This window comes from Pinus tabuliformis, chromosome 4_2 (genome assembly GCF_031772625.1).
Source record: "Pinus tabuliformis cultivar Carrire ecotype Pingquan chromosome 4_2, CPIR1, whole genome shotgun sequence".
In the NCBI taxonomy this organism is placed as follows: domain Eukaryota; kingdom Viridiplantae; phylum Streptophyta; class Pinopsida; order Pinales; family Pinaceae; genus Pinus; species Pinus tabuliformis.
In genome coordinates, this window is record NC_142304.1 from 1022598641 (window position 1) to 1022670729 (window position 72089).

At 37.1% G+C, this 72089-nt stretch overlaps 1 protein-coding gene across 1 annotated transcript; it reads left to right on the forward strand.

Annotated features, from left to right (window-relative positions):
• Positions 1-6040: 6040 nt before the first annotated feature.
• Positions 6041-43739, forward strand: LOC149173097 (Small nuclear ribonucleoprotein family protein). Its single transcript, XM_089424491.1, has 2 exons — positions 6041-6647; positions 43377-43739. Exon 1 carries the CDS (start codon positions 6224-6226, stop codon positions 6575-6577), a length of 354 nt encoding a protein of 117 aa, XP_089280617.1. The 5' UTR covers positions 6041-6223; the 3' UTR covers positions 6578-6647; positions 43377-43739.
• The last annotated feature ends 28350 nt before the right edge of the window (positions 43740-72089 follow it).

The window sequence follows — 72089 nt, forward strand, 5'->3', positions numbered from 1 at the left end:
TGGTTGAGACAGATGGGGATTGACACAGTTCAGATATTTGGTGACTCTTTGAATGTGATAAATTGGACAAACAATGTGCAACATCGTCAAAATATTATTTTGGTTCCCATTTTAGAAGAAATTACATGCTTAAAATCTGGTTTTGTTTATGTTTATCACATTTACAGGGAGAGAAACGCTGAAGCAGATTTCCTTTCTAAAAAAGGTTTATAGTAGGCTCTGGACATCTGGCATATAATTGAATCAGTGGATGGGCAGGTCATATAGACAAATCAATCGCCAAATCTTGGTTAATTGCTCAGTCTTTTTTGGTCTTTTTGCTCTCTCAACTACTGCTTTCTGGCTGAACTTGACCGAACATCGTTTATTTTTGTATCTTATTTTTAAATGATATATGTATATGTCCTTCTGACTATGATGAATACTTTGACCAAATATTTTTTGATATGGACGGGTTGTTTTCTCCAATGTTTGGAGAGACCCGGTTATATGGTATCAGACTTAATATATGTCTTTTTGTGCTTTTTGGTATTGAGTAAGTGATGTTCTTTCCACTTTTCTCAGTATGTTGTGCTTTCTCTTTCTGCGTAATGTGGATTCACATTCTTGATCATGAATGCTTAACTGCATCTACTTATGTAACTTTTTATCCTCTTAATAAAAACTTCGATTTTTCCCTTGGAAAAAAATGGCATGTAGATAACTGCCTCATATTTTTTTTGCCGTAATTTCTCTTACAATATTTATGCCATGGTTTGAAAACCATCTAAAATTAAAATATTTGAAAATATATTTATGATGTTACTACCCACCATAGTTTAAGCAAGTTTTTGCATTCAAATGATAGGAATAAGATGTAAATAAATATCCTTACTAAGAGTTACTACTAATTATTACTATTGTGTTCCTTAACAGGAGGAAAAATATAAATATGCAGACTTATAATTTTTCCACTTCATATACCAATTTACAATTATTTTAAAAACATAATTTCTAATTTAAATAACAAAACTAGAATATCATACAACACTTATTTAAAATATGATTTTAACTTATAAAAAAACTAAACATTAAAAAAATACATAAAGCATTTTAAAAATTATACAAACTCCACTACTCAAATTTGTGGGATCCATCTAGTGATCAAATTTGAAGGGTTGGTATTAATTTCAATTAGAAGGACATATATTCATGCAACCCTTCCATAATGAAAAACTAAAAAAAAACATTTCAATTGACAATAGTATGTTATCTCTACATTTCATTTTCCAATTAAATTTATTTTTACCAAATAAATTAAATTCCTAAAACTAAATATCGGGTATAAAATATCACATTATAACAACATCAAATAGATAATCTAGTCAAATCTAAAAATGCACATTCACATAATCACAAACTTTATAAATTGTATTAATTAATTTTAAAATGAAATAGTACATTTAGTCCCCAAAACAAAGGTGTACTTGAGTTATTTTCATGATCTCTAACTACCATCAAAATTGCAGGAACTTCAACCAAACCCAAAGAGAGACAACATCCAAGGGTGTTATGCATTGAATGTCATAATTAACCATATTTTCTATGGAGTTTTTGAGTGTTGTAACCAGTGGTAACATCATATTAAATACTCCCGAGAGTTTTGGAGGAGCCATCTCTGAGAGGTACAACGAAGTAGCCTTGACACATTCAAACAAAAAGCTATTAACTTATTCATTAAAATTCAAACCAAAAACTATGTAAACCAAAGTCCTTCGTATCCAAACTATCAAAAAACTTTGCAAACCCAAGTCATTCAGATCCAAAATAAAATGTCTACAAACGCAATTAGTTCAAACTCAAACGAAAAACACTTTCCACCAAATTAGTTTAAGTGGAGCTAAAAATTTTGTAATCCCAAACCATTGAAATTCAAATAAATATCTGTTAAACCCAAAAGACTAAGCCATTATTTACTTGCAAGTTTTCCAATGAACAATTTTTTTTCAAAATTCCCAAAACCCATACAATCCTACCTAAGGAAGCTTGGTTTTTTCTTCGCACTTATAGGACGTGCTATACTTATTGACTAGCTGTAACGTGTTGAATTTTGACCGCTGGATCCACCTATGGGCAAAAAAAAACACGCAAGAGTTAACGTATGACGCGACATTCATCAAAGCTGGAGAGTATAACATGGGTATCAGTGATCAAATTTGAAGGTCTGCTCTTAATTTCATTTGGAAGTGCATATGTTCATCTAACCCTTCAAGGATGAAATATTATAAAAAATATTGCACTTCCACTAAAAAGTATATATTAAATAAACCCTCATAATAAATCCATAATGAAATAGTGTTCTTATAAATTTAAAGAGTAGCTACATTAAAACACTATATAATCTCAATGTAACTAGTAAATAAGCAAAAAAGTCTCTCAAATTCCATTAAAAAAGGTAAACATATGTTTCATCTATTCATTCGATGATCTTCAAAAGTATTTGGACTTACATAATTGAAAATATAAATCTATTTTCGCAATGGAAATGGCTTTTTAGTTTTCATTTATTTTCATACATCATAAGTAGCATTCCAATCTACCTCATTTAGAGCATGAGGTGCACTTAGAGATAGAAACATTAACATATCCAATGTCTCCAAGGAAAGTCTTTATCTATCATCATTTTTCATCATATTTAATTTTCAAAAGCCTTTTTCACACACTGATGTGGTTGTTGAGATAACGAGAATAACTTGCCATAATTGCATCAAATATGGAAAGCCTTCAAACCATTCAAGTTAATCTCCACATAGGTCTCATGCCATACATATGCTTTTTAGGGCATGATTTACAAATAATACAAATAAATTCATCCATTTCACCTAAACATCTAGCAATATCCACAATAGATGATTCCCCATTGCTATTTTTTTCACATAAACATTTCAATTATCCTTTTGTTGGACAATCTATACCATTCACTTTCTCATAATAATGTTGAGAAGTGAAAAACTTAGCCACATTAAATACGTTTAAATCTATGAATCACCTATCTAAAGATTTAATCACCTTTGCAACAAGCATTTCCCCAAAAGAATACAATCATTTAGTAGCCCCGATCTTTTCATCTTTAGAAAACTTTCAAACTTCAATGGATGTAAATGTACCATACCCATGCTATTTGCAAATTCAAGGGTTCCTCTTTATGCTTTAACTAAAAAAGAAGACATGTGCACTGCATCTACACCAAAAATGCTTCCCAAAAATCGTTTACGAAGCATGCTAATAGAAACATCTAAAGTAGTGCCAATAGATGTAATATCAACATGATCCTCTTTGAAATTTTGATTCAACTTATTTAATTCAATGAGCATGTCTGCAAGTAGATGGATGCAAAATTGCATTTGAAATATTGATTCCAACTCATACATTTTTTTCTCCCCTAACTCCCAATTTTTTAACGAAGAATGCATCAGTTTAACAAGTACTTCCATGACCTTTCCTCTAGAGAGCCGCATAATTTGGTGAATTTGTAAAACCACTAACTTAGTGATTTTTTTTTTTTTTTCACTTACTGGTTCACGGATACCCGGTCAGTGGGTAGCCGCTACATCCAGGGTTTTTTAAACACTGAGTGGACGCCACCCAAAGGGCATCAACACCCCTCAGCCTATTTACTGACCTAACCCCAAGAGCTTTCGGGATTCGACCCTGTGACCTCCCATTGGCGAGGCACTTGATTTGACCGATTGAGCTAACTCTTGGGGCTAGTGATTTGAAATTTATACCTTAACTCTCTCAATTTTCCATGTCTTTTAATTGATTTCCCAAGCCATGAATAAAATTTGTTTCCAAATTTGTTAATATATTGCAACTCTAGAAGATGAGATGAAGCCTCATTGGTTGTTAATGATTCCCTACGATCTATGCAATGGATAACTAGTAAATGAGAAGCATAGGAAGATTAGAAGATAAACCTTCATGTACCCCTCATGGAAGATGCACCATCTGAACCAGAACCATCAAACTTCATCAAATATGAATCCATTTATGCTAAAAAAGTTCTCACTAGATCACACATACATTGACCTATTCCATCCTTTATTTGAAGAAAACATATAACTTTAATAAACATTGACCTCTTCCTCCATTCGTCAAATATGTAATATAAACAATCAATTGGTGTCCCATAATTTGATCAGTGTTTTCACCAACTAAAATTGAGTAAAATGGGCTATGTAAAATCTCCTCTTTTAGTTTGTTCTAATACACCTCTTTAGCAACTTGAAGAAACTCTTTTCTTGGTGTGGTATTGTGTATGCAAAATATTCATTTGTTAGAAGCACGCGTGGAGCACATTTATACCTAATCAAGTCACATATTGACTTATACATTTCTAAATATAAATAATGTATAACAACAAAATACATGTTTTCAATCACTGATATACTTTTCTTCTTCTCAACATCTATTGTTAGTTCTACATTCTTAGTGATTGGAATACTGCTTCGTTTGCTTTTCCCTCCAAAAGTCGTAAAAAACAATTATCAGCTTTTGATTTTTCATGGCCACTTAGACCACTAACTTGAAGAGTGGTAGTTCCCTCTTTTGCAAATGGAGTGTCACTTTTAAATTTAACACATCAAGAACATTTTATCCTTTCATTACCATTACAATATTTTACCACATAAGCCCATGAAAATCTTGTATTTCATTCAAATTTGAATATTATTTTGTGTTTCTTTGATGGGTTTTCTCTTTCAACAAGCTCTATATTGTTTGATTCATCATATTCATGCAGATGAGCATCAACTTCATTTTGAATATTACATGATTGATTAGAATGTTATGCAAGGCCAAATGATTCAACAATTAACAATTGCCTTTAATCCTTGTTGGGACGACCAATTGGAGACATTTTTCAAGATTTACACCTATTAAATAAATAAAAACAATAGAATAAGTAAATACATAAATTAAAAACCCCCTAGCAATACTGAGATAGACAAAATTCGACCCTAGCAAGGTGCCATGGGATTTGACTATAGATTTCTTGATAGATTATTCATTGCTTTGTTGAATTATGTTTTGTAACATTCAAAGAAACTTGTAGCTTTATGACATAGAACAAACACTTCATGAAAAAATGGTACTTGGACAAGAAATCCTGTATGGATTTAAGCAACAAAGCAAAACAGGCAAGTGTTTGAATGAAAGCGATATAGTTGTGGAGTCCAATACTCTCGGTATAAGATAGATATTATTTTCATAATTGATAGATTCATATAATTATGACAGTAAAAATTTCCACCATTGACAATGGTGAAAACAACTTCAACACCCATGCTTGGGATGGAAGGATGGCACGCAGTTACATTCAGGGTATCTAGCCACAATGTTAATTTCTTGGGGTGTGGATTCTATGGTGCTTAGGATACATTGCGTGACCACGAAGGCTGCCATTACTTCAAGGAGTGTTGCATTAAAGAATCCATAGAATGAAAAACCAAATGCTAATGAAGATATGAGGAGGATAATGAAGAATGCCTTATAGTCTAGCGTCAAAGATAACTTTCCTTTTGTGGATGATGGGTTGCAATTTAAATGAAAATGGAAAAATGGATGTTGGGAAAGAGCATTCAAAGATAATTAGGGAGGAGCGAAAACACGCACAAAGTTGTTAAATGGATATTCAATGTGTTGTGCCACCCTATGCTAGATATAATAGTACATAATTGTTGCAAATTACATTAGAGTGTAAATTGGAGGCCTAAAAAAAAAATGTCCCCAAATTATATCATAATTATTAAATCATATAACATCATTTAAACTTTGACCAGTCCTTTTTACGAAACTATCACTAATAAACTTAAAAAAGTATTAAAAAATATTAACAAGTTACTAAAAATATTTCCCGGAAATTTAATCCTGACTTCTCTCGATTAATATTTCCCTTTTTTTTGAAAAAGGGAAATTTAATTTTGTAATTGACAAATAATTTTGATATTTGAAAATTCCCCCCCCTAGGTAGTTTTTTTTTAACCCGGAAGGGCTAGGAGCCCAAGGGAGCGCTGGAAGGGTTCAATTTTGAATCTTGATGGGTATAAGCTGTCCATCAAATCGCTTTATAAAGGCAAATAGAATACAAACATACAGTCTACTTACATCTTCTGATTAGGGTTTTCACAAATTTGAGCACAGGTAAGAGAGTCTCTGCAAAAGAAAAGAAGAAGAATCTGAATCCATGGAAGAAATCTCGGATGAAGATAACCCTGATAGTAGTAAGTCGTCTTCCTCCTCTCCTCTGGTTAAACGCGCCCGTAAGCTTCTTTATCGAAATCTACGCGTCGGGGTTACAGACGGCCGTGTTTTCGTAGGGAAATTTCTTTGCTTGGACAAGCAGGGTAACATTATTCTCTACGACGCAGTCGAGTATAGGCAAATCACCAAACCCTCTTCATCTTCAGCTTCAACCTCTGATTGTATGGAGCAACGCAGCTTGGGTTTAATTTTGATATCCGCTCGAGTTCGAACCTCCTGCCATGTTGAGTGCTCACTCGACGAACAGATGTCACTTTTGTCCTTGGGCGAAGACTGAAAATTTTCTGAGAAGATCTTCTGTGCCATAATGTTGTTAATTTTCGAGCGCCTTTCGCGACTAAACGTAGGTTAGTGGAATGGATTCCTTGTCTTTGGTGAAGTTATTGTTATTTTGGAAATAACCATCCCTGTGTTTACAGGGTAATGATTATAATTGTATATTTTTACTTTATCGAAAGGCGGCTTATGGATAAAATCTAATTCGCCTACTCTGTGTTTTGAAAAAAAAATTGACAGATGGAATTTATAACGAAGTTCAGCGAAGATAATTAAACTATTTAAATTTCAGACTAGGGAGGAAAAATAATTTTTTTTTCTATCCATTTATCTCAAAATTCAGATAAACGAGGATTGTTTTTGTGCAAGGAGAAAAAAAGGTATATTTGGTGTTTCAAGGAGAAGATAAAATAAAAAAGTATTTTTCTCTCTTCAAGCTACAACCCCTGAAGAGCTGGCATACATACTTACTATCATTTTTTTTTTTGTAAAACAAAACCCGAATATCTGGCACATGGGACTTCCTATTAATTTTCTGTCAAAACCTTTTTAATTATGTAAGCAAGAAAACAAACATAACAGAAGCAGCTTAAATCTATCAGTTAAGGCATTCATAGGCTTCTGAAAACATAGCCTTCTTGCTCAGTTCCAGCTGTGAACTTCTTGAAGATATCTTCCTTCAAGAGTTACAGTATACACCAGTAAACCTTCTTGAAGAGAGAGTGATCCCTTGGACAATTTATCTATTCCCTCATTCGATCACTGTAGACATTTTGAAATGTTATCACAGAAATCCTGTTTTCGCTTCTACTTTTTTCCATTATTCGCGGTTGCATTAGGTTTTCGAGCTTAGACTTTGCGTTTAACCAATCTATTATGATTTTCGGAGTCACTTATTGCTTACAAATTGGATATTCCTTTTTCCACTGATATTTCAACAACAGCCATAAAGCATCCAGTTCTGCTCTATTATTAGTTCCTTGTTCACATCTTGCCTCAAATGAAATGGAGTGATTCTCTGCCAAAGATAAAACCACCTCCCCCACACTTTCTAGGTTTATCTTGGCTTGCTTCATCAAAGTAGCCGCATGCTCTAATAACAATAGTTTCCAGACTTTTTTATTATTTTGGGACACTCTAGAAATCCATAAGCATACTCGATCTGATGACTCATGTGAACTGACAACTTTCTTTTACATTTTCTCCACGCCAAGATTGTTTTCCGTTGATCACTACCAAAACATTCTTCCATTCTTCTTTAATAAAGGAGCAATATACAAATAAACAATGTTCCACTGGGGGGCATGCTCCCCATGTTTCCTAACCTCCGAGGATTGGGGGCGCTTAGTGAAAAGTTTCCCTGCATTACCCTTCAGAGGAAATTTGCGAAAACACATGGGGAAATGTTTCTTCAGTGTGGGTGATATGTTTCCACAAAAGGGAAACATTTGGGTGCCCCCCTTCCCCACAATGGCATGCCCCTTCCATATTTTTTGTCCAAGAACCCATGAGGATAGAAAAAGGATAGGGGTTAGAGCTTTGAGGAGTCTATTGTTAGGATATTCCGACACATAGGAAATAGTTAAGTATAACTTGGTCTAGTGTAGAGTTAGGTAAAGTGTGTTTCTTTACTATGTACATTTGTAACTTACAGTCCAACGGTCACGATATGTTCTAGACATGAAGTGATCAGACGGTTCATTCTCTCTTCGGTATTACCGACACTTGATCCGTGGCTTAACACCCGATTGGTCCATGATATCTATTTAAAGAGCATGGAGGATCATTTGTAGGGTGACTGTTCATGATAGAAGCTTATGTAAATTTTATTTCTTTTATTAATAAATTGTCTGAAGTGGCCGCCTCAAGTCGTGGACTGTTTCCCTCTTTGAGGGTTTAAGCACGTCAAAAACACTAGTGTATTGATCTATGATCTGTTTGTGAGCGGTGTCCTTAGGTGTTCTATCTGAGGAACTTACCCTATAAATTCCTACATGGTATCAGAGCTATTTGAGGGGCGCATCCGTTGGTGATCTAAATCGGAAGCCGATACAACTGCATTCTATTGTCGCTTCCTAGATCTACTGTTTTTGACCGTTTCAGGCTGAGAGGACTGCTCTAATGTGGAGCATCTGTTCCAGTGAGGAACCCCTTTCGTTTCACGTGAAAAGGTTTCCATTTGCCCTCGCTACGTCATTTTTAAGATCTGGAGGTATACTGTCTTTATTTGTAGTTTTAGCTATTTATCTCTTTGTTTATTTCGGTTTATTTATCTCTTTGTTTTTTTATTACCGGATCTATACGTTTCATTTCTGCGTATGCTCTTTGCCCCGCGATTCTGTGCGATTTGGGCAAATCAGAAACAGAAAGGAAGGATTTTTCTCATGCCTATGCTCTTTTCTGCAACGCTTTAGTGTGATCTCGGAAAATTAGAAACATTGAGGAAAATATTTAGTTTCCGGTGAAAGCTAACTTCAAGCCATAAAGTTTGGTTTTTTTTGCATGTCTGTGTTGGGTTGTGTGGTTTTTTGTTTTGTAGGCAAAAAGAGCTTTTTGTAGTAAGCATGCGCCCCAAAGCTTCAGTGACTAAAAAAAACCCCTTCCTCTTCGAAAAATTACTAACCTTTTAAACTAGCTCACTTAGTCCAAAGTTACTCCATGAGAATAGAGGTCTTGGGTTCAAGTCTTTATTTTTGTTGAGTTTCTTTTTTGAAAAGCACATGTAACTTATGTTTTAAAGTTGTTACTTTATGTAAAAGTGTTCTTACCCATTATAAAAAGTGAGTCACTTATAATTCTAAAATGTCTTTATCTTTTATTTAAGTTACAATTTAGTGGGTAGCTTATAAAGTACCATTGTAAAAGTGACTTTCACTTATTTATAAAAGTGAGTCACATTTTTTTTAAAGTAAGCTAATTAGATTAAGTTTGGAAAGGGTTTTTTTTTTTTTTGGTTAAATATAACATTATCATTCATTTTTGCACATTCACGCACTTCGTCGGCATTTTCAACAACTTTTCTTCAAAAAGCCATAACTTCTTCATCCGGAAGCCGTTTTTTTTGAATCAGAATAATTTTTCGAGATCTTTCCATTGGAACATTTAGTTTCGATATCTACAGCTTCAATTTTTGTTAATATGGAAAGTCCATGCCAAGTTATTCTTGACAGCACCAACTACTTCCAATGGTGGTCCTACATTGTGGATTTACTTAAAAGTAAAGGTCTTTACAGAATAACCTCAGGCCAAGAAACTAAACCTAAAGATGAAGATAAGACAGCCAAATGAGAAAATAGACAAGATCAAGCATGTGGGTTGATAGGGATGTCTATTTCTCTAGACCTTAGATTCCATATCATAGAACTTGATACCCCTAATGAAGCAATGAAACAATTCACTAAAGTTTTTGGAATTAAAAATGAAATTAGAGCCTATCAACTCGAAAATGAGTTGCTTACATTGGATCCCAATAATTTTTATTCCATTGAAGATTTTTTGTCCAAGTTCAAGACCCTCAGACTTCTCTTGGAAGGTGTTAAGGTTAAGAAAGAAGATGGTAACCTTATCTATTCCATTTTTACTAAGTTGGGACCAACCTAATCTATGTTTGTTTCCACCTTCCATTCTACTAGAGAAGCATTTATTTCTCAAGGACAAGACTACAAGTCCCCCTCTTTTGATGCCTTTTGTGATTCTTTAATAAGAGAACAAGAAAAACTCTCACATCTTGGTCTTCTTAATCTTGGAAACTCTTTTAAGAAAGCCTTAGCCGCCTAACAACAACCAAATTCAAAGAATCCCAAGAAGCAGTATCCTAAAAAGAATGGTCCTAAACCAAACAAGGGTCCTAAGCCATTTCAGTCTCAAAATGAAAAATCATTTCAACAAAATGATAAGGCAAATAAAAACAAAGGGAAGAAGACTGATAGACATTGCAACTTTTGTAATCGAGATGGCCACTTAAAATCCAAGTGCTTTAAGAAGATGGAAGCCTTGGAAGCAGCAATGAAGAAGCATAACATCCATTTGGAGCACTCTTCAACTTCAACTTCATCTTCATAAATAACACTTTCTGCATGTAGTTGTCAAGCTTCTCGGTCTGGCTATGCACTAAATGTATCTTCTTCTTCTCATTCTCATGAGTGGCTCATTGATTCTGGAGCTTCTTATCACATGGCCAAAAACAAAGCCACACTTTCTTCTTTAAATGATTGTAACAACAAAAATATATATGTTGGTGATGATAGATCTCTTAGTGTTGTAGGGACTGGAATTATTCATCTAGACAATGGTCGATTTAATAATGTATTATGTGTTCCAACCTTATCTTGCTACCTTTTATCTGTATATCAGATAACTCATTCAGGTGAAGGTAAAATCGTTGAATTTTCACTTCACGATGTTGTAATTAAGGACCTAAGAGATCCTAGACAGATTTTAGCTACTAGCATTGCTAATGATTCTACAAGGTTGTATAAGTTTAACAACTTTGGGTCATCAACACTTCCCTTGGTATTTGTTGCTCATAATGATGAAGTGAACAAACTTTGGCATGAACGATTTGGTCACTTAAACTATCGCTCCCTTCAAAATTTATGTAAAGAAAATATGGTGACATGTCTTCTTATGGTATCTTGCAGAGATGGTGTTTGTTCCAGATGTGTACTCAGAAAACATCATCGGGATAGTTTTGAAAAATGTGCCTCTTGGCATGCCTCAACCCCTTTATAGCTTGTGCATAATGATTTATGTGGTCTACTTCTAGTTGTTTCATTTTCTGGCTACAAGTATTTCTTAACTGTCATTGATGATTTCTCCAGACGCACTTGGGAGTACTTCTTAAAACTCAAGAGTGAAGTCTTTAACATGTTCTTGGCCTTTAAGGCCTTTGCTGAGAAATAATTTGGACCTCAAATTCTTAAGCTGAGATTAGATAATGGCGGAGAATATGTTAACAACAAATTCATCAACTTTTGCACTAAGCATGGAATTCAAATGCAACATACTGTTCCACATACTCCACAACAAAATGGTGTAGCTGAAAGGAAGAATCACGTCTTGAAGGAAATGGCTAATTGTATGCGTCAATCTAAAGGACCTAGCCTTAATTTTTGGGCAGAAGCAATTAAATGTGCAAATTACATAGTAAATCGCACTCCTAATAAGGTTTTAAAGAATATCACTCCAGAAGAAGCATGGAGCTCAATTAAACTAGATGTAAGTCACTTTCGTGTTTTTGAAAGTAAAGCATGGGCCCATATTCCAGATGAGAAACTGTTGGGTCCCTATAATACTAGTGATTACCCCATTAATATTGTAGTTATACCCCTTATTTATATTGATGTACCCATGTAGTGCCCATATTGTTACTATTGTGCCACATAGAAGCCCACTATTGTTATTGTTGTGCCCTACAATATTATTGTGATGTAGGCTCTGATTGTATTGGGACCATTAGACTCCTATATATAGAAAGGAGGTTTTTTCATTTGTATCATCCAAGAATTGTTCATTTATGTAATGTAAAGGAGGTTGCCCCCTCGAAGAGGCTGAATTCTAAGGCGTGGATCTCTCTTTTCTATCTTTTTGTGAGCTGGTTTCATAACATTTGGTATCAGAGCTTTGGATTCTAGGGTTTCGCTGCTCCAAACAGGTCATCGTGGCATTTTCGCTATAACTTTTTTTCTGTGACGTTTCAGAAGTCGCAAAAAAAAACCCATTTGAGAAGAAATCGCGCTGAACCTTGGGTCCGAATTTCAGAGTTTTCGCGTGATATTTTCGGAGATATGATCTGAGGAAGTTGGTCTTTTTTCAGACTCCTGAATTACACTCAAAACAGGTGACCTGGGGAAAATCGTCATAACTTTCTTTCTGAGCATCGGATTGAAATTTCGTAAGAAGGTACAGAAAGAGGACAGACTATAGTTTTCTTTTATATATTTTTCAGAATCAAAGGTTGAAACAGTGACACGTGGCCCGTCATACAAGTTCGCTCTACTGAACTAGTCTATAATCAAGTCACTGTGGGAGATTTCGCATAACTCTTCCTTGGAGAATCCAATTTGGGTCAGACTTGTGGCATTGGAAAGAGGACACAGAGGGCTACTACAGGTCACAAATTCAGAACTAGATGATCAGGAAGTACAGAGATACATCAGAGGCAATATCGAGCTCCTACAAAGTGAAAAAAGGTGTGTAGATTTTCTTTAATTTTTGCTTAAGCTTGGTTTGAAAATTTATTTTGAAGGAATTCAAAGGGCATAGTAGAGCATTATTATCAGTAACTGATGCCCCGAGGAAAGAAAATGAAAACACCTAGTAAGGAACCTGAAAGCTCTAGCATGACTCATGAAGAAGAAGAAGAAATGCTACATGATATATCAAAATTACAAGAACAAGTGCAACAAGTGTCACTTGCACAAAAAGCAACAGAATCTAAAATGGATGGTTTAAGGAAAGATGTAGAAGCTAAGATGGACGGTTTAAAGAAAGGTGTAGAAGCTAAGATGGATGGCATGGAAGCTAAGGTGAATGGCATGGACGCTAAAATTGATGGCATGGATGATAAGATAGATAAGTTGCTACAAGAAATGGTCACTAAGGTGAAAGAGTACTAAAGGAAACTCATGATGAGAACAAAAGAAATGTTAATCATGATTCCATAGACTCTAATGTTGGATCGAAGACTCACCATGTTCCAAAAATCGATATGAGGAAGTTTGATGGCAAGGATCCCGCCACATGGATATTACAGATGGAGCAATTCTTCGATCTCAATAATGTGCAAAACACACAAAAGGTACGTATGGCAACTTTATATTTGGAACCAAATCAGTTTGTATGGTATCAATGGCTTTGTTCTCGTAAACAATTTATCACTTGGGCAATTTTTACGGAAGAATTGATAGCACATTATGAGGATACAAAAAGCAACACTTTTTTTAGCCAATTGATAAGTCTCAAACAAAAGGGTTCAATAATGGAGCACATTGAGGAGTTCCAAAAATTGAACATAAGGGTAAAAGATATTCCAGAGGAGCATAGGATTGATGTGTTCATAGGGTCTTTAAAGGATAATATCCAACATGATGTGCGCCTTTGGGAACCTGATTCATTAGAGAAGGCATTCAGGTTAGCAAGAAAAATGGAAAGCAAAATTATGGCAACTAGGAAGCATACCATTCACAACTATAAAGATGGAAGTGTTGTTGCCCATAGTCTTCCACAACCTACAAGGTTGACACCACAACAATTGGAAGAAAAAAGAGCAAAAGGGCTTTGTTACAATTGTGATAGCAAATACACAAAAGGTCATAAGTGTGCTGAGAAGAAATTATTCTACATAGATTGTGAAGAGGAAGAAGAAAAGGAGCAAGAAAGGTCAAAAGAAGAGGATATATTCCAGGAACAAAGCCTAGATGAAGAACAAATAAATCCGACCATATCTTGTAATGCATTGGCGGGAATTACCACTCCTCAAACCATCAAGATAGAAGGACAAATCAAGAAGAAAAAGGTAATAGTGTTGATTGATTCAGGAAGCACCCACAATTTTATTCATTGTAGGGTAGCAAAAGAATTGAATTGCTTCCTATATCCAGCACCAGAGTGTCAAGTGATGATTGCAAATGGAGGAACAATAAATTGTTCTGGAAAGTGCCATAATATCAAGCTATCCATGGGAGAATATGTATTGACTAGCCCAATGCTTTCCATTCCAATGGGAGGTGCTGATGTTGTACTAGGAGTCCAATGGCTACAATCCTTGGGTACAATAGCTTTTAATTTTCAAGAACTTTTCATGAAATTTTCTGTGGAAGGAAAGGAAGTTGAATTAAGGGGTATTGCAGGGAAACCAGGAAAGATAATCAGCTCTAATGGCATGACAAAGCTTCTAAAAAAGGAGCAAAGAGGTGTAATTGCACAATTATGTTCGCTAGATGTTTCCACATTGGAATCATCTATTTCTCCAGATCTCCAAAAAGTCCTGGACAATCATTCCAAGGTATTTGAGACTCCCAAAGGTCTCCCACCTATGCGTGATCATGATCATGCTATTCATCTGATTCCAGGAAGTGTTCCTCCAAACATCAGGCCGTACAGATATCCCTATGTCCAAAAAAGTGAAATTGAACGTATGGTTGCAGAAATGCTAGAGGCTGGTATAATTCAACCGAGTCAAAGTTCTTTCTCTGCTCCAGTAGTATTGGTGCACAAGAAGGATGGATCATGGCGCATGTGTCCGGATTATAGGGAGCTCAACAAGCTCACTATTAAAGATAAGTTCCCCATTCCTGTCATTGATGAATTACTGGATGAATTGCATGGATCAATTTACTTCACCAAGTTGGATCTTCGTTCAGGATATCATCAAATCAGAATGAAGATTGAAGACATTCCGAAAACGGCATTTAGAACTCATGAGGGTCATTATGAATTTTTGGTCATGCCTTTTGGCCTTACCAATGCACCTTCAACATTTCAAGGTTTGATGAATTCAATTTTCAAACCATTCCTTAGAAAATTTGTGTTAGTATTTTTTGATGATATACTAATCTACAGCAAGTCTTGGAAGGATCATGTTGAACATGTTGACAGGGTGCTACAACTATTGGAGGAGAAACAATTATATGCAAAAAGATCCAAATGTTTCTTTGGAGTCCAGGAGGTGGAATATTTGGGTCATATTGTATCTCATGAAGGAGTTAAGGTAGACCCTAGCAAAATTAAAGCCATTAAGGAATGGAAAATCCCCACATCCATAAAGCATCTGCGAGGATTTCTTGGGTTGACAGGGTATTATCGCAAGTTTGTTAAGAATTATGGGAGAATAGCAGCACCTCTAACAACATTATTGAAGAAAGATGCATTTTCATGGACTCCGGAAGCAACAAAGGCCTTTGAACATCTTAAAGAGGCAATGTGCCAAGCACCGGTCTTAGCTACACCGGACTTCACAAAAACCTTTATTGTGGAATGTGATGCTTCAGGAAATGGAATTGGTGCTGTTCTAATGCAAGATGAAAGACCCATTGCTTTTGAAAGTCGTCCAATCAAGGGAAAGTTTTTAAGCAAAGCTATTTATGAGAAGGAAATGTTGGCAATACTCCATGCACTTAAGAAATGGCGACCCTACCTAATGGGAAGACACTTCAAGGTAAAAACGGATCATGATAGCCTTAAATACTTTTTAGAACAAAGATTATCCTCTGAAGAGCAACAAAAGTGGGTCACAAAGATGTTGGGTTATGACTTTGAAATCATCTACAAAAAAGGGAAGCAAAATGTGGTGGCAGATGCACTCTCAAGAAAGGATGAGGATGTGGAAGCATTGTTGTGTGCCATTTCTATTATCCAACCAGATTGGATAAATGAAGCAAGGGAGGAATGGAAGAATGACGAAGAAGTGTGGGCACTTATTCGAAAGCTACAACAAGATTCCAGTACGTCTGATACATTTAGCTGGAAAAATGATTCGTTATGGTACAAAGATCGCTTATACCTCTGTAAGAATTCCCAGCTAAAACAAAAGATTCTTATGGAATTGCACACTTCTCCCTTAGGAGGGCACTCAGGATTTTTAAAAACTTACCACAGGGTTAAGAAGGAATTTTTTTGGGATGGCCTTAAATCAGATATTCAAAAGTTTGTGGCAGAATGTTTGGTTTGCCAACAAAATAAAGTTGAAACAATTAAGACACCGGGTCTATTACAACCTTTATCCATTCCAAGCCAACGTTGGGAGGAGGTTTCAATGGATTTTATCACAGGTTTACCCAAGTCTGAGGGAAAGAGTGTCATCATGGTGGTAGTTGACAGACTTACCAAGTATGCACACTTTTGTGCATTATCACATCCATTTAAAGCCAGTACAGTTTCTACTGCATTTATGGAAACAATTCAAAAGCTACATGGAAACCCAAAGATTATTGTAAGTGACAGAGATCCCATTTTCACTGGAAATTTTTGGACAGAATTATTTTCTTGTCTTGGTACTCAGTTAGCTCATAGCTCATCTTATCATCCTCAATCTGATGGGCAAACTGAGATAGTAAACAAATGTTTGGAAGGATATCTTCGTTGCTTTGTATCTGATAAACAGACACAATGGGTCAAATGGTTGCCTCTGGCTGAATGGTGGTATAACACTTCCTTCCATACAGCAACAAAAATGACCCCATTTATGGCACTTTATGGGTATCAACCACCATCCATCACATCATATTTAAGAGAAAATTCTAAGGTTCAGGCAGTGGAACATCACATCGAACATCAACAACAAGTCCTCCAACTCTTAAAGGATAACCTCGTGTTGGCACAGAATAGAATGAAACAACAGGCAGATCAACATCGCAGTGAAAGAAGTTTTGATGTAGGTGATTGGGTATTCCTACGGCTACAACCATATAAGCAAATGTCCCTCAAGCAAGCTAAGAAGGATAATAAATTATCACCAAAGTATTATGGTCCGTACAAGGTGTTGCAAAAGATTGGTACTATGGCATACAAATTGGAGCTTCCTGCAGCTTCTCGATTGCACCCAGTTTTCCATGTTTCATGCTTAAAGAAGGTTATAGGTGACAAGCTCCCAGTTCAAACAATATTGCCAGAACTTGACGAGGAAGGAAAAATTATATTGGAACCGGAAGCAGTTGTAGAAACAAGAACTCGACAGCTACGAAATCGATCAATTTCAGAGTATCTTATCAAGTGGAAGAACTTATCCGTTGAAGATTCCACATGGGAGGATGAGAATTTTATGCAGAAGTATCCAGAACTACTCAAGCGTTGAGGACAACACTTTTTTGAAGGAGAGGGGCATGTTGGGTCCCTATAATACTAGTGATTACCCCATTAATATTGTAGTTATACCCCTTATTTATATTGTTGTACCCATGTAGTGCCCATATTGTTATTATTGTGCCACATAGAAGCCCTCTATTGTTATTTTTGTGCCTACAATATTATTGTTATGTAGGCTCTGATTGTATTGGGACCATTTAGACTCCTATATATAGAAAGGAGGTATTTTCATTTGTATCATCCAAGAATTGTTCATTTATGTAATGTAAAGGAGGTTGCCCCCTCGAAGAGGCTGAATTCTAAGGCGTGGATCTCTCTTTTCTATCTTTTTGTGAGCTGGTTTCATAACAGAAACATAAAACTTTAGAACCTAAGAGTGAAAAATGTATTTTTGTTGGATATTTTGAAGATGTTAAAGGTTATAGACTTATTCCACTTAAGTCCAAAAATGTTATCATTAGAAGAGATGTAAAGTTTGTTGAAAATATATCGGCCTACGAGCCTAGTTCGACGGATGTGCCACCTCTCTCTATCCCTTATACTTCTGAAAATATTTATTTTTCAGATGATCATAGCAAGGATGATAATCCTCCCCCACCTTCTCAGGATCCTCCTTCAGTTCCCCAGCTTCCAAAATGGGTCCATGCTACTGGGATGCAGCAGGTGCTCTTGCAGGTGATCCTACAGATCAACGACGTACATGTTCTCAGTTCGATAGAGCCTCTTCTTTACTGGCTCAAGCTCCAGCGAATTGTGATTCTGACACCTTTGCCGAAGTTTCAGGCCATCTAGATTGGGACACAACTATGAATGAAGAATATTGTTCATTATTGGCAAATGATACATGGGATCTTGTTCCTCTTCCAAAGGGATGAAAACTTGTTAGATGCAAATGGTTTACAGAACCAAGTATGGACTAAATGGAAAAGTTGATAAACATAAAGCTCGTCTTGTTGCTAAGGGTTTTTCACAAGTTGAAGGCATTGACTATACTGAAACCTTCTCCCCTGTTGCCAAAACAAACTCTATCAGCCTTGTTCTTTCCCTTGCTACCTCTTTCAAATGGGAGGTCCATTAGATGGATGTTAAATTTGCCTTCTTGCACGGGGACTTGGATGAAGAAATCTATATGGAACAACCTACTGGCTTTATAGAAATAGACTCCAGCCTTGTATGTTGGCTTAAGAAATCCCTTTATGGTCTCAAGTAAGCCCCTCGAGCTTGGTATGCCAAAATGAATAGCTTTCTTTTAGATATTGGCTTTTCTAGGTGTCATTCTAACAATACTGTCTACACCAAGAAAGTGGGTAGGTTTCTTATCATTCTTGTTCTTTATGTTGATGATCTTATCTTTACTGGTAGTGGTCCCAACTTTATAAACCATGTGAAGTCCAGCCTTAAAAAGAAGTTTGAAATGACAGACTTAGGACACTTGCATTATTTTCTTCGTCTTCAAGTCTTGCAATCTAGGGAAGGTATTTCCTTTTCCTAGTCCAAGTATGCCTATGATCTTCTACACCACTTTCACATGGAAGACTATAAGCCAGCTCCTTCTCCCTTTCAGTATGGAGCCAAATTTTCAGTCACTTGTACTTCCCCTGAAGTTGATGCTACCTTATACCGTTAGCGTGTAGGAAAACTTTTGTATCTGACCCATACCCGTCCTGATCTTTCCTTTGCTGTTGGCCTTATTGTTCGGTTTATGTAAAACCCACATGAAAGTCATTGGAAAGCAGCTAAAAGAATGCTTCATTATGTTCGAGGTACAGTTCAGTTTGGGATTCATTACAGGGCAAAAGCATCTCCTCTATTGGTTGGTTTCACTGATTCTGATTGGGCTGGTGACCCTGATGATCGAAAGTCTACTGCAGGTTATGTCTTCACTCTTGGTTCTGGACCTATTACATGGGCTTGTAAGAAACAAATTGCCATTTCTCTTTCTTCAGCAGAAGCAGAGTATCGTGGTGTCGTAGAAGTTAGTAAGGAAGTCCTGTGGCTTCGTCAGATCCTGTTAGAGTTTGGCTTTCAGCAACAGCATCCGACTACACTTTGGTGTGATAATCAAAGTGCCATTCAACTATGCAAAGATATAGTTCAACATCAACGCAACAAACACATTGAACTACACATGCACTTCATCAGAAACCTCGTTCATGACCATGTTTTTGAAGTGCAATATTGTTCAACAGATGATCAAGTTGCAGACATCTTTACAAAGGCTCTCACAGAGGCGAAGTTTACTAAACTTCGATTTATGGTTAGAGTTCAGGAAATTGTCACTAAGGGGGGATAGGCTCTAATGCCTTTTTCCTTCTCCTATTGTGTCATATTTGTACATCCTTCAATCTTATCCCAGGTTGTTCTAAAGGGGGGATGTTAGGATATTCCGACACATAGGAAGTAATTAAGTATAACTTGGTGTAGTGTAGAGTTAGGTAAAGTGTGTTTCTTTACTATGTAGATTTGTAACTTACAATCCGACGGTCATGATATGTTCTAGACATGAAGTGATACGACCGTCCATTCTCTCCTCGGTATTACCGACACTTGATCCATGGCTTAACACTCGATTGGTCCATGATTTCTATTTAAAGAGCATGGAGGATCATTTGTAGGGTGGCTGTTCATGAGAGAAGCTTATGCAAATTTCATTTCTTTTATTAATAATTTCTTGAAGTGGACGCGTTGGCTCAGGCCGTTGACTGTTTCCTTCTTTGAGGGTTTTAACCACGTCAAGAATACTAGTGTATTGATCAGTGATCTGTTTGTGAGCGGTGTCTTTTGGTGTTCTATTTGAGGAACTTACCCTGTAAATTCCTACATATATGACTTTGGTAATTAATGGTAATATTAAATTCTTAATGTAAAAGTGAAACATTACCACTAATTGTTTCAGGACGTCTCAAAGTATTTCCAACTGCATTGGACTTCATATGAAGAAAGTAGAATTTCATATCCCATGCAGAATTCAACATGCCTAATAGTTTCCGAGATTTCAGGGTTAGCGAGATTATAGCATTTCCATTGGATTTTACAATGATAAATTTGCATGGGATGAATTGTTGTTGTTGGGATGTTATCATTATTCTTTTTATTTGTATAATTTTAGAGATGGAGACCCCTATTCTAGGCACCTTGACGTTCCCCCATACCCCTTGAATTTCTCTCAAATTTAGGGGTGCTCCCACATGTCCCCCTCGAGTACCTCCTTGCTCCCACACTCCCTCATCATAGAAACTTGGTGGAACATAGCAAATAAATGATCCGCTGAACCATTGCTCGATTTACATAGGATGCATGAGCCCAATCCACTCCATGCCCTACTTTTGCAATTGTTCCATGTCAAAATTTTAATGGATAGAGTTAACCATGGTAATATTTTGACTTTTAAGGGTCTATTTACCATCCAGATCACCTTCCACCACCATTGCTATCGTTCCCCTCCCTAGTCTTCTACTCTAGCTTTGTAAAAGTTACCTGAAACTTTATTTCTTGACCATATAAGTTCATCCTCTTCATCATACTATGCTTCAAAATTTTAAGGCAATGTTGCCGCTCCCTAACTATTTATCTTTGGCAGATTTAACTGGATGGTTGACTTCTTCTCTTGCCTCCATATGGATGTATCATCCTGCTTTGCCACATGTCAAGTCGTGTATCTCCTGTGTTGACACCTAATCTTTGGGATTAGGAGAATTATGTAAATATTATAAATATAAAAAATAAGGAAGGTGAAGAGACACTGTGCTAATTTTAGGCAACAATGGTATGTTCTATGCTTATGCTTTAGAGCAATTTTACTTCAATTTCTTTATCAGCCCAATATCAATTTCAGTTTAGCAATCACACAAACATGTAAGTAAAATGTTGACAGAACATAAATATAAACAGTGGAAGACAAGCCAGGACAAGAGGACACAAGATGTGGCACCAGCCAGGGACAAACCCAAATATGGGGAAACCCTTGATCAAATCTTCTTTTAGTCTCCAATAGTTCAGTAGAGAGAGAGTACAATTTACAAATTCTGATAATTTATAACAGCAGCAAAAGAGCCCTAACCAAAAAAATCAATGTTGGTCAACAGGGTAGATTTGACCCTCAAAGATTCGGTCAACTTTGGCATCCAAACAATAAGATGAAATAGCCCTCAAAACAATCTGAAAAAGTCCAGTCAAAATTGGTCAACAAAAGTCAACCCTCGGTCAGCCCTAGTACAGTCAATGCTGGTCAAACTGGAGGTCAGATTGCCTCGGTTCTTATGCCTAGATTTGTGGCCTGCTAGGACAGAATTCCTCCACCCAAAATTGCACCAAAACAAGTCAACACAGCCCAAAAACAACCTCTGAAATTTTCGGTAAAACCTTGTCATTGTTGAAATAGAAAAAACCCTTCCTTCCCTTCGCACGTGTGGAGAGAGAAGCTGCCTAGAAATTCGTACCCAATCAGTTGAGGAGAGAGAGATGTGTGAAGATGAGTGATGTCCAAATGAGGATGAGGGATCATGTATTTATAGGTTAACGTTGAGGATGAATAGACGTGACTGTTGGGCTTCTGAGCCTACATGAGTTTGCTAGCCGACCTTGACAATTTGTCCATAATCAAAATAAATTCATAACTTCATTTGTACATGTCAGAATGGGATGATCTTTAGATTAATCCTACACCTCTCAGAGAGAGGAATCCAAGAAAAATATCAACTATCATAAATAAGATGACCCATGTGGAGTTTGGCCCTACTTGCCAATTTTAACACTTCCTCTCAACTAGGGAGAACTCCACTTGCTAATCCATTTACCAATCTGTACTATCTTTCTCATCCATGCACTGCTCTGCTCTGCTCCGTTGAACTATGAAGAAGAAGAAGTGATCGAGAATGTATCGTACCATTCTCTACTGACCCGAAGTCAGTGCTAATCAAAAGAGAGTGTCTCATACCACTCTTACTGACCCTAAGTTAGTTCCAATCAAAAGAGAGTGTCTCATACCACTCTTACTGACCTGAAGTTAGTTCCCATTGATCCCAAACCAATACCATACATCCTAGCATAGGGAGTATGGTACTACACAATGCGTCCATTGGTAGTACTATGGTCCCTATCCTCATTTCCCTACTCATTGGCCAGATGAGCGGTACTTCCCATGAGTCCCAGACTACATGGGTAGGATGTCTTAGCAGGAGAAGGATGAACCACTCGTCTTGCTCACATGTCGTCAAGGGGTATCACAAGGGATGGATGAACCACTCATCCCGTGCACAACAAACCACTAGGGGAAGGCTGAACCACTCACCCTATGGTTGTTCACCGCTCCAAGAAGTACCCCAAGCCCCCCGGAGCTCCCAGAGCTAAATGTCCATCTCATACAGGACCCTCATAAGAGGGTCTCTCCACGACTCCAAGTCGTTCTCGGATGGCTAAGAATTTGACCTTCCCCAGGGGCTTTGTCAGAATATCGACGACTTGCTCATCAGTCCCAATGCGATGGGGCCTTATTTCTCCTCGTTGTACCATATCCCGGATAAAGTGGTACCTGATATCTATATGCTTGGAGCGATCATGAAGCATGGGATTCTTTGATAACACTCTAGTTGTTGCAGAGGATCACGATGGTATCCAACACATGTCCGAATAACTCACTGAAGAGCTTCTTCAAACAGACAGCTTCATAGGAGGCCATACTAGCAGCTATGTTTACGGCCTTGGCGGTGCTCAAGGCAATCGATTTCTGCTTCCTGCTCATCTAGGATATCGAAGTAAAACCCAAAGAAAAACAACATCCAGAAGTGCTCTTGCGATCCACCACAATGCCAGCCTAATCAACATAAGAATAACCATGCAACCTCACATTTCCGGTAGTGTATCTTAGTCCATGAGTGATTGTGCCCCAAAGATATCTCAGAAAATTCTTGGCGGCAATCCAATGTATACGATGAGGCTCAACCATGTACTGTCTCAATGTGTTAACTGCAAAACACATGTCCAGACGGAAGTTCATTAAGAACATCAGTGCTCCTATGAGTTGACGGTACTCAGAAGCATTTCCCAATTTAGGTCCAGCAACACTACCGCATAACTTCTTAAAGTTAAGTTCCAGCGTAGTCACAGGCTTGCAGTCTACCATCCTAAATCTGTCCAATATCTTCACAACATATTTTCCTTGAGAGAGGAAAATTTCACCTTGCTTTTGCCAAACCTCCAACCCTAGAAAATAGTGCATTGGTCTAGGTCCTTCATCTCAAATTCAGAAGCCAACTCCCTCTTACATTTGTGAATGAGAGGGTCTGCACCTATCAAAAAGAGGTCGTCCACATAAAGTACCAGAATGAGAGGTTTATCATTTTCAACCTTAAAGTAAAGGTTTAGATAGACTTCACTTCTAGTGAATCCCAGCTTCATTAGGTAGCTATTGATCCTCTCATACCAAGCCCGGGGTGCTTGCTTCAATCCATAGAGAGCTTTCTTCAACCTGCATACATGAGATTCCTGATCATGTACTTCAAAGTTCAAACTCCTCAGGTTGTTCCACATAGACTTCCTCTTTGATTGAACCATGCAAGAAGGCAGCAAGGGCTATGATTGAGCAGATGGTGGTGTATCGGGCAACAGGTGCAAATATCTCATCATAATCTACACCTTCCTTTTGAGAGAAGCCTTGAGCAACAAAGCGAGCCTTAAACTTTTCTACACTTCCATCAACCCCATGCTTGGTTTTGTAGAGCCACTTAGAAGTGACAACCGATTTGTCTTGGGGTCTAGGGACCACATCCCAGACATCATTCTTCATAATTGACTCGTATTCTTCATTCATAGCATCCTTCCATACTTGTTGCTTCACGACTTCTTCGAATGATGAAGGCTCATTTTGAATGATAGTGCTCATGGTGGTCAAATATCCTTGGTACTTGTTCCGCTTCTTGCTTTCACGGAAAGTCCCCCTTGGTGCAATGTGCCTCTCAGCATCTTCGAGAGTCTCCCTAAGCCATGAGGGTCTCCTCTTGGAGGAGGAAGGCTCATGAGGGAGTGGATCAATAGGATCCATAGGTTCATCAACATCATGCATCGTTTCGTCCTCTTTTTCACCTTGATTTCCTGTGTCAGCTTCTTTGTTCTTCCTTAGGATAGGAAGGTTGTTGATCTTCCTAAGGGCCATACCTTCGTCGAAGGTGACATCATGACTTATCTCAACTTCCTTTTGACCAGCCACATAAATTCTATATCCCTTAGAATTTTCACTATAGCCCACAAAGATTCCTTTCTTCCCAGATGCACCCAATTTGCTTCTTTTCTCTTTCGGCACATGAAAATATACGGGGCTTCCAAAAATTCTAAAATGAGAGACATCAGGTTTCTTACCAGTGAATATTTTTTCGGGAATCTTAGAGTCCAATGCTTGATGAGGGCATCGGTTTTGAACATACACCACGATATTTGTAGCTTCAGCCCATAGAAACTTCGGAAGGCCTTGATCATGAAGCATGGCACAAACAACTCCTACAATACAACGATTCTTCCTTTCAGCCACTCCATTTTGCTCAAGAGTGTATGGCGTTGTAGTCTCTCTCTTAATGCCAACTTTGCAATAATCTTGGAACTCATTGGATTCATACTCGGTCCCATTTTTAGTCCTCAATATCTTGATTTTCTTTTTGAATTGATTTTCGATCAAGGCTTTGAAATGTCAGAACCAGGTAAACACTTCATCCTTCTTCTTTAAGAAGTAGATCTAGGTCTTGCGGGAATAATCATCCACAAAGGTGAGATAATATAAGTATCCTCCCAAGGAGTTTACGAGCATCATACCAGATATGTTGGAGTGGACCAATTGCAATATGTCTGTGGTCTTGCTATTACTTGAGGGAAATGGTCCCCTTGTAAGTTTTCCTTCGGCAAATCCTGGACATACACCTTCATGCTCTACATTGAACTCGGGCATAACTGTCACCATCTGTCTCACATTGGGTAGGGCCTTATAACGAAGATGGGTGAACCTTCGGTGCCATAGTTCGGATTGTAGAGATGTGTCGCAAGACATGGCTCCCAATGGACTTCCTCCAACTTGATACAAAATGTCAACCCTGAACCCAAGAGTAAAAGCATCCTTGAAATATCTTTTCCAAACACGTACCTTTCCATTGATAAAAGCCACCTTGAATCCTTTATCTTCCATTGTTGAAAGGGACACTAGGTTCTTCTTGAGATCGAGTAGTACTTCTTGCAAATGAATAGTGTTACCGTGATTCAATTGAAGGGTAACATTCCCTACTCCCTTCACGGGATAGGTGGTATCATCTCCAAGGATGATCTCCAAGTTTGTCTCCTTTTCTATCAGATTAGAGAGGGCTTCCTTGTATCCGGTGAAGTGCCTTGAGGCACCACTATCAATTAGCCAATTTCCCAAAGTGTCTGGAGGAGAGGCAGTGGAGAGGGCCGATATAAGATAGTACTCTTTTTGCTTATTGTTAACAACATTGGATTCATCATACCTGGAGTTCCTTGATTTCTTGGAGGGTCGACCATTTCCTTGATGTCCCACATTCCTTTTTCCTTTGCCATTGGACCTGCCATTCCTTTGATCGTTGTTGTTGAAGTTGCCCCTGGAGTTGTTATGATAGTCATCATCTCGAGGTGTATCCCTTCTATTAGGACACTCCCTTGCATAGTGGCCAAACTTATTGCAAACAAAGCATCTTCCCTTCCTTCCATTTTTGAATCCCGGTCTTCCTTGACTTTGCTTCTTTGAACTTGCATTGTTCTTCCTCTTGGCATGAGCGGAGAATGCAGTGGGGTTGCTTCTATTAGAAGGCATTTCTTTCTCCACTATTCTTGTTTCTTCTTGAATGCATCTCGACATCAATTCCTCAAACACTAGAATTCGATCATTGTTGAGTATAGTGGTTCTAAATACATACCACTCAGGTGGGAGTCCTCCAAGGGTGGTGAGAGTAAGTTCCCTGTCAGGAATGACTTCTCCAATCGAGAGTATATCATTCTTGATCTCAGTAATCCTCAAGAAATAGGATTGAATGTCCTCGTCCTTGCCCTTCTTAATATCCTTCAACTTATTCTTGAGAAAGAGAATTTGATTAGCATTACTAACTTTGAACATGCCAACCTACCTGTTGTAGATCTCCTTGGAGGTCTTCAATTCGGAGATATAGGCCACCAAATGCTTGTCAATGGAATCCCTGATATTCTTCTTCGCTTTGACTTCAACCTTATTGTACTTGGTCTTCGCAGCAACTGGTGCATTTGAAGGAGGCTCAGGGATTTTACCCTGCAGATAATCCATCACTTCCTTCTGTTCCAAGGTCAAATCAAGAGACATCTTCCATCCATGATAGTCATATTTATCATGAATGTTGTCTTTAGCCGGGAAGTAGGATGAGGAACCCATTGAGTCTTTTGTCCTTGTCCAACTGTCTTTGGTGATTGCTCTTTCACTCTTGCTTGGGCTTTGTCTTCACCTCAACTCTGATACCATGTTAATTTTAGGCAACAATGGTATGTTCTATGCTTTAGAGCAATTTTACTTCAATTTCTTTATGAGCCCAATATCAATTTCAGTTTAGCAATCACATAAACATGTAAGTAAAATGCTGATAGAACATAAACATAAACAGTAGAAGACAAGCCAAGGCAAGAGGACACAAGATGTGGCACCAACCAGGGACAAACACCAATGTGCGGTGCAAATCCTGCATTCATTAATATATTCGTTAATCCTGATGTGGTCATATATATGATACGTTGAGTTTTTTGAAAGCCCGTATGGTGTTCTTTTAAAAGGGCCGTAGCATAAGCATATGAAGTGTTATGTAATGGCATTGTCATATTTCAAGTAATTATATAATGGATTTTTAAAGGGGCTGAAGCATATGAAGTGTTATGTAATGGCATAAGAAATTCATTGAACCTTTTTTTAATGGCCATATGAAATTACCATATGGTATATGGAAGGTATAAATTATATTTTATTATTTTGACTTTGTATAGTGAAGACTGAAGTTGGTAGTGAGGTTTTTAAGTCAGTCTTGTAAGAAGGCAGAAGTAAAGTTGCAATTATTTTGAAAATCAAAAGCACAGTGCTATTTGATGATGCATTCACTAATCTCTATTGTGGGAGTAGTTATCTCTGACAAAGAGAACTATCATGAGTGGTCCTGGAAGATAAAACACACTTTGATTTTCAATGAGTTGTGGAAAGGGGTTTGTGAAGGATAAGAAGATAATGCACCTGGAAAGCCTACTTTAGATAAGGAGTTTGCCATCTGGGAAAACAAGAATAGCAAGGCTTATGCCCTGATTGCAGCGTCGGTGAATGAAGAGGTGAGTCGTCATATTTCGCCATTTTCAAATGCTTTTGAAGCCTTAAAGAAGTTGAAAGAATTATATGACCCACACTTTGAGCTTGAAGTTGTTCAATTGATGATTAAGTTGTTCAATATTGAGTTGAAAAATGATGACCCTCTTGCCTTAGCATCAAAAGTAAGATCCATTATGCATGACATAAAAGCCACTGGTGTTGAAATAGATATTCCTCTCATACCCTATGTCAAGGCACTATATCCACTTATTCACATTATCTTGAGTCATTGCAAGCGAGTGGCAAACTTAAGGAGATTTCCTTTGACTTTATTGAGAAGATGTTTGCTGAAAGAGAAGGATTTTGGGAAGAAAACAACTCCTCAGTATTTTGAAGAAGCTGTGTGCTTTGCACAAAAAAAGAAGAATCATACAAGATTCTTCTAGAGGAAGAGGTGGTTAAAGAGGAAGAGGAAGGAAGAAGTTTAGAGGTAGGGGGGCCAAACATTTCGAAGGAGAAAGGTTTGATCTTCATCGCATACAATGCAATAGAGATGGACATGATGCCTCCACATGTAAGCTGCCTTAGCACAGAATCGAACAGGAAAGAAATGAAGAGAAGGGTAAAACACTTGGTAAAGGGAAAGGAAAAGCACCCGAGTCCACTCATTATGTTGTGGCACATTGCAACATTGGAGTAACTGAAGACTTATTCAATGCTTCACTTGCTTCATGGAAAGATGCTTGGTTGCTTGATTTAGGAGCAACTTGCCACATGAATTTTAGAAGAGATTTCTTTGAAGAATTCACTGATAATGTTGATGGAGCAATATATTTTGCAGACAAGTCAAAACTCAAGCCATCAGGGCTTGGCACCATCAAGCTCAAATTGCCTGGACTTCCAAACTTTCTTCTACATGATGTTCTAAGTCACAGGACACGTCCCCCAGGGTCCCGTGTCCCGTATTTTACGTATTGGACACGAAAACGGCCCTAATACGTGTCGAATACGATTTTCAACGTGTCCTGAAAAATTGAATACGTATTCTCCGTTTTCCGTCGTGTCCTGAATTTAGAAAATGCGTATTTGGTTGGTAGAAAACGTTGCCCTAACGTATTTCGACAGGTTGAATACGTACCGCGCAAAAAACGTAATTTAAAGCCTACGCGTTGGATTTTTCCCGGTTATTTTCGTCCTGCTGTCGTGTGGAGCAGGGTGTTTGAAGTTAGCATTATATTTGAAGTCTGGAGCAGATTGTGGTGCGGCTGGTGCCCGTGCCGATTGCTGTGCAGTGTGCAGCGTTCAAGACCGGCCCGTAAACCAGTAAGCCGGAACCCCTCCCACTCCCGCATTGGTGTTATAGCATTGTATTATTCACTGCGTTTTTTTTAACACAATCGACTTTGCCATATGTGCCATACCTTGAGACTGCCGCATATATTAACGCTGCCTCCATACGCAACAGTCACCATACTTGGCCACAACATCCTCGCCTCCATACGCAACAATCGACATACCCTTCGCTGTGTATACCATTGTGTATTGTCTCCGTGGCTCAGTCCTCTCGGTTACCAACCCACTCTCGTTTTGTCATTACAATACCTCCCTCCACGGTAATGCAACTCCGGTTGGCTCATAGTGCGATTACCCATATTGTAACAAGTATGTAACCTATTGACAAGGATTGGATCCATAAACTAAATATTGAATTAAAATTTAAAACTGAAAAATTCTTAATAATATCCATGACAGACTCTAACGGATCTATGAGACCACAAATAAAACACATATATGACAGTGACAGATTATTGTGACCTTTGATTATGCAACTAGAGGCTAATCAATGCAAATGAGATGCAAAGATTTGAAATGCAACTAGAGAAAAGAAACAAAGACCATTTAGTGACCAAACAAAGGGCATCCTTCACAATGCACAAGAGACAGATCAAGAGAAATCCCAGTGTCCTTATAACTTCCCAATACCAATAATATTCACTTCAAGAAATGCACCAAACCTCCAAGTAAACTATTGTCAACAAAGGTGAGCTCACTGCAGTATATCTCAGTCCACTTAGTGATGAGATCAGTCACAAAATCATTCACAAGATGCAAGGAATAGTGCCAAAGTTCAGTGACCAATTCTAGTGCTTAGATGTAAGGCAAAAATGTCAATGTAATGCCACTGTAGAAGAGATCAGACCACTGCAATTTATATCAGACCTCTGCAATAACCCAAGTTAGTCACAGGCTTTGACAGTGCATAATTATTGCGGTTTGTGACAAATAGTAAGAAACAGCAAGACTGCATGTTATCAACAGCTCCATCTCTGGGGCAATTTGAGTTGTTTTGCTCAAGAGTCAATTTGTATGCAGTGTGCACATATTGAATCATATAACAGTTCTAACTTCTGAGTTAACTTTATAAGTTTATAAATTATAAATTATAAGTGTTTATAAATTATAAATTAAAGTGAACTATGAACTTTGAGAAGTAATTATATTTAATTTGATTAGATAAGCTGCAACCTGCAATTTAATATGGATAAAAAACTATATTTCGGTATATATATATATATTTATTTATTAAATATATATAAAACGTGTCCCCCGTGTCCTGTTTCCAGGTCGCTGCGTTTCGTATTGAATACTCGTATTTACGTGTCCTCCGTGTCTCGTGTCCTCGTGTCATGTGACATTGATGATGTTCTATACCTCCGGGAGTTGAGGAGAAACTTGCTATCTTTGGTCCACATTCGCCAATAAGGACACACTATTCACATATTTGATGGCAGGGTGAGGTCAGAAAAGCATTAGATCACTCACTTGTCATGACTGGGATAAAAGAAGAAAGACTTTTGAAGCTGCAAGGAACCTTTGCTCATGAACATAACTTTTCATACAATTCTCACTATGATGAAAGTACATTTCCATCAAGTCTTTTATGGCATGGTAGATTTGGACACTTGAACTATGATAACCTCCATTTGTTGAAGAAAAATGGTGTTATTGGTTTGCGTGCAATTCCTAGGAAACTTAAGCAATGTGATGCTTGTATCTTAGGAAAACACAACAAACAATGTTTTCATGATTCTCATTTCAGAGCACATAGAAAACTTGAATTCATTCATTTTGATTTATGTTACCCAATGCATGTTCCTTTTGCAAATGGTAATAAATATATGATGACATTTATTGATGACTACACCATAATGTGTTGGGTTTTTTTATTGAAGAACAAATCTGAAGCTTTTGAAACATTCAAGAAATTTCATGCATGGATTGAAAATGATGCACAATTTCATATTGGATCTATTCGTACTGATAATGGAAAAGAATATACATCAAATGAATTTGAAAACCACCTTCGCCAACATGGGATCAAACATCAAACAACTGTGCCTTATAATTCCCAACAAAACGAAGTCGCTGAAAGAATGAATAAGACAATTTTAAATATTTTATGTTTGATGATGTTTTTTCAAGAATGTTAAGCTGATGTTTTGGGCTGATGCGGTTTTATGTGCTGTGTATATAAAGAATATGTGCCCATCTCATGCTATAAAACACAAGACTCCCTATGAAATGTGGTATGGCCACATTACTTCAATGAGGCATCTTAGGGTTTTTGGTTCCACCTGTTATGCCTTGATACTTAAGGAACACAGAAACAAACTTGGTGCAAGAAGTCGCAAACGTATCTTCTTGGGGTACTCAAATACCTCCAAAGCATACCGTCTCTATGATGAAGTGAATAAGAAATTTATAATTTCTAGAGATGTGATCTTTCTTGAATCTTCCAAGATTGACAATGTTGTTGAGCGACAACTTGATCGCTTGGATAGATTTAAACATGCAAAGTCTTTTCAAGAGTTTGATAATGAGATTCCATATCTTGAAGAGGGAATCCCTATATTGGATCAATAAGTGGAATCTTCCTTTGAAGCACTCCCTCCCCTGCATGAAGCTCCAACCATTGATGACACTTTGAGTGATGTGATTAACAAAATTGGGAGACTAAATCTTGATTTAGCCCCATCTTAGTCAACTGAATAGCCTTAGCCATCTCAGAAAGGTCCTCCAAAATGGCTGACATAGACACTTGAAAGTGTTCGTCACGATGAGGTTGGAAAGATAGGAACAAGAAGCTCAATCAGACAGAATGGAGGTGATGTAGACAATCTTGATTCACTTGTTCATATGGAGGTTTCTTATGATTGTGAACTGAATTTGTTGACGGATTTCGAACCAACTTCCTTCAAAGACGCCACTTCTCATGCTGAATGGAAGGAAGCAATGCAAAAAGAATATGATGCTTTGATAAAGAATGACACTTGGACGTTGGTTGGTCCTCCATTGGGAACCAAACCAATAGGCTGCAAGTGGGTCTTAAAAAACAAGTATAAGGCAAATGGCTCACTTGACAAGCACAAAGCCAAGCTTGTGGCAAAAGGTTTTGCATAGAAGGAAGGGGTCGACTATGAGGGGACTTTTGCCTCCACAACAAAATGGGCCACCGTCTAGACACTCTTTGCCTTGGTAGCTTAGAACAGTTGGAAAGTCCATCAAATAGATGTAAAAACTGCTTTCTTGAATGGAGATTTGAAAGAGAATGTTTTTATGTCCCAATTAGAAGGATTTGTTGTGAAGGGTCAGGAACACAAAGTATTCAAGCTTGTAAAATCCTTTTATGGCCTCAAGCAAGCACAACGAGCTTGGTACGAGAAATTAACTGAGCATCTTCTGAAACTCAATTTCAAACATTATGACCTTGATGATGCAACTTTGTTTGTCAAGAAAGTTGGCAAAACAATTGTATATCTTGTGGTGTATGTAGACGATCTTCTGATGATATGAGAACTACATTGCATCCATAAAGAAAGGACTGAGGAAAGGTTTTGAAATGACAGATTTGGGCTATGTTCACTAGTATCTTGGTATTGAAGTAACTCAACATCCGAAGTTTATATTCCTCTCTCAGAAGAAGTACATTGGAGATTTGTTGAACGGGTTTGGCATGGTTGAGTGCAATCCTTTGACTACTCCAATGGAACAAAACTTAAAGCTCACATCCATTGAAGGAAAAGAATTTGAGGATGCAACATAGTACAGACAACTCGTAGGAAGTCTCAATTACCTGACTACTACCAAACTAGACATCTCATTTGCTATTGGAATCCTCTCCAGGTTTATGCAAAAGCCTTGTGAGGGTCATTGGTTTGTCGCAAAAAGAGTTCTAATATACTTGAAAGGAATTCAAGACTTTGGACTCAAGTATACACAGGTGGGTGACTTCAGGTTGATTGGACACTATAAATTAAATTTTGATGGGGATAAAGAAACTGAAGTATCTACTTCAGGTTATGTTATGAGTCTTGGATTAGGAGCTATCTCCTGGAGGTCACGCAAACAATCAATTCCAACATATTCCACAACTGAGGCAAAATATGTGGTAGCAGCTGAAGCAACAAAGGAAATTGTGTGGCTCAGGGAAATTTTGGAAGATTTGCAGGAGAAACAATTACATTCAACTCCTCTTTTGATTGACAACACTTTTGCAATAAAGTTGGCCAAGAACCCAAATTTCCATGATCGAGCGAAGCACATCAATACAAAATACCATCTGATTCGACATCATATTGAGGCCAAAACAATCCATCTACAACATTGTTCCACAAATGAGTAGATTGCAGACATCTTCACCAAAGCGCTTGGAAGGGAAAAATTTGAAAGATTCAAAATGATGCTTGGACTCACCAACATCCCTTCAGATTAAGGGGGGGAATGTTGACACCTAATCTTTCGGATTAGGAGAATTATGTAAATATTGTAAATACAAAAAATAAGGAAGGTGAAGAGACACTGGAATTTGAATTCCAAGAGTCTCCCTTCAATTTATATATCAATCATCTCTTAATGCAAATACACAATCACATTCATGGAGTTACTCCTGGCCTAACATCCTAATTATGTAAAGCTTGTATTAGAGGTTCAGATAGTCTGAAGTTCCCATTACATGCCATACATGATCTTTCCAACACTCACTTTGGTAGCTTTACCTACCTTCCATGCTAACCACCTTCCTATCAAAGGAAAAGCTTCTACCATAGCATTGATTGAGGTCCAACCAATGTCTTTACCATCTCTTCCTTATCCAATCTTCCCTAGTTTTTGGGGCAATGTATTTCCCCCCCAAAACCTTCACTCTTTATTAGCTTTCACAAACTTTTAATGATTGCTATTTGTCCAAACATGTGGATATTCTTTTGATCCCAATCTCCATCCTCTTTGGAATTTGCCAACTTTTTCCATTTAACCAAAGGAATTTCTTTTCTCTTTTTCTTGTCCATGGAAGCCAAAGCATATTCTCTAAGATGCCTTTAGGGATCTAGGCCAAAGACAACCAATACACAAGTATTCCTTCAAATTTGATTGAACTAAAGTAAGCCTTTTTCCTTTAGATAACCATCTGTGTTGATTTTATCAAGTGCAATAGATAAAAGCATTAAATTTTGAAAACTGATAATTACTTCCAATGTTGTAGATATTATTTTAGCACTTCCAATTTATCATTAAGCAATTACACTTTGGAAATCACACTTCCAACCATAAAAGCAATAGGATAGTAGAGATCACAATTCATAAAGATAACACAAGATTTACCTTGGAAAAACCCACTTGGGGGAAAAACCCAACAACCTTTTCCTTAGAAAAATTCTTCAATTCAACAAGAGATACACCTAATTCTTCTAGTCAAATACAAAGTTCAAACTTACCAGCAATACAACTCTGGTCAAACTTGGTCAAATTGCCCTCTTGTCAAGTTTCCAATATGCCCAAGAAACTCGACCCTGCCTAATGTACCTAGGCGGAAATTCGCCCTTCTTCTATGCCTAGAAACTGCCCAGAAAACCACATGTTCAAAGTTGCAGAAGGAGGGTTTTACACATGCGAGATAAAGAGAGAGAAAAGCTAGAGAGTTCTTTGTCCTTCATGCTTTTTTGTCTTTCTTGTCCTTGGCTTGAATGCCCAAAAGATATATTTTCTTGTGTGATCCAAATTTTTGCCTGTGGAGGAGGACAAGTGGAGTATATGGGTCGACTTGACAACTTTGGAGGAGGACAAGTGAAGTATATGGGCTGACTTGACAACTTTGGAGCCAAAAATTCAAAATTCAAAATTTTCTCTTTTGAGACCGACATGAACGTGTCTTTATATTAATCATTACATATATTTCAAGGTCTTTAAAATATTAATTATGAAGACTGACCATAGCTACAAAATTCGACACTCCTTAGCTAGGGAGGTATTCATAATGACAATCCAAATGTTCTCTTGTTGACAAATTTCTCTAAGAAAAGGTTAAAAGAACTCATCATTAGTATCAATATCATCTGATTACCATAATCCAGGTCAACAACTCTGACCCATGGTAAATCAACAACATCAACTAGTTACCATAATTCTGGTCAACACCTTTGACCCATGGTACATCATTAGCATCAACTAGTCACCATAATTCTGGTTGGTGCCTTTGACCCATGATATACAAACTAGTCTTGGTTTACCATCAACTTGGTCAATCTCTTTGACCCATGGTGAAACCCTAGGAACACACTTATCCATTTGAGTAATCTTTATACCAAATCCAAAGGCCTTACTCTACATGAGTAATTCTAGGCCATGATGCTAAATGTGCTCACTCAACCTATCTGGAGAGTGGTCTTGAGCTTGATGCTGAAAGACACCCACTCAACTCTATGGTTGAGTAATTTTGGGCCTCTAGGACCATTCTTCCTAATCTGGGTCCACATACTTGATCCATGAAGAATGATTGTCCTCTGTTGGACCATTTTCCATAATCCTTGTCAACATACTTAACCCAGGGAGAATTACTGTCCCTGATACTATCACATCAACACTCCCTTTCAGTAAGGGAGGCATTCTCAATAAGTCGAAGCTTGTCCCTGAAACATGCAAACTTTGCTCTGGATAAAGGTTTAGTGAGGATGCCAACTATTTGCTCTTCTATAGAGTTGTACTGGAGTCTCACTGCTCCCTTTTGCACCATGTCACGAATATAGTGGGTACTTGATCTCGATGGAAAATTGGATTATTTGAAAGATTCACACAACTTTAATTGTCACAATATATCACTGTTGGTTTCAACACCTGATCAAATAGTTCTACGAGTAACTTTTGAAGGCACACTACTTCACAACTCACTAAACTGGCTACAATATACTCGGCCTTGGCAGTGTCGAGTGCAACAAATGTCTACTTCCTGCTCATCCAAGAAATCATAGCAGAGCCCAAACTGAAGCAACCCCTAGATGTACTCTATCTGTCTTCTTCATGTTAATTTGGAAGCTCAGTGACAAATTCCAATCATGGGACTAGATTCCTCTTTTCAAGAGGACCAATTTTGACCATTGAAGCACTCAATTTGGGTAAGGGAAAGTGTATTTTTGAGGAAAATCCCACATGTGCATAAAAGGATAGGTTGGCTCAAAAGAGAAATTAGACACCCATGGATGGCTATAAATACAAGTCAAGTGACCCTCATCTGGACATCATCATCATTGCGATCATTCTTCTTTCTTTTGGTTTGGCTCACACAGGTTTGAGGCTGGGTCGCAGAGATTGGCTCGTACAGGTCCAAGATTGCAGGGTCCATCCATAGGCATGACACAGACAATTTTCGGTCACAACCGTAGACACGTAGGCTCATGTGTGCGGTTGGAGGGTTTCAGCGGCACGCACATCACTCTCTGCGAGCAGTTGGGAACTAGGGTTTGGAGTTTCACAATGGACAACAAATTTCGCCAGTTGGAAGTAGAGTTCGACAATTGATTGTAGATAGTGACAGTTGACCGCAGATTTTGGTAGTTCACTGCAGACAGTGACAGTTGATTGCAAACAGTGATAGTTGACCGTAGTCTTCTGAATCAGGGTTTGATTATTAGCATTATTGGGTTCATCTCACGGATGTTGTTTAGTTGTTTTTGTTGGATAGGATTATGGTAGAAGATATGGATCATTTCACTCTCTTTTGCTATATCATTCAATGATAATCTAATAAGAAGTAGAATTTGAAAGGGTTTTCCCCGTAGTGGGTTTTGCCCTGGTCTCCGACCAATCCTAGTTTTTCTATGTGTGAATGCTTTTCTTCTATTCTTCCTTTATGTTCCACTGCATTGATGATGATGTTGTTCTTTCTATATAATTGCATATGTTACTCAATAATGATATGATGATGTAGGGTGAATTTAGTATGCAAATAAAGAAATGCAATTATCTAAAGCAAATAACAATATGGCCCTAAGAAAATTTAAAATGGAGTCAAAGTTGGTTTGAAGACAAGTCATTGAGATCACCCCTGAGAAGACACCTTTCATGGAAGCATGGAAAGATAGGGGAGACTTAAAAGAATACTAGTTTTTGAAGGAACCCCTAGGCAATTTTGTTATTAGGGTTTGATGGATATTATGAAGTTAGGGTTTGGAAGAAACCCTGGATTATGACAAAGATTTGAGATATGCAATCTAGAAACCCTAGCATGATCAAAGTGAAGATGTTCTAGCCCTTATGACAAGATCGATGTAACCATAGATGAGATAGTCTCATTTAGGCCTGGTTGCTAATGAAGTTGGTTGAAATATATTGAAGGCAACATTGTTATATGGACAATGGGCAATAATCTTGTGAACGCTGGTTCAAGAGGGAGATGATCACCTCTCATTGTAGGTAAGTACTTTTTCGATTTATTGATCTGATCACTGATTATACTTCTTGCATGTATATTTGAGCATTTGGATACTTCTAACCTCCTGATGAAATGTGATAAGTGCATCCTTCTTGAGGATCATCTGAGGTGCTGGAAAATATGGCTAGTAAGTGATACAAAGTGAAAAGGTATCTGAAAGTTATAAGGTATTTATAGTATATTGTTTTAGGTGCAATATTGGATGGCAAGATAAGCCCTAAGGTATGATGATTTTGTCACCTTCATGAATGACATATATGCATATGAGAGTAAGTTTGATTTATGGTACATGTGATATATATTGATGCTCTTGATATTTGACAAATATCTTACATTTTAGACGTGATGGATTTCCTGATCCCATAAAGAAGGCTAGCCCATTGATTCTTATATATGATAGCTTGATACTATTGATAATGCTTGTAACAAGCATGGGAACCTTGATGATAAAAGTGTAACAATAAGATTATTTCTAAGGATCTCCTTGTTGAATTTGGCTTAATAATTTTGACAATATGGTAAAATTGAATGTCCCGACTTAATGATTGAATAAATGTAAAAGAAGTAATGTAGAGATTATGATCCTTGAAGTATGATGATAACTTGTCAGCTACCCTAATCATATGATTCTAATCCTTGATGAAGGTTTGATGTCTGTTCATATGTGGTGATGGAGTAGCTGATGCTAATATGTTATGACTTATGATGTATAGATGTCTAAGAATTTGATATATCTAACAATTTTGCTAATGCATGACAGTTTTATGATAGACAGGTTGATGTCTTGAATGATGATGACTAAAGTGGCTTATTAAGAGGGAAAAACTCTCCATAAGATCCCTACATCTATTATCATTTGTATTAATGTATGGAAGATTCTTTATTGTTTTTGGACATAAATAGACAAATATCTGATGTTGTTGGTTTGCAACAAGTTTTGGTCTGAGAAGAACATGTTTTTTCTAGTCTGAGCCCCAACCACACGGAAGAAGGCTTAAGAGTATGGTTATAGGCCTCCCAACTACATGGAAGAAGGCCTATGGGTGCGGTTGTGCTTGTAGGTCACAAAAACTAAATCCCTATGCATAAAACTAGGAACTCTCCTCTAGTATGACAATTCTACAGATATGGAGCAGACAATAGAAAGTTCTATGAGCAGAGAAGTTTGAATGTTTGACTCACTATAAATAATGTGAATGTGTGACTAAACTTGTGTTTGCAGGGGACCAGAATATGCATATTAGTATGTTATTTTGATTTGATGATTGATTGCAAGGGTTTGACAAGATCTTGATTATTGGTTTAATATATATGATCAATACTGGATTTTTGACATGATTCTTGATAGTTCATAGATATGTTTTGGCTTATGGATTGATTGAATTCGCAGTGATAACAAATCAAGTTTTTGGCTTGATAATGGTGATTTGCCTTGATGTGAAATGACAATGCTATGTGGGCATAGTGACTAATATTGGTATTCGGTATTGATTCTATATTGGTATCATTGGCACTTGGCACATTGGTTCAAGCGTAAACAATTGTGATTCAGTATGCAGTGATCTTACAATGAATGGATAAAACTTGTATGACTTATTTTTGGTGTATGCATTCACATCTAGGGACATAAATGATTCATATTATGATCATGAGGATGACTTGATAAAGTTTGGCTGGAGTTTGCTTGGTAAATAACAAATTGTTGACATGATAATAGATAAGGTTGTAACTTGGTATTTGAGCTCTTCCTGTCACTTGCTCCAAAGAGTTTGTTAGTGATATTGGCAAAAACTTTTATGGCATTGATATTAGTTTTGGTTTGGCATTTAAGGCTTGATAAACAGACTTAGTTAATTTTATTGTGTTGTATTAATTTGTTTGATGCTGAGCATATTGGTTTGGTCAGTATTATGATTGCAAAAAGTATTATATGGTTTGAAGTAAGCTTTCCGAGCCCAACATATCTGCATTGACAGTTACTTAGTGAAGCTTGGGAATTGTGCCGATTCGAACCTTTACTTCAAAAGTGGTCCAAGTTATGCCTTTGATTTTGGTTTTATATGTTGACGATCTATTCTTGATAAGTAATGAGCCTTTTATGATCAAAGTAAGAGGGAGTTGGCCTTTGTAGTTCAAGATGAAGAATCTTAGCATGATAAATTACTTAATGAGATTAGAAGTTTGGAAAAAGAAAGATGTCGTAAAGTTATTTGGCATGATGGAATGCAAATCCTTGGACACCCCGATGGAATTGAATTTCAAGAAGTTATGCAAAGATATTGTTGAACTTGACTTGGAAACCGACAACTGATTGAAGCATTGATTGATTAAGTCGCTTCATACACATTGGGTTGCCGACAAGCACTTTGTGAGATATTTGCATGGGATGAGCATTCTTGGTCTAAGATATACTACAAGAGATGTACGATTGCATGGATGCACTAATGTTGACTGGGCTGGAAAGCATATATTGACATAAATAACACATCTAGGTGTTGTTTTATCTTGGGATTTACCATGACATCTTGGATGAGCACATCTGGGTGCTGCTTTAGTATGAGATTTGCCATGATATTTTGATGAAAAGTCCGTAGCATTAAGCACGACTGAGGTTGAGTACGATGTTGCTAACTTGCTAGCATGGCTAACTATGAGGTAGTTTGGTTAAAGAAGCTCTTTGGAGAGTTGTTTTAGCAGGTTTTGGATACGACAATGATATATTGCGACAACAAGAGTGGGATCTGATTGGCAGAAAATCCTATATATAGCTAGGAGTCTAGGACTAAGATATCTTCATGTATTGAGATAGTGTTGATGTATGAGACAAGCTTAGGGTTGTGGCTACTACCTCCGTGATAAGGAGAAAAGATGAGTAATTTATCCTTTTGTAACATATATTTGTTTTAACATAATATTTGATTTGATGTCTTGCATGAACAAGAAAACAAAGAACTGCTACTCGAAAGCATTGCATGAGGTAGTGTGACTGAACATTTTAGTGAATTATTTGAGCCAATATCGTTATGAGCACGGAGATATGTTTTGATATACAGAGAGTAGGATTGATCTAGGGCATTGAGCCAACTCTTCCCCCCTTGTCTGAGCTCCCAGGATGAGGAATTGAGATGGAGGGCTTTTGGGGCTGAGGGGTCTTTGGACAATAGGGTATCACCCGTATCTGTTACTCCTAGCGTCGGAGATGTTGCTCCCCTATCTTGGTCTATGCAGAGTATATCCTAGTTGACATCATACCCACAAGCTGGGCTTGTTGGGAATACTGCTCCCTATTTGGGCAAAGGGTTGAGAGAGTGCTTGGAGGTGTACAACCCAAGCTGATTATGATGTAGGTGTTCTACCATAGTACCACATGGCTCTTGAGGGTCATTGTTGGGAAGATTAGTGGGCAATAGGATGGGTGAGATATTATTAATCGACATAGGGTGGAAGATGTTTGCTCCCTTATGTGATGACTCCTATTGCTCAACATAGGATGGAAAATGTTTTCTCCCCTATGGGATGACTCAGGGTGAGAGTGCCCCATAGGACCTTCCTTATTGTCATTAGATTTTAGGTTGAGACTGAGCTTCCTGATGTGGTTTTAGGTTGAGATGTGCTCCTTGATGTTAAGCTCTCTGATGTTTCCCTTATAATAGCATTAAGCTCCCCGCTGGCAGGTGATTCCGGGTGGTACCAGTGGCCCCCCGATGGATTGAGGGTGGTAGCTTAAGCTCCCCTCTGATGTCAAATTATTCTTCTTTTAGATTCGAGAATTTTCAACATATGAGCAGAGACAATCAAGAGATAAGAAGAGATGAGTAGTGACAACATTTGATGACGAGTTAATTGAAATAGGACATGATTTGATGACAGGATACTTGCGATGATTATGTGATGCAGTTGGAATTTCTCCCTAGCTGGGAGGGAGTGTTAATTTGGCAGCTCAGGGACAAATTCTAATCATAGGACTAGATTCTTCTTTTCGAGAGGACCAATTTTGACTATTGAAGTGTCCAATTTGGATAAGGGAAAGTGTTTTTTTGAGGGAAAATCCACATGTGCACAAAAGAACAGGTCGGCCCAAAAGAGATATTGGACACCCATGGATGGCTATATGGAGCAACAAAACTTATAGTATTTGTGCTTTTTAAATGTAAATAATACACAAAGGTATTATAAATAATTAATTTATTAAATAAGATGAAATGTACAAGGATGTTGAATGTTACAGTGAGGTCCTGCTTATATACCTAGGCAGGTGTCCCTTCATGATTGGGCATGTCTTTTAGACACGCTTTTTTTACTTAATTGATGACTATTTAAAATAATCATTAATTTGATTATTTATTATTTACATTTATTTATATTCATAACATTGCTCTTTTCAAAAACTTTGTCCTCAAAACTTTATTGTTAGATAATTTTTTCCATAGTTCATACTACCTTTTGGCCTTTCGATTTCTACCTTGAAAACCCACTCTTTTTTTTGTTATTATCTAACGTTATTTTATTTATTATTTATTGACGTGAATTAATTATTTTATATATATATATATATATTTTAATTAATTATTATATATTAATTTATATATATATATATATTTAATTAACTGAAATCACTTTATAATTTTTTTTATTGAAGCGTGACCACTTTATAATTTTTTTTTTGCTTTTTTGATTTTCTAACAGTTTCGGGCTGATTACTTGGAGAAACACCTTAGTGTAATAGCTCATTGGAATTGGGGCGAAAAGATCTAGAAGGCAGAATGATAAAAAAGAGCTTGGGTGGTCAGTGTGACCACAAAGGTGAATTAAGCATTTTTTGGCATTAAAAGTAACTTTAATTAGTTTATAAAAATCACTTTATTAAATAAAGAAAGGAAAAATGCTTTTAAATATTTAATTGGAGGGAAAGGTTAAGTGAGTTATAAAAAAAGGGAAATGAAGGCGTCTCTCCTCATTCATTTGTGCATTTGAGTTTTGGAGAGGAGCTCTTGGAGAGTTTTCTTGAGGAGAAGCCTAAGGTTTTGGAACCCTCGTCGCCATATCTGACTTCGGTGTTGAAATTAGATACCCTAGTTGGATTTGAGAGTGAAATCATATAGATTTCACCACTGAGCTTTAATGGAGAACAAGATTCACAAGAAATACTGAGGTATCCAGGTGTTAGCCTATGTCACAGGGTTCGCTGAATTTGAACCTTGAGGTTCGAAATTCGGCGAACCCAAAAAAAATTTCAGATTCTATCAGGTTCGGCGTACCTCAAATTCGAACCTCAATGAATTCAAACCTGATAGTTGAACCTCAATGAATTTGAACCTAAACGCGAACCTAAAGACGAACCTGAAGCCCAATTTTATAAATTTTTAATTTTTTTGGGGTTCGAGGTTAGATTTCGGGCGCTTTTTGTGAGTTGTTTTAAGGTTTATGAGAAAAACCATCGGCAGCACATGGTTTTCTCTTGTTTCGCTTCCCACCAATTAGTTTCCCGTGATGGACATTGGTTTGGCTTTATTTACCATGGTTGTCGATAGATTTTCACAATCCAACTTCAGTCTAAGTGTTGCTCTATTGTGCTCAGTGATGCCGCTGCGTGTTGTTTTATCTGCAATTTCTTGAATTCAATTTCTAGATGCTGCTTGTCCCCGCCTCCTGGAGCGTGAAGTTAATAGTGGTCGTGATTTGTGGCTCGTGGGTGCTCACTGCTACTCATATAGTTGTATTGAGTGATTTTGATTTTTTATTATTTTATGCCATATATATATATATATATAGTCGAACTTAATGCGGACCTCATATGAACCTCATCGAAAAATTTGAATTCGAATCGAACTTAATTGTTTCCGAACTCGAATTCGAACCCGAACCATGTGACATAGGTGTTAGCAGTGGATTTTAGAAGCTTATTTGGTGCTTTCTATTTCATTTTGGCAGGTTGAAGAATTTCATGGAGGTTTGAGCACATAAGCCTCAATCTGAACCCTGAAAATCGAATTGTACAGTCAAGTTAGAGGCCGAGTTTGTATTTTTAGAGGACTGTTCTCACTGTAGTGGTTGATTGAAGGAACCAGTGGTTCATTTTACCCATTTTAAAGGCAGCTCGAATACCCAGTCAAGATTTCGATCATATCTCATTGTTGGCCGAGTCTCCCTTCTTCCTGGGCTGCGTATTGTTTGAAGAGTGGAACATATGGATTGTAGGAGGTAAAGTATTGCTACAGGTAGGCCGTGTCATGTGTTTAGGGTGTGAAACCAACTCTCAAGAGGCCACAGTCCATTTCTGGGCATAACCATGAATTCTGGAGTTCTTTCTGAGGGGCCGAAAGTCATCATTCCACCTTCTGTTATTGCTATAGCTGCATTGAAGGGACTGTGTGCTATCTCAGAGGCTGAATGAGTGTGGTTTGATGATGATACAAGGACTGTGGTGAAGAGGGAACCTGTGCTTCCATTTCCTGGGCAGCGTACATCATAAACAGATGCCGAGGTGCCATTCTGGGGACTGATAATTGCATATGTACTGATTTGCGTTGGCTGTCATTTAATTATCAGGTTCTATCTTCCAATCTGCTCGCTGTACAGTTATGTTTTTGAATGAGAAATGTCCATTCTGTAGGAGCTGTCACTTAATGGCTATTGCATTTAATTTCTGAAGTTGCTATTGAAAAATACAAGTTTATTTGGAGACTGTTAGTGCATGTGGAAGCCTTAAAAGCAATGTACAGTGAATAAACTTATGAAAATCACCCACAATGGAGAACATTGTGGCAAAAATCATTTGCATATCAGCTGTACACAAATTTCTGGGTGCTAATTATATCAGTTTGAATTAATTAGGAGCTTCATTTGGGTGTTTTTACTTCACTGTGTGTTTCTATTTTGGTGAAAATTATAAGAAAGCACCCACAGCAGTTAATAGACCAACTGTTTGATGAAAGTAATCACTGAAGGAAAATTACAAATCGCAGAACTTTAAAGGAGGACTTGAAAATTTCCAGGAAGGTATTTTACATCTACAAAGTCAGATCTGGGAGGTTCTTGCAGAATACCCTGAACACGACCCACACCTTCTTTAGCCGTCTCCTTAAAGGATCTGGCCTTCTGTGCAATCTTTCTTCTTGTCTTGCAAATGGTTTTTATGTTTTTTCTATGTTTTGCATAGTTTTGGAAGAATTTTGTATTTTCATCTCCATCTGCGATCCAGATCATATAACTCTTTAGTCTCCACTCAACTTCTTTTTTCTAGCTATTTTCATTTTACTCCTTCCAGCACTCTTAGTGTTGATTTCTCTTCTTCTGTAAAACCTCATCCCATATTTAACTCAAACAATATGTAGCCTTCTTAGTTTTGAGTTTTCTTTTCCTGTAAAACCTCCTATATTTTCCACAAACAATATCTTTATTTGCGGTTTTGTTTCCTCTAATTCTTTCCATTTTCTTGGGATTTGTTTCCTTTCCCATTCAATCACTTTTTTGTTTTGTAATATATATGTTAAAGATTTCTTGAACACTGAAACATGGCAGACTTACCTTCATTAGCTTCATAATTTTGCCAATTATGGGCAGCTAAAGTATTGAAGTATTTCTCTAACCATTTAAATGGGCTTTGGGGCCTCTGTTCTTTTTCTATTTGCAGCAATATGGGCAGATGGTATTATCCACCTCCTTATTCTATGCTGGACTTCATTATATTTGCTTCCTCCATTATTTTCTCTGCTACCATAAACCTGTCCACTTTCTTTGAGATATCATTTTTGTAGTTCCTATAGGTTGGAACCAACTCTGGGGGGTTCTATGTCACAAAGCCCAAGATTTTTAAACATCCGAGTGAAGTATTCTGCTTGTGGTTCTGGCCTCATTTCTTTCCCCTACTTTAAAGCTAGGTTCAAATCTGAACTCTCTACCCATAATCATGTTGTCCCCTTATAGATTGTCCATCCCTTTAAAATTGTCCCAGAATTGCTTTTGATACTTCTTTTTCTATTTGCAACAGTATGGGCAGATGGTATTATCCATCTCCTTATTCTATGCTGGACTTCATTATATTTGCTTCCTCCATTATTTTCTCTGCTACCATAAACCTGTCCACTCCCTTTAAGATATCATTTTTGTAGTTCCTATAGGTTGGAACCAACTCTGGGGGTTCTAAATCACAAAGCCCAATATTTTTATAAGTCTGAGCGATTTATTCTGCTTGTGGCCCTGGCCTCATTTATTCTCCCCACTTTAAAGCTAGGTTCAAATCTGAAATCTCCACCCATAATCATGTTATCCCCTTTTATATTGTCTATCCCTTTAAAATTGTCCCAAAATTGCTTTTGATAGCCCTATGGCCCATAGATATTATTGATAGTGAATAATCTGGCTTATTTTTTAGACTTTAAAACTACCAGAATACTTGTTTTCAAGAGAGAAGAGTTGATAAGTTCCAGTGAATATTTCCAGTCTGTTACTAAACCTTCTGATCTTCCATCAGAATCTAAAGAGCAGAAGGATTATTCTTTCAGTCATGAGGACAATAATGTAAATGCTTCAATCCCATCACACATTGTCTCTTAGACCAGAATAGCATCAAGATTGTACTTAGAAAAATATTTTGAGGGTTAATCTTTATGGGCAGGACCTACCCCTCTTCCATGCCCCACATGGGGCACTCCTTGCTCTAAGGTCCCCCTTTATATAGTTAACTGCTTCCATTCTTTGACTTCCTTTCTTGCTTTTTTCTTACCAATGACAGATAGGATTTCTACTTATTGAGGATACAAGATTATGCTCCAAAGCCAGATCACTTTCTATTCCTTCTTCTTCTCTATGAGCAATGTCTTTCCTAGGCCTATCTAGGTTGGATACTCCCTTCCAAACCTAGGGATATATCCTCCAGGCCCCTACTGGAATAGCTTTCTAAGGGTAAACTTTTATTCCTTATGATTCCCTTGTCTATCTGCAAAGCTTCTAAGGGAATTTTTTCTGTTTTTTTTGGGAATTCGGGGTGTTCCCTTCTGCATGTTGCCTGCCTTACATCTATTATCCACAGGGTGGTCTAATTGACAAGAGGGTTATATTTTTTTCATATTTAAGATAGAACCAAAGAAAAGAAAATTGTTTTTTCTGACCTCTTTTTTGAGACTGGCTTGAGGATTTCAGGATTGGATTTGTTGACCCAGAGTCCAGATTCCATTCCTCCAATTTGCTGTTTGAGGAGGCTTCATTGCCTTCAGCACTTTTGGACAAGTCTGACTCTCCTTTTTCCTTCTTTTCTGTCTCTGATTTTCCCATCTTTACTTCAATTCCCTTTTTGAGCTAGTGTTATTCGTTGGGATTTCTTTCTTCTCCCATCTTCTCACAGAGCTGACACATTCTTTCCATACATGGCTGGTCATGTGACACTTCTCACATCTAAAAGGAACTGTTCAGTAATCCAGAGGTTGTATTATTTTTCTCTTACCCCTGGATATCTGAACTTCCTCCAGTAAACCCTCCCTTAAATCTACTTTCAAAAGAATTCTCATCACCTTTTTATCCAAGGGTTGTTTCAAAGTCGATGAACTTACCAACTTTGCTCCCTTATGCCTTCAGGGCTTCCTCATTCCAGAGCTCCATTGGAAGTCCTGGCCCCAAGACCCATACTGGCTGGAAACACACTTATGCTGTCCTTGGATCAAAGCTGGGTCTCCAGTTATTTAAGTTGAGGATTGAAGGCCCCCAATTATCAATACCATCTCCGGGCTATATCCTTTCTGCATCTGTCTCCAACTAAAATTCAAATGCTATCCAGCCATGAATTAAGTAGTGAATATTTGGTGTATACCGTATCTCTTCTTGCCAACTTTTTTCCATCCATAGCCTTAGGGATTTGTCTGCTACTCTTTTACCTGAAAATCTTCCAGTCAGGTTTTTTTTCAATTTGATATGCTATTTTGTCCTTCATGCCAATGTTTTCCCCTAACACCAAACAAACCTTGTCTTTGAAATCTAAAGCATTTCCGCTTCATCTTTAGCTTTGCAAGGTTAGGATTCATGCCTCCTCTTTTTCTTTCCGAGAAAGACCCCCGCTCCACCAGACAATTCAGCCAGAGATAAGGTGATAACCAGTGTTGTGAACATCTCGATAACTTCCCGATTTTATCTTGAAATCACGATTGTTTGGCCCAGCAGATGTTTCCGATATTTTGATGGTATATTGATTTTGCCGATTTTTACTGATATTTTCCCAATTTTTACGATTTTTTGATTTTCCGAATCCTGGCCGATTTTATCCCGATGCCGATGTTTGCAACAACTGACAACAACCTGTATAGAGCCCTTCCGTTCTTCTTTAGAGGTTTTACTGTCTATATTCCTTCTTGAATGATATCTTCTCCTTTGAATGCAAAGTAAATGACGCCTTCTGCCATTAATAATTTAATTTACCTCCCTTCAAAATGACCTGTGAGCTTGGAGTGGTACCAAGAATTATCCCCTCTGACATCCTTTTTTGTCCTGTTATCCTGCAGAGAATGTATGACTGGGACAACATTTTGCTCCATGGAGCATTTATAATTGCTTTTTTTGGGACAACATTTTGCTCCGTGGAGCATTTATAATTGCTTTTTTTTGGAACTCAGATTCCTAGTTCCTTCCATTAAATTTTAGGGATTTCCTCTTGTTTCTTAGAAATTTCCTTCCCATATGCCCTAGATGCTTTCCATATTTCATCCAGTTCTTCCCTTGAACTAATGATAGGAGTCAGTAATGCCTCCTCTCTTTCCTCCAAATACTCGATTAGATCTTCCTTCATCTCCCCCTCCACCTCTTGACTTATGAGTCAAGATATAAGGATTAAAATGACATTTAAGTATACTTGTTTTAAGTACAATATTAACATTCTCTTGAATTGATTTTGAGAATGGCTCAGGTTTACAGTGACCAAATTTAGTATTTACTGGTTTTCACGATTTAATTGCCAGTGCTTGATATTTAATGAATTGTGATTTATTTATGGTGACTAAGATAAAATGAAGATAAGAAAATTATTAAATTTGATGTGCAGTCTGCGAGTACTTGCTTTGCAATACAATCTGCATGAGAATTAATTTTTAAATTTCTACTCTTTTTATTGCATTGACCTTAGATCCATTATCCAACTGTACAGTCTGTTTTTACATTTACATGAACGTTTAAGAAACTTCTTAAGTTGACTGGAAGTTCAATATGGCCTTTTCACAGTCTGTGTTTGTCCACACACATTCAACTACAACCTTCTGCAGCTATAAATTTAGGCTTCTGGTGCTCTGACACTATAGCAGATGTGCAATCTTCTCTTGTGGGTTGGCTGCAATCCAATAGATTTCATTGTGGCACCTGCAAAATTAATTTTGTGCTTTCTGTGGAAGCCATAAACCTTCTGATGCGGAATCTGTAACACTCCCTGTTGTGGAATCTGCAAACATGTTTTGCAGAAACTTGTGCAAACCATAGTTTTTAAAAACTGGTCAGTCTGAACTGGTAACTATTCAAATCAGTTGGTCAGCAACTTTCAGCCAATGATGTAATATCCCTAGGGAATTTTGCCCTTTGGGTTTTAAGAACATAAGAGAATAGTGCACCAAATTAGTGTCCTTTACAACAACTCCCCAATGACAATTAAGATGCAACAATGAACAGATAATCAACATCAACAAAATACACCAGTTTATAACTCTCACAGGTTTACTCCCTAATGCAGTTATAGTGCTGGACAATTAGGAGCAGTAATATACCAGAGATTGCTTTTCAAACCAGTGTTGCGAACATTTCGATAACATCCTGATTTTATCTTGAAATCACGATTGTTTGGCCCAGCTGATGTTTGCCGATTTTTACTGATGTTTTCCTGATTTTCCCAATTTTTTGGTTTCCCGAACCCTTGCTGATTTTATCCCGATGCCAATGTTTGCAACATTGTTTCAAACCATTCCCAATTCATGAACAGGAAACCAGTTTTCCATACATATGGGGTTTAGCCCACAATCCTTCAATATTCGTAGCACAATTGAAGTACATATAACTGCTAAATTATTAGCTATTATACTAGCCTACTAATATGTCCTGACCTTATAATCAGCTCAGAAATCAGTCAGCTTGCTGCCTGATAGCTGTGACTTGTCACGGGCTGTTTGCTGTCACAGACTTGACCTGTGGAATCTGTTGGAGAATGTAACCAGGTTTGGTCTTCATAATTGTATGAAAATGAATTTTATGTAAAAAGCAAAAAGAAGAAAATATTTTTCAAGCATGGGTTTCATGCTCAAAAATTATTATTGCATTAGTAAAGCATGTTCTTCATGCTTCTAGGATTTGCTGACTCAAATAGTTCTTTTTGGACCTATTGTAAAGAAAAAGGAAAATAAATCTTTAAATTGTAATTTGGGTTAAAACAACCTCTAGATGCCAAGTTGGCCCTGCCCCAAAGCACATGTCTGTTTGAACCCCTCTGGACAAGTATAAATAAAGGAAAGTTGGAGCTCATTTGGACACACACACTTGGAGCATCTGATCTGAAATTTTGCAGAGAAAGAGGAGGGCCAAAATCTGAAATGGACAAGAAAAAGGAGGATTTATCTTCAGTTCAATTTTGTGGAAGTTCTGCCTTGACATATCTATTGTTGAAGATATGTTTCTGATGATCTACATGTTGCTGGTCTCTTGCTGTTGATGGTTTTGCTGAACTGAAGGAAGGATCTGACTTGGCATCTAGAGGGTTGGTTATGGGTCTTGGATATCTCATTCTGATCTGATTCTATAAGAAGAGAAATTTCTGGGTTTTCCCCTTGGAGGGGTTTTGCCTTGACTTGGAGCCTATATCTTGTTTTTTCTGTGCCCGTGTGATTTTCATGTTTTATGTTTGGTAATTGCTTGATTAAGAAGAGAAACATAATAAGGTAATGCCAACAAATTCATAAGTAATTATCATTGACAAGGAGAAATTTAATTTAATGTGCAAACCTCCCATTTCTCCAACATGGAATCAGAGCTAAGGTTTGATTACGGAGGCTTGAAGATCACTCTGTTGGACAAACTCCTGTAGCATTGACCCTAAAGTTCCTATCTCTGAAGGTTGAACAAAATTATGGGCCCAACATCTCCATGGATTCACTCTATGCTTTAAAGACTCACTATACTCCTGTAACGTTTCTATGGCTGGTTCACAGTCTGTAGAATATAATTATTGTAGCTCGCTTGCATTGCTGAAACAATAACATTGTTATCTCACTATGGCATTAAATTGTACAATGCGCATACATATCAAATAGCAGCTCTCATGAAAATTCTTGTGGATCTATATATGTCTCGGGCTTGTTGCAATACATATCTTTGAGGTGGTTAATATTATGCATTGTGATCCATATTGGAGGCTTGCTCTTGTAATCTGTGGGAATCTTGCATACATGATGTGGTCTCTTTCACTTTGAGGCAAGTGACAACATGTATCACAAAAGGTAATGGATTCCAAATGTGAAGAACGGACTTGTGAATTTGGTTGGATGAGCTTGTTGACTGAGGTTTCTTGTTCATTCTTCGAATCTTGTGGAAGTTTCACTGTGAAAAATATTTAATGGTTGGCCCAATTGGCTTTGTTGTTACATGACGAGGAGCATTGCCATTCAAACGCATTGTTCCTAGTTCTAAAACTTTGACAAATGGAGGCAACTTTTTGGTTACAATAATGAAGGTCCAATAACGGAATTAGAGTCAACTTTTGAGAGGTCTCAAGCATTGATGCTATGCATTAACACGTCATATCGAGCTAGCTATGCATGGTTCATACGTTAGACAATATATATATATATATAATGCTATCAACAGTGACATGGATTGACTCTTATTGACATGTGTTTGACCTAACTACATTAGATCATGGGCAGATGGGGAGCTTTGTATAATGATGGGTTGCAATTCTGAAGCTTGCTTTCTCAACTCTGTGATGACTCACATCATAGTGGCTCATTGGCACATATAAGTTGGCTTCTACAATTCACATATATATGGTGGTTCACATAATTGTCAGAGGTTGAACGTATATGCTATGTGAGGCTCATACTTTATGATGATTTGTTTTCATTTTGTTATGTGACATTGCCTTCTACATTTGTATTGTAATCTTTGCATATACAAAGATGGGTTTTCACTATCCCTGCAGTTGTGGTAGTGAATGAATCATTTGAAAAGTCAACTTAAAGGTTCTAAGAGGGGAAGTCGGTTAGCACAAAATGATTGGTGAAGAGGCTTTGTCTACGCCACAATCAAGTAGAAAGATGGGATACCACGGAGGGATATTGGAAAGAATAATTTAAGTGTGTTATATCTGCAATGGGTGATATTGTCTCGTTCTCCAACAATGTCATCGCATCAGTGACCCAACAAAATCGCTATTGTTTGATTACAATAGCTATTCCATGAAGGGAATGTTTTCATTCGGTTGTAGTGATGTTAGGCTACATGACTGGTCTTCAAAGGACATATATAATTCCTACACACACTGGCTGGTCTATATAGTTCTGTTTGGTTACAACGAGGACTTACTCCAACAATGAAGCAGACCTGAAACTTGGACTTGTAGAAAGTTTGAAATATGTCACCTTGATTGAAACTATTAGAAAAATGCTATTTTAGTGTTTAATGCTCATTTGTGATCTTATTAGCAGTTTCTTATTAGAAACTTGTTGTTTCTATTTTCTTAGTAGAAACTTCTTGTTTATGTAAATACAATTGTATTATTTATTGAGCTTCATTGCTCATTGTAAATCAATTCAATTCATTCATTGATTAGAAACTTGTAAACTATGGTATTGTTTGACTACAATAGCTATTCCATGAAGGGAATGTTTTCATTTGGTTGTAGTGATGTTAGGCTACATGACTGGTCTTCAAAGGACATATAATTCCTACACACATTGGTTGGTCTATATAGTCCCGTTTGGTTACAACGAGGACTTACTGCAACAACGAAGTAGACCTGAAACTTGGACTTGTAGAAAGTTTGAAATATGTCACCTTGATCGAAACTTGTAAACTATGGTAGTATTACATCCGAAGATCAAGTTCAACTCTATGTAACAATCAATACATGGAACCTAGCTCTAGCTAGAAGCTCAACTAAAAGGTTTTGTAATTGGAGAAGAAAAGACACATTTGCTGAAGGATGATTAGACTTGAATATTCTTTTTAAAGAAGAGGTAAATGAAAGTCACAGAGGTATGTACATTTTTTTATGTGCATTTCGTGTTATGGGTCAAGATTTCTAGGGTTTTGCAACCATTCTTCTGTATGTTTTTGAAAATGTTTTGAATCTAGGGTTTGTAGTCCTTGAAATCTGGAAGGCTCTGGGTATTCAGGGTTTCTAAACCCTAGTTTAGATTGAATTAACCTTAGGAGCAAAAACTTTAACCCTAATTGGTTGTTCCCTCTAAGGAAACCCTATCTCTTGGGAAATAACATGTAGGGTTTGCAATATTTAAATTTGAAAGGCTAATCTAGGGTATGTGACAAAACCCTAGCAAGGGTTGAATTGAATAAACCCTAGGGCTAATGTTTCCACCAAGAGTAAAAACCCTAATAAGGATTAGAACAAGAAATATAGGGTTTGTAACTAGAACCCTAGAAGTACACCTTCTAAGAAACCACATAAACAATAGATTGACAGAATTGACATCATAGTCTTGTCTTTGTATATTTTTGCTTGGTTGTACTTGCTAAAATTTTAGGTACAAAATTGTGGAAGCATGATGAGTAGGACGTTGAAGAATGTAACTAGTGTCCTTGTCCATGTCATATTGTAAAAGACCCTGCTTTGTCTCTATTCTTCAAAGAAGAAATTTATTTCATTGTAAAATAGGTCAATTAGGCCTCCTCCACTAAGTTGGCCTCAAACTAGACAAGTCAGCCTAAATTGAGGGGCAAAGACACCTATATAAAGGCAACAACTCGACTTCATTTGTCACTCTTTTTCATCAAATTCGATTTGCAACTTCTAGGGCCAGAGAAAGTGTGAATTTCAAGGAATGAAGAGGAAAGGGCTAGTGAAGTAAAAGGAGGTCCCTCTCAAGCATAAGTCGTCGAAATTCTCTCTCTCTCTCTCTCGCACTTATGAAGCTGCTGGAGGGGATGAGAACTGTAGAGATGAAGTTGGGCCAAAATTTTGTAGCTGGGAGTCGAAATTTTGTAGCTAGGAAGTTGAATTTCTGGATCATTGCTAGGCTAAAGTTGCTGGATAAGAAGATACTACTAAATCATCTTGAAAGAATGAATTGGTGGAGGAAAGTCTGTTGGTCTAAGGTCTTGGTCTATCTCATTTTGAATCTACTGAAGGAAGGGTTTCTGACTGGTTTTTCCCCTATATAGGGGTTTTAGCCTTGTTTGAGTGCCTTCTTTTGGTGTCCCCGATCTTCATGTTTTTTCCTTGATATTGCTTGATGAAAAGAAGATAAAGAAATAACATAAAGAAGTTAATAAGAACATAATAATATCACAAGGAATTATCAACATAAGAAAATCTTTCTGCCTTTCCGATTTTCGAACATGTTATTAGAGCTAAGGTGAAGAAGAAGGAAAAAGGCAGGTTGAAGATCTATTGAGGAAAAGAAGATCAAAGAAAGGTTATTAAGGAAAAAGGATCATATAAGGTGATGAGTCTACTATTTACAAGAACTATGTCAAACTCAATAAAAGGAGAAAAAAAACTAGGAGCCTCCAACTACAGGGCCTGGAAAAAGAGGATAGGTCTCATCCTTGAAAAGAACAAAGTTTTGGATCTTGTTCAAGGAAAAGTCAACAAGCTTACATATGAAGCAGTTAAAACAAAGTTAAAAGAAAAACCAAAATCTTAGCCATGAACCTAATAGTGGATGTAGTAAAGGACAACTTCATCCCATACATATCCAACATAGATTCTGCTCAAGAAATGTACGAGGCTCTTTCCAAATTATTCACCATCAAGAACATTGGTCAAATAGCAAGTCTCAATAATGAATTAAGAACTATTAAGACGAAAAAAGATGATACTGCATCATCCTACTTTATAAGGATATCTAGAATTAGAGATGAACTCCAAGTAATAGATGAAGTTGTCTCGGAAAAGGAGCTCGTAATTACTGTGCTTTTAGGACAACCAAAATCTTGGAGTGCCTTTGCATCAAGGCTTAATAGTTGGAAGGATACTCCAACATTTGAAAAAACGTGGAATGCATGTAATCAAGAAGAAGCTTGAGTATCATTAGTAAACAACAAGGAGGAGGATGAAGAAGAAAACATCTCTAATGCTTATTTTGCTCAACACAAGAAGGGAAGCTTCAAGAAGTTCAAAGGACGAAAGAAGAAGGTTGACCTATCCAAGATCGAATGTTACAATTGTCACAAGATGGGTCACTACAAAAATCAATGTCTGAAGAATCGAAGGAATAAGAAGGGAGATAGGGATCAAGCAAATATTACAAATGAAGCTCCACCTAAGAAGAACAAGACTGAAGAATCAGAAGTCAAGGACTTATACTACTAAGTCCTCTCTCTCTCACATATCCCTCTTAGTCTTCAATCTTAAGTTTTGCATTATTTTCCTTTATGTTTTGATTTCTAAAGTTTGTAGATCTAACATGTCTTGTTAGAACATTTTTGAATTATTTTAATAAGTGGTAGGTATCCCTCAAAATGATTGGGTTAAGAGGAGCCTTCACTATTTTACAAAAGATAAGTATTTTGTTCTTTGTATCATCTTTTCATGTTTTTTCTCACATCAAGACTTGTTTATATTGTATATTAATAACCTTTCTCTATATAGTTTCTTTGGTTAGGAAAGCTTGCTGAATACTCAAGGGTTATGGCGGAGACTTCAAAGGATAGACTTGAAGCATGGTGAAGTTCCATTGCAAAGAAAAGTTCTTCTTTGAAATTTGTTTTACATTACTGACATTGTTATGTTTAGGGTTTTGAATCACAAACTTTCTTGTTAGGGTGATTAATCATTAGATTGAAGCTACCCTCATGATATTATTTGGATCATTCTTGTGTAGCCCTAACCTTTAGGACCCACTACAAAACCCTAGTCTCTTGTTGCTAAGGGTATGTCAATATTGATTATGAAACCCTAGTCTACATAGGGTTGATGAAATCTAGAATTCCTATTCTTTTGATGTTTACGATTTTGATATTATAGAAGCCCTAGCCCTTTAGGGTTTGCTTTTAATATCTATGTTATGTATTGAAACCCTATAACTTTAGGGTTTGGTAAAACCCATGTAATGACTATAGTAAGATCCTAGGAATGAATCCCTAGGTGTATGTTCACATGTTTTATCGAAACCCTAGCCCAATGAAAATTGTTGATGTATTGATGTTTGTGTCCTAGGTTTCCCTAGTAGGTATGGATATTGATATGAGATGTTAGTACATGATAATGTGATCATAGATATGTAGATCCGTTGATCCTAATGCTTTAGTTTATGAATTCTAGGGTATGTAGCAAAGCCCTAATAGAAATTGATATTCTCGGAGATGATGATGTTTAGTTTTGATGATAAAATCTAGGGTCTGCAACTAACCCTAGTAGAATACTGACATGTAAAAGCATAGTGTTGATGCAAAACACTCTGATTGGATTGTTATTTGTTTGAAATCTAAGCCTGTGTCTTGAAGATGAAGTCTAGGATTTGTGACAAAACCCTAGCAAGAAGTTGAAGTATAATATGTAAAGAGATGTAACTTTTGATGATTATGTGTTGCAAAGTGGAAGTAGGTTCGACCTTCATAATGACGTGTAATTGTGATTTTATGTAATTGACAAAAAGAAGAAAAATAAAATTATTATTGTAATGCTTGTCTCATGGGTTTCTTGAGCAAGGAATTTTATTTTTAGTGATGGCTCCCATTAAGAGCCTTTAGGATTTGTCATCTATTCATAAAAAGTCAATTTGAGTCTATGTCATGTATGAAGGACCCTTCTTGGGCATATGACATTTTGTGTGAGTCATTAGATAAGTATAAATAGCCCTCCAAGACAAGCACAAATATCTCCCTTCAAGTCGGCTTCAAAAGGAATAGTTTTATCTCTCCAAATGACACATCGGCTTAGCTGGATGACAAGTCGACTTATTATGAGGCTGCAACAACTATAAATAGGGCAACCCATCCACACTTCAGAGCATAAATTTAAGTGAAGGTCTAAAGCTCATAAGAGATGCGAAGATTAACAAAAGGTCAAGGAAGGCAACCTATAACCAACGAGTAAAAGAAGAAGAGCATCAAACCAATTTCAGATGTGTTTTGGGCTCATCTTGTCACATGTGCAAAGTAAAGACACAGTTTCTGTTGCAGAAGTAACCAAGGGTATTACTGAAGGATTCAAGGTTGGGAGGCTCACATAAGACGTTGAAGTTATCAAGCTGAAGTATGTGAGGAAGTCTCCCCTCCAAGTGAAGTGATGACAAGGTGTAGAAGTTAGTTATTATACTTGTCACATGTTGCAATTGGGGCCAAAATATAGTGCAGGTCTGAAGCAGAAGGCAGCCGAGATTGAGTAGCCAAAAATAAGGAAGAAGTAGAAGTTTGACTGGTATTGACTTGGGCACGAAGAGCAGTGGAAGGGAACTTGTGTCTTGGTCTTGGAGAGATAAATAGGTCAAGGGTCTTGGTCTCGGTATTCGTCAATTGGAAAGAAGAGTTTGTGTTGGAACTACTAAGAGGGGGGTGAATTAGTATTTCTTAGCAATTAACACTTTTTAATCTTTTTTTTTTCAGAGCATTAGTTAATCTTCAGTTATTATTATTGTTCTTCTTAAGATGATCATAAACAATAATCAACAATAGATAATGTCATACAACAATGCAGAAAGATAAAACAAAGGACCCAAAGATTTTTAGGTGGAAAACCCCCTTTCGGTTCAAAAACCACCGAACGCTTCTTTAGTAATTGTCTTCTCTCTGTTAAAAGAAAATTGATTGCATCAAGATTTCAGCTACAACTGATGGAGGCGTCAACCCCCTGATTCACAAGCCACAACTTGTAGGACGCTACTAAACCCTAATATCCTGTTGCAACCAGAAAGACGCCCCAACGCCCTGTAGATCAGGGCACAACCCAATGAGTGCCCCAACACTCTGTTTATTGGCTGCTATCGGAAAGGATGCTTCACTGCCTTGTTAGTTTATCAGCCACAATTGAATGGATGCCACAACGCCCTGTGCAAGCCATAACTTGCCCTAACACCACCCTGCCACCCTAAAGTGTTCTCGGGCCACAACCTGAAGGTGACTTCAATCACCTGCCTTGCACCACCCTGCCACCCTGAAGAGTCAGAAGACCACTTTTCACAATTTTCACACTGGATCCCCCTGTGCTTTGAATCAATATAAGAATGTTGTAATGAGGATGATGCGTATCCTGTCAAATCTTGGTAGCCACTGACCACTGTACAATCCTGCTCAATCTAACCACTACATAATGCTACACATCAAGGCCTCACTGCTAATGCTGCCAAGTCAACTAATCACTGCACAAGCTGACCACTATACACCCTGTCATCACTGGTCACTGCCACTGCTCAACTGCACATCACTGTCACGACTCAAATACACACGAATAGATGAGCATTACTGCCACTGTCTTATAGTGAAATTCAATGTCATATTATTGACAATTGCCGGTGGAGATTGTGCTGATATTTGAAGTGATTAAGACTCACTGTTCAAGGCAAAATTATAATCAATTTAGGTTTCGATTATCCCTTATCTCAAACATTTCTAACTTCTCCACAGTGATCTTATATATCATTGTACAAGGTCTGAACCTAAAGTCTTAAACAATGCCCTAGAATGAGACGTAACCAGACCCAAAAAAAATGCCATCAGACAATCCCTAACAAGCCTCAAACTAGTCTAGAATACACTCTCTAAACAAGACAACAAATGATCACAACATAACTAGTCTTATTTTATTTGAACCAACAAAATTATCCCAAGGAATCCCAACGAAAACCAAAAGAAAAAAACAATAAAAAATGTCCCTGAAATGTACAGTGATTTGTGCCTTAAAGAGGGCTGAAGGTTTGCACTCAATTAATTTGCTGAAACGTATCCCATAAAACAAAAAAAATACAACGCAAAAACCTTGTTTGTGATTGTTTATACAGGACCAAAATTTTGAATGGCCTCAAGTCCGAGACTTAATCCTTGTACATGAAATTTGCAAAGGACTAACCTGAAATATTGTTAGTGCCCTGTCCAAATGAATTCCTCCACCACATGTCTGAGCATTAAGAATACAAGATAAGTTGCCTGTCAAGACTTTAAGGCCTTCGCTCATCCAAAAGATCGCATAACCATATGACAGTCAAGTCTTAACTCCTGAATTTTTGTCGTTCTTGTCTTAGATAGGTCGAACAATTTCAGAGGTGTGAAATAATAAAATGTGTTAAGAATGTCATGGCTTGAGGTTAGATTAGGTCTTCTTTTATAGATCAATGTAAGGGCTTCTAAGTTAGACGATTGAATAAGTTAGAGAGTCAAACACTTATTATTATTATCTTATTACTTAAATAATTATTATTATCTTATTGCTTAAATAATTGCCTTTATTCCTAAGCAAACCATTTAGATGTTAGGTATGTTTTTGAAGGCATTAGGTCTATTTTAATAGTGTTTTAGAGAAGGCTTTATTAAGTGAACATTGGAGGAGAATAGGGCCAAAACCACTCTTCTTTTGTTTTATTAATGTTCTCTAACTTAATAAAATACTTTGATTAATTACCTTTATTTTTAAGAAAATCCCTCTTACCCATTGTAGTGAAGCAATAGTTCATATATATGTCCTATGGTTGTGTGATCGCTTCACTTAAGGTATGTTTTCCACAACAGGTGACAAAGATCCTTCATGCCTAATTTGAATGTCCACAACCAATCAAAATAGGCCAAGTCACCACCCCTTGGGGTTTTAGCCCAGAAAGTGGGGTCTCTGACTTCAAATTCAATTTTCTCTCAAACCAGGAGGACTTACGTGGCATACCACATACCATCGGAAACATATTTCCAAGGAGAATCCAATGACGTGGATCTCTAACCCAAACTCAATGATTTGACCTACCAAAGACCCTCGACAAAGTCGGGGTACATCCTTATTCTAGGGAACCCAAACCCTAGGACATGAGTTTTTAACCATCCAATAGTATAACTTCCATCTTGATGTAATCTCACAATTACTAAGAAGCATTCATAACCATTTGACATCAATGACTGGTGTTTTTGGTCAAACCCAATCAACTCCATGGATTGACATTAATGACAACACCATCCAACAATCTCCCCCTTTGTCATTGATGGCAACACACGTACTCCCCCTGCGAGTACAAATCCCCCTGCGTTCATGTTTCACCTCCTTCTCGAGATTTCAATCTCCTTCTCAGGTTTTTCTCTTCCCCTTTGACATCAATGGCAAAGGGTTACTCCCCCTGAGAATTTGCTTGCTTGATGTGGACCTGTTATCTGCCTGTGCTCCCCTTGGCGAGAAGCTTTCTTGTAATAGTCTGTCAATGACGATCCCTGTGGACCTGTGTCCTATAAGTGCTTCCCTTGAAGAGACCTTCCATTGTGAACCTGTAATCCTTCAATTGTTTTGCTCCCCCTGAACCTGTAATGAAACTTCCATCTTGTTCAAACTATCTATCTGTCAATCGTAGACTTGTGCCATATACTGCTGCATAGACTCCTCCTCTTCAAATTTCAAGGAGTCGATGAGTTGAATCGTTCAGAATAGTGAGTCATCTAATAGACCATCTTGACTTGAGTCATTAACATAAGCAACCGCTGATTCCTTACAACTCGTTACGAATCCTGAAAGCATAACTACTGAGACCTTCTTGCCTTCTTGCTCTTCTTGCTCATCTTGTACTTATTCATCCCGTACTTGTTTTCTTTTCCAAACCTTCTTATTCTCACCATCAAGCTTTTCATTCATGGTTAATTCCATCTTGTACTTGTAGTGACGAGCAATGTGTCCATAGTTATAACATTTGTAACATTCAATGTCATTCATAGAAGATTCCATTTGGTGTCTGTCTCGTGGTCCTGCAAACTTGCTTCTAGGGTTTTGTCGATTATAATTATACTTGCCAAAAACTTCACAATCCCTAGCCATATGTCCATAGTTAGCACATAAAAGCAATAACCATTAAATAAATGTGCGTACTTGAATGGTTCATTAGGATGCAATGGTCCTTGATAATGGTACTTGTCAACAACTTTACAATACCTAGCCATATGTCCATAGTTAGCACATCAAAAACAATAACCATTAAATAAACAAACATACCTGGGAGATTTACCATTCGTCTTTGGAGGTAGTGCTGTAGTCTATTGTCGTCCTTTGCTCTTGACTGCGTTGGTCTTGTTCGTTGGAATTTCAACATCTTTCTTTGGCTTTTCACTTAGATCATGTTCCTTAGTAGAATCATTCTGTGAAGGTGTGGAGCTTACACCTTCATCAACTAGAGCTTTACCAGCTTTAATTGCCTTCATTTTTGCTTCATCTATATTATCTTGCAAGTGTTCTTTTTGCGATCCCTTGAGTTTGTTGATCTCATCACAGGTTGCATGAAGTTCTTCTTTCTTTTGAGCAAGATCTTGAAACCATGTTTTCAACATCTCCCTTCTTTTTTCAGCCTGCTCAACCTGTAGCTTGAGAAGAGTGATCTTCTCTACTTCTCTGTTGAGAACTTGTATATGTTCCTTTCGCTTCTCATTTTCAATCTTGAGTTTGCTTATTTCTGCTGAAGCTATTTCTAATTCCTTTTGCTTTTGGCTAATTGTGGATATGTATCTTTGATAAGGTTCCTCCTTTCAATTTTTGCTTCCTGCATATGTCATTTGAGCCTATTAATCTTTGCAAAGGCTTTGTCAAGTTCTTGTTTCTCTGTATTCTCGACTTTTTCCAATTGAGTTCTAAGACTGCTAATAATCTTCTCAAACTCTTCATTTTCCTTGATGAGTTCTTTTGCTGTCTTCAATTTTGCTTCCAAAAGTCTTGTCTTTTCCTTTTGACTTTTGAGTTCCTTTATAACCTTGATCACTTGATTTTGAAACTTTGCCTTACTCATTTCTCCAATTTCTTCATCATAATGAGAAGGATCCGAATTTTCAATAACATCTTGACCTGATTGCTTTGTTGAATAGAGATTATGAAACTTTTCCCAAAGAACTTTAGTTGTTTAACATTGAGCAAATTTTGTTTTCACAGAATTTGACAAAACATTCAAAATTACATTCATGGCCTTTGAATTGTACCTTTTAGCTTCGTCGGTAGATGTGTCTCCAGAAACCATTGATTCCCATACTCCATGTGCCTGCAAATGTACTTCCATCCTGGATTCCATATCTAGTAATTATCTGCATCAAAATCAGGGGTAGGTACACAATACTCTCTTTCTTCATATTTTGTTGTACCTTACCTTCCTTTGAAATCTTTGCAACCTGCTTCTTTGACTTTCCCATCTCTATGCTCTGAAAATTGACTTCCAGCAGTTAAGTTGTTACTGAAGGAACCAAGTTCTGATACCAATTGTTGGAAACATTGAGATGGGGGTGAATCAATATTTCTTAGCAATTAACACTTATTTATTTATTTTATTTTTTCAGAGCATTAGTTAATTTTCAGTTATATTATTGCTCTTCTTCAGATGATCATAAACAATAATCAACAATAGACAACACCATACAAAAATGCAGAAAGATAAAACAAAGGACCCAAAGATTTTTAGGTGGAAAACCCCCTCCGGGTCAAAAACCACTGAACTCTTCTTTAGTAATTGTCTTTTCCCTGTTAAAATAAAATTGATTACATCAAGATTTCAGCTACAACTAAGGGTGGCGTCAACCTCTTGATTCATAGGCCACAACCTGTAGGACGCTACTAAACCCTAATATCCTGTTGCAACCAGAAGGACGCCCTAACACCCTGTAGATCAGGGCACAACCTAATGAGTGCCCCAACACTCTGTTTACTGGCTGCTGTCGGAAGGATGCTTCGCTGCCCTGTTAGTTTATCAGCCACAACTGAATGGATGTTAGAACGCCCTGTGCAAGCCACAACTTGCCCTACCACCACCTGTCCACCTTGAAGTGTTCTCAGGCCACAACCTGAAGGTGACTCCAATCACCTGCCTTGCACCACCCTGCCACCCTGAAGAGCCAGAAGACCACTTTCAAAATTTTTACACTGGATCCCCTTGTGCTCTGAATCAACTATAAGAATGTTGTAATGAAGATGATGTGTATCTTTCAAATCCTGGTAGCCACTGGCCACTGTACAATCTTGCTCAAGCTGACCACTATACAATGCTACACATCAAGGCCTCATTATTAATGCTGCCAAGTCAACTGACCACTACACAAGCTGACCGCTATACAACTTGTCATCACTGATCACTGCCACTGCTCAACTGCACATTGCTATCACTGTTCAACTATACACGAATAAATGAGCATTCACGAGCTCACAAACTGGGTACCAACTTCACATCACTGCACTGCACTGCATTGGAATGAATAAGCATCAAAGCTCATATGTAGGCAACCCACATCACTATACGAAACTTCCTGTATCGGCCACTAAAGTGTGATGATAGCTCAAACAAAGGTGCCTCGGGTCATCCCTATGACCTGCTCCCAATGCTCTCAAACTTTGTCCACAAAGAACTACCAACATATGTCTAAACACTTATGCCCTTGTACCATGTCAATGCGCTGTTACATAAAAGTTATTTACCATTGTCAAGTGTCTTGTCAATTAACAAGTTTACAAGTCAATGTCAAAATACTATGCTTCTTACACTGAATTCTAGATGTCTCCAATTTGTTTTACGTCCAAATTTACCCAAGTGTTGCTCTAATCACATGCAACCCTTTTCTTCAATGAAACCCTAGGACATAACACGTTAGGATAAAACTCTAGACCCTAGGACCAAACTAAACCCTTGCATTGCTTGAACAATTTCCTTGTCCAATTAACTGATAACTTCAACAATACTTAATGTATGTCAAGTGTCAATTATGAGGATTATGTCAAACTACAGGTTATTAAGGGAACCAAGGTGACAGTTGTTAGATTACTTAGGTTTTTCACGCAACAAGTTTAATATCTTAATAAGGTAAGTGGACCAATGTTTACTAACTTCAAAGTTCAGTTCACTGAAGCCAAGATAGAATAAAGGTTATTGATGAACAAGTGTCACAGTGGATATGTCAATATATCATTCTTAGTCAAATATGATATCTCAGTTAAGTATAGTCAAATGTCTAGGTCATATCACTGTAGGGTAGATAGGTTCATTGTGTATGTGCACTGCTGTCCACAAATTTGATGCACAGATCATTGTCAATGTAATCTCAGATGTCAAGTCATGGTTAAGTCTATCACTGCAAAGTGACATAAAATAAGTGCTATGTTATTCGTGTTACTAAATGTCACTTACAAGCCCATATACCACAATTATCTCTGTCTTTGTCATGTTAAGACTGTTATATCATTTATTGGTTTGTAAGATCACATAGAGTATGTCACTGTGTTTTGGTTCAAAATTGCATTGAGAGGTTTTTCAATAAGATGCTGAATGAATTATTGGCTTAGTGCATGACGCTTAAAGTTACTCACAGATACATGATGAGATTATTGCCATTATCGTATAGTGAAATTCAATGTCATATATTGACAATTGCCAGTGGAGATTGTGCTGATATATGAAGTGATTAAGACTCACTGTTCAAGGAAAAATTACAATCAATTTAGGTTTCAATTATCCCTTATCTCAAACATTTCTAACTTCTCCATAGTGATCTTATATATCATTGTACAAGGTCTGAACTTAAAGTCTTAAACAATGCCCTAGAATGAGCCCTAACTAGACCAAAAAAAAATGGCATGAGACAAGCCCTAACAAGCCTCAAACTAGTCTAGAATATGCTCTCTAAAACAAGACAACAAATGATCACAACAGAACTAGTCTTATTTTATTTGAACCAACAAAATTATCTCAAGGAAACCCAACGAAAACCAAAAGAAAAAAAAAACAATAAAAAATGTCCCTGAAATGTACAATGATTTGTGCCCTAAAGAGGGTTGAAGGTTTGCACTCAATTAATTTGCTGAAACGTATCCCATAAAACAAAAGAAAATAAAACACAAAAAGCTTGTTTGTGACTATTTATACAGGACCGAAATTTTGAATGGCCTCAAGTCCGAGACTTAATCCTTATACGTGAAATTTGCAAAGGACTAACTTGAAATATAGTTAGTGCCCTGTCCAAATGAATTCCTCCACCACAAGTCTGAGCATTAAGGATACAAGATAAGTTGCCTCTCAAAAGACATTTAGGGCTTCGATCTTCCAAAAGACTGCAAAACCATATGACAGTCAAGCCTTAACTCCTGAATTTTTGTCGTTCTTGCCTCAGATAGGTCGAAGAATTCCAGAGGTGTGAAATAATAAGATAAATGTGTTAAGAATGTCATGGCTTGAGGTTAGATTAGGTCTTCTTTTATAGATCAATGTAAGGGTTTCTAAGTTAGACGTTAGAATAAGTTAGAGAGTTAAACACTTGTATATATATATATATATATATTTGTTATCTTTAATAATTATTATTATCTTATTACTTAAATAATTGCCTTTATTCCTAAGCAAACCATTTAGATGTTAGGTTTGTTTTTGAAGGCATTAGGTCTATTTTATCAATGTTTTAGAGAAGGCTTTATTAAGTGAACATTGGAGGAGAATAGGGCCTTAAAACACTCTTCTTTTGTTTTATCAAAGAAATTATCAAATAATTCACAAGTAATTATCAAAGAAAAGGAGAAATTTAATTTGATGTGCGAACCTCCCATTTCTCCAACATAATCAAGGTTCATGAATATCCTTGCTGCCCCAGGAAATGCCTTAAGAAAAATTTGTTGTCCAACATTCTCTTCTTTAGCCAATTCGCTACCCAAGTCAAGTTTCCTGCTGCCAAGGTAAGAGTTTGCTCTCCTGAGATTGTCCTAGCAGACCTCTGTATTGAAGTATTGGCCTGAAACAATTGTATGCTGCAACAAGGGTTCCAAAATAAGACTGTCATTGGTACAATAGTGCCACCTAGATGTTCTTGAGTCAATTTCTTCACAAAAAACCCTTCTTGCTGCCAAAGAAGTAAATATAGGGCTTGGGATGTCAATGAAGGACTCTGCTGCCCTAACCTGTCCTTCATACCAAACAATAATATCCTGTAACTTAGTTAAGGCCTTCGTTACTTAGAGATAATAAACAAGATAATCTTTTTCCTTGAACGAATGAATGTTCGTTGTGCTTGAAGGGCCTCCACCAGGTTTGGTAAGGGATTTGTTGTCCAAATGAGATTTGATGCTCCAAACTACCTCGCTGTCCTTGGACAAGGGTCTCAATCTTCCTTGCTGTCATAAAACCCTAAGGGAAAAATTCCCTAGGGATATTATAGTGGTATCAAAGCTGTGTATCATGCCAACTTGTGAGCATATGGGTTGATATCAATGACCTCTTCAGGGAAGGATTCAATGGAGGAGAGGGCGAAGCAATCTCTGGAAGAAACCATGCAAATTATAACTACCCAGTGGTAGCAACAACAACAGTTGATGACTCAACTTCTTGCCCAGTTTGTGAATATTGCAGGTAGCACTAGAGTTAATGGATCTAGTGGAATAGGAGGTGATTACCATGCTACTATTCAACCTAATACGCCCAAACAAACTAGCACTGGGACAACTAATGAGAAGACTTCGCTGAAAACAAGAAATTCTTGGCCACCAAAATAGAACAAAGCTATTTTGGATTATTGGAGGGAGTACCAAATGCTAGGAGAGGGCACTTGAGCAACCTTGACCTTTCAGGTATTCTGTGACATTAAGTACGAAGGTAGGCCCATAAATTATGGTAAGGATAACAAAAAGTAGTGATGAGGAATTGGAATGATTTTTGGTCTAACCCTACCCATGACCTTCATCTGTATCCATATTTGGAACAATTATCGAAGGATCCAGTGAAGGGGACAAGCTTTTCAAATGCATGGGGTAGTAAGAGTAATCATGACTCTACAAGCAGCGAAGCTCAAAATAAATTCAGGGATGATGAATCTAAACATTGTTTATCAAATGGAAAAAATTCAACCAATGATGTTGAGTTCTAGTGTTTAGTTGATGAGTCTCAGAGTATTTCAATGGAGGAGCAGAAGCTTGAATTATCAGCCTTAGTTGAGATTACTTGTAAGCTCAAAGAAATATAGTTGGTGGGTAAGGAGAACAACCTGGAAGAGAATTGCGAATCTCAATCCCAAGACTTGGAAATTGAGGACATTGCTTGTGGCTGTGAGGGGAAGCAATTTGAACCTTTGTTTGGTAGACAAGGGATGTGCATTGGAGTGTGTAGTAGAGAAATCCACTGAGCTTGAATCACATGTTATTACAAAGAATAATGCTAATTCAAAGGTTAAGCAACAAACTGTTAAAGTGGAGGTTGTTGACGGTCAAAACCCTGCTAATGTTGTGGAGTTATAGGTAAAGAAAACCCAGAAAGAACCAATAGATGAGCAATCTAAAAGAGATAGTGATGGCGATGGATATGGGCAGAGAAGCTTTCTCAGTCCTATTTTGCTGGTGAGTGCTGCTTTCTATTCTCATGCATTAATAAGAGATTTGGAACTAGGTGAAATTCTAGCTAATTGCTTTCAAAATACGTTAGTTCCAGTATGTGAAATTCGAAGGCAAGAAGTGCCCCTTTTCTTGTCCAACAAAAGCAGTCTTACTAAAGGAAGGTTAGTTGTGCCATTGGGGAGGAAACCATGCCATGAATGGCTATCACCATATGAGGAACTTTCTTCACATGAATCGACTATCTCAACACTTGGTAATGAAGTGTTTTGCAACCATTCTGAGATTGCAGTCAAACAAAATCATTTCTCAGAAAGATATTGGTCATGAAGAAACATTGAGCATGGTACATATATTAAGCCTTCAATTCAAGTGAGATTACTAGATTGTTGGAAAATCAAAGTATTTGTAGATTAGAGTTGACTTTCATTACTTTCATTACTTGTGATATTAGTTGGCCTTTTATTACTTCTATTTCTTCATCAAGCAATTACCAAAACATGAGGATCACAAAGACATAAAGAACACACGATATAGGCTCCAAGCTAGGGAAAAACACTTCCAAGGGGAAACCCAATCTCTTCTTATAGAATCAAATCAAAGTTAGATCTCCAAGACCCAAAGACCAAAGTCAATATTCCTTCTAAGCACCAAGTCAACCCTCCATTAAGATCTCTTCCAAACAAGTCAAAGTTTACCAAAATCAATGAAGGTCAAACTCTCCAAAATTTGTTCTTGTCAATGTTTCAGCCCTACAACTTCAGAGTTGCAATTTGAACTTGCAACTCGCACAAAAACCCTATTTCTACACATGTGTGAGCATAAAAGATCAGATTTTTATATCTTCTTCCTTTGCTTTTGACTTCTTTTTTTCTCTTGGACTTTCACTCTTGAAATGCCTTCTAGTCTTGCTTCAGATCGAACTTGTGAAGTGTCTCTTCTCAAGAGGTCAAATAAGCCTCTCCTAGGCCAACTTCTCCTTGGTAGGGCCGACTTGGTCTTGGAGGATAAAATGACTTTATAGACTAAAAAATAATGATTTTCTTTTCTTACAACAAGTGCAAATGGGACTGTAGTACATGAAAAATATTCTTCTTTGACTCAACAAGCCATAGAAGCATGCAAAACATGATTTGACCTAGATTTAAACATGAAACTCATGCTTGAATTTTTTTTATTTTTTTATTTTTTTAATTTTTTTTAATTTTATATAAAATATACAATGTCATGATTACAAAAGTCATTATGAAGACCGAATCTAGTTACATTCTCCAACCCTCCCTCTTAACTAGGGAGGTATTTATAATCTCACCATAAGGTACAAGAATTCTCAAATTGAAGTACTCTCATAAGAAAAGTTGGATTGATAAACCATCTTTAAGCATCAACATCAGAACCGACATTGTCAACATAGCAAGGCCTTGACTAACAAACTCTATCTTATCACTAGAGCAGAGCACAATGCTGAAAGGTTTTACGTGAGACACCACACTATCTCTCAAGGCACATACCCCATCTAGATGTTCACTGGGTATGTCCTTCTAGGACTATGCTTATCTTGAATTTCCCAATCCTTAAAGAATATCAGTGCACTTCGACTACTCTTATCTTGGATGCCCTACCTCATCCTCAAAGTGTATCGATTTATGAGACTAATTCTATCTTGGATTCCTAATCCTGAAGAAGTATTAGCCTCAGATGCTTATCCAATCCTTCATAGCCCATTCTCCCTCCATGGCCTTCACTAGATGTACGACTGTTAGTCTTGGCCTAGTGCTTGACACATGAATAAGAGAATATAATGTCCATCATCACTTCCTCTCAACCTGGGAGGAGATATCCACCAAACCAAGCTTGCTTGTTAAGTACTCAAGCTTCTTGTCTGGAAGATACTTTGTCAGAATATCAACTACATGTTCGTTTGTAGAGACATAATGTAGTTTCACGACCCCAACTTGTACCAAAAATTTGATATAATACCATTTGTAGAGATATAATATCAACTACACTCTCCTTAACTCAGGCATGCATACCTCTCCTTAATGGCATGAGTTACACTCCTTTATACGGAATACAAGGCATGCATGTTGCTCCTCCTTTATGACAAGAATTTATTGCTCCTCCTATATATGTGTCTCATGTATTCTCACTTGGGAGTGGTGCATTGTGATACCAAGAGTTGGAGAGATTTAAAAAGAAGAAGAAGAAGATTATGAGAGGGGGAGACTTGGAGAGTAGCCAATTGCTTTCGAAATGAATTTCAAATTCCTAAACTAATTTACTAAGTATCTCTACCTGGTGGAGTTGACCATGAGTGGTATTTAGAGGAAGTGAAACTTATCTCTTTACTGCTATATTTTGGCACTGTTTGTGAGCTCTTACAACTCAGGGGTTCCAGGGGAGAAATTCTCTCTGGATATGGTTGGGTGGAAAACCAGATAGTTCAAATGAGTTGGTTAAGGGATCAAAGATGGATCATATTCTCAGTGATTGGAGTTGAATATCTCCTTAGGCATAATTTTCATTGTCCTAAAATTGTAGAATAGTTTTAGCATAAAATAAAGAGTAGAATTTCAAATTGTTGTAAGCATCTAATTTTGTTTTAAGTTTATGTTATCTGGAATCTTATTAGCTAGTTGAAAATGAAGACTAAGAGTGGTCTATATGTATGGATGTTTAGATCTCAAGATGTTATGGAATTATTATTGGTGTAGTTTATTGTACTAACCTTGGTATTGTAGCATTTGAGAAAGGAAAGCCAAATATTGCTGAAGGTAATTGCAATAAAGAAATTCCAAAGGACTTGGGTAAGAGTTTCATGAGTTATGGTTTTGTTTCAGGTAATTAATTTTTTTTTAGAAAGGGTTTCAGGATATTTTGCAAAGTGTTTGACAAAATCCTTGAATGGGAAATGATATTATTATTTTTAATCATTATGCATGGATAAGTGTTAACTTGCAGCCTACCAGAGTAGGAAATAGATGCATACCCGAAATATACTTAGAGGATTCATTAGATCAACCCTTAAAATGAAAATGCAAAAAATGATGGCACAAAGAGAATCATTGAGGTAATTTTCAATCATTATGTATTCCAATAGTTTAGGATGTTTGCCATGTGTTTGTAGGAATAATTGAATGAAAATAATGCTTGATGAATCTTAAAGCCCTCAATTCACTTACAATGGATGAAATGATTTTGAAAAACATTTGGATAATACATAAGTAACTATATTTTAATTCTATGTTGCTATTTGTTGCTTTCTATGTTGCTATTTGTTGCTGTAGATTCAAGCTTACATGCCATCCGTTTGACAAAATTTGTAAATGAAATTCTTGGAATGAGCACATTTGCTACTTTAAAAAAAAAGTGCATCTATGCATGGTTTTGTAATGATTCAGAACAACATCAATGGGTATCCATGCCATATGGACCTATAACCCCCAATTTAATTCCAAAAAAACACTCTTTAGAACCCATATTGTAAATCTGGGCGATTTTGTAGATTTCTTTTGTCAATTATGTGCGTATGTTATCGAGTTTTTGATGAAAGACTAAGATTATTTAGTCTTTGTTTTAAGATGCCAACATTTGAAGTTCAATTTTTGAATTTTATGAGATAAATAGGTTGAAGAAGAATCTTAAATTCATTGTTGCGAAGTGTTTGTCAAAAGGCCTCAATGGCTGTAGATTGCATGTTTTCATAGTGTTTGTCAAAAGCCTTAATGGCTGTAGATTGCATGTTTTCATAGTGTTTGTCAAAAGGCCTTAATGGCTGTAGCTTTTGTGCATATAAATTGTTAGTGTAAAGGTCTTACCATAGATTTTTGTATTAGAAATATATAAATAGACTATTTAATGGGTGTAGCTTCCTATGTCTGCAAGTTTTTGGTATGAATGTGAAAATGAATTTAATAATTTGCTAAAGTGTAAATAGAGAATAGGACAATTGTTACTTTTATTATCTAAAACTTTCATTAAAAAAGGGGTTGTTGTTGGAAATAATTTTACAGTGACTAATTCTGTAGGATTTTGTGCAATTAAGCATAATAAGTTTCGTCCGAGCTACATGTATTCATGGGTGCATTCTTGTGCTTCAATCATTGTAGGAAACAAGTGCCTGTGTCCAATTTGACACTTTTAGAAGAATAATATGCTATTGAATTGATAATAGTAGTTGCTCTTGCTGCAAACTATTCTCATGATTGAAGCATTGACTTAATAAATGAGATTGAGAATCTTAATTGATGAATTTGGAAATGTTGTTGGGTCAATATATTTTGTGATTCCATTTCATAAACGTATCATATTTATTATATTTATTGATGAAAAGAAGCATATTCTTCCCTCTGTTACCTTGCTATAGGTAGGTTAATACTCATACACTTATATGTGATTTTTGTAATAGAAGCATGATACTTTTGTGGTTATGATATTAAGAGTCAATAAGTGGAGCTTATTTAGAATAGTCTAAGAAATCAAATAGGTTGTTCTAGCTTAATGTTTGCATATGAGATTATGGTGGAATTTATTTCCAGTCTTACTTAGTGCTCAAATAGTAGTATGAAAAGAGCACATGCTATCATCTTTCAAACTTGAGAGGAAATGTGTTTTGGAATTAGTTTTAATGGAAAGTTATCCTTGACTTCTTATGTGATATTGAAATAGATGAAGGAACATGATTACATGATAGCTAGGTTAGTAATGTTGCAATTTTTTTTTTGACTATTAGTGATTAATGTGACCTTTACTTCTTTATATTATTGATGGTTGGTAAGGTGGAACCTTACATATGGTATCATAGCCAGCTACAACACTAGGGCCTAATGGGCCAACATGCTTGTTTATAGGTTGATGATGTATGAATGTTGATTTTGCATGCATGTTGAATTATTGTGTATGTTGGCTTGGAAGCATATTGGTTGCATAAGGGATATTATTATTATTATGTCATTTAAAAACTCATGAAAGAAAAAAAATGCTTTCTTATACTCCTTTAT

Coding starts and splice junctions, on each gene's coding strand:
- LOC149173097 (XM_089424491.1), top strand. CDS start 6,224: ATGGAAGAAATCTCGGATGAAGATAACCCTGATAGTAGTAAGTCGTCT.